Source organism: Nicotiana tomentosiformis, chromosome 5 (genome assembly GCF_000390325.3).
Source record: "Nicotiana tomentosiformis chromosome 5, ASM39032v3, whole genome shotgun sequence".
Taxonomy (NCBI): domain Eukaryota; kingdom Viridiplantae; phylum Streptophyta; class Magnoliopsida; order Solanales; family Solanaceae; genus Nicotiana; species Nicotiana tomentosiformis.
Window position 1 is genome coordinate 23,463,084 of NC_090816.1, and position 72,089 is coordinate 23,535,172.

The 72,089-nt window shown below is 39.8% G+C and overlaps 1 long non-coding RNA gene across 3 annotated transcripts; it reads left to right on the forward strand.

Moving 5' to 3' along the window:
- The first annotated feature begins 431 nt into the window (after nt 1–431).
- Nucleotides 432–47,781, forward strand: LOC138910817 (uncharacterized). 3 transcript variants are annotated; one of them, XR_011415972.1, is made up of 4 exons: nt 432–730; nt 2,347–2,559; nt 36,757–36,827; nt 47,401–47,781. It is a non-coding gene; the product is annotated as an uncharacterized lncRNA (long non-coding RNA). The 3 variants fall into 3 exon arrangements; XR_011415973.1 differs by having other exon boundaries at nt 47,489–47,777; XR_011415971.1 differs by lacking the exon at nt 47,401–47,781 and having other exon boundaries at nt 436–730; nt 36,757–37,001.
- The last annotated feature ends 24,308 nt before the right edge of the window (nt 47,782–72,089 follow it).

Consider the following 72,089-nt stretch of genomic DNA (forward strand, 5'->3'; position numbering starts at 1 on the left):
CGGTCGTTTTGAGCTCTAGCACGTCATTCAGAAGTTTGAGATCATGAGTAGCTTCACTTCGGGTATTACGACTTGTACGCGTGGTTGAAATTTAATTTCGGGAAGTTCGGAGTCGATTTGGGAAGAAAATTCTAAATTCGGAAGCTTTAAGTTAGAAGAATTGACTAAGGTGTGACTTTTGAGCAAACGACCTCGGAACGGGAATTTGATGGTTCAAAAAGGTTTGTATAATGATTTCAGAATTGGGCGTATGTTCGGGTGGAGTATCGGGTGGCTATGGAGTATATCAGCTCTTATTACTGAAGGTTGACACTACCCAAAAAAAAAAAACAAACATTTTTAGTGGCAATTATTTAGTGTCAAAAAACTAATTGACGCTAATTCATTTTATAACGCTCAATGTTAGTGGCAATTAAACATTTGTTGGGAATGTCTTTACCGACAACAAAAGATAATGGCCACTAAAATCAATAATCTTTTACTACTATTATTTTAGATCTTTCCTTCATTTCCCCTTTAAAAAAATGTTTTCTTTAAAGAATACTTTATTTCTCTTTACAAACAATTTACTCAGTTCTTCATTTCTGCCAAAGATGTGATTAGGGCAGTTTTTCAGCCGACAAAGATTTTTTGCCCTAGCAAGCTAATCAATTCATTCCGACGTAAATTTGTGCGACATAGACCGTTTCTCCGTCAAGCACCCTATCTATTTCTCTGTTGAAAATGACCCGTAAGTATTTTTTTTATTTGGTATCCTCACTCTCTTTCTCGAAGCTATTGGTGTAGTATCTTCATCTTGTATGTGATATGACTGCTTGTGCATTTCCATTGGTTTCCTCATGTAAGTATTCTTTATTGTTTTCCAGATGAAAGGTTATTTATCATATTGGGTGAGAAATCTAAATTATAAGTTTTTAGGACTAATCATTTTATTACTTCTTTAAGGGCGTGTATTTCATTTAGTGTAACTCTTGATTGAACCTGATGTATCATGTTCTAACATTTATAATTTTACTATTTCTGATTTCCTATCGTTTGATTTTAGGTTTGGAATAGTTTTAATTTTTTTTAAACTTAAATTTGTTGTTTCTCTAGCTAGAATTCAACCGTACAATTTTAGGAGTAGTTACTTCTCTTACATGGTTTTTATAGAGATGCTGGATAGATCAATATATTTTTCGAGTTTTGAATACCGATTAAGAGTCAGATTTGAATGAAATTAGTATGGTTGAACTCGTAATTGAATAGGTTGTCGGATTTTGTGAGTTTCGTCGGGTTCCGAGACGTGGGTCCCACTCCTAACTTTTCGAGCGGTGCTGAGAATTTTTATAAATTGTTAAATTTCAAGCATTAGAGTATATTTTTGATTAATTTGCACGTTGTTTGACTAGTTTCGTATTGAACGGCACCAATTTGGGGCTTTAGAGCGAAATTATGACCGGAAAGTGGGATTTGAGACGAGGTAAGTCTCTTGTCTAATCTTGTGAGGGAGAAATTACCCCATATGTGATTAAATTAAATAATTGTTGCTAATTGTGGGGGTTACGTACGCACGAGATGGCGAGAGTCGGTGCGTAGCTACTATTAATGCTAAAGTCCGAGTAGTTTAGGACTCAAAAGCATGAATTACTTGTGTAAATTTTAGTCTTTACTTAATTAAATTATTTGATATATTTATATATATGTTGTGAATTGTTAGATAAAAATATTAAAGGATGGAAATCTCATATGTTTGAATTTCTGTTTAAATTAATTAATTGTTAAGAGAAATTATTCTTCCTCCCGAATTTATCTTCTAATAAATATACTCTCATTCCGGAGGTACATAAGAAAATGTCCTCCTTTCTTGTGAAGCGGACCGAACGTCTCGGCAGGATAGATGCATCTATGGATCGTGCCGCACATCCCTCGGCAGTGTACACGATACTCTGGATCGGGCCGAACGACCTCGGCAGAAATCGTGCTTGATAATAATAATAATTACACGATACTGGGACAGTTTATTGCAGCTTGTAAAGCTATTTGATTAATTGAAAATTTATTGAAATTGAATTGCAGTTTGTAAAGCTATTTGATAAATTGAAAGTTTTATTGAAATTGAAGGATTTAATTAATAGATTGGAAATTGTTGCATTTGAAGGATTTTTATTATTTCTGCTAATTGAATAAAATTATTGTTAACTCTGTGAATCATGCTGATTTGAATAATTATAATTCATTCCATTTATTATTGATGACCCTTAGTGAGTGTCAAAGTTGGCCATCTCGTCTCTACCACTTCGAGATTAGGCTTGATACTTACTGGGTACACGCTGTTTATGTACTCATGCTGTACTTTTTGTGCAGGACCTGAGACAAGTACTAGTGGGGGACCTATCGTCTTCACCCACATTTTTCAGGGGCATAGTGGTGAGCTGCTTTCTGAGCCATCCTGCAGCTACCGGTGCCTCTTCTTGTATTTTTAATTCTGTCCATTTTCATTTCAGGCAGTATTTGGAGTTTTGTATAATCTACTAGATGCTCATACACTTGTGACACCAGGTCTTGGCACATAAATTGGTAAACTTTGGTGTCTTATTATTTTTCTTGGATTTTAATTTTATCGATATATGTTTAATTTATTAGTTGGCTTGCCTAGCTATAGTGTTGGGCGCTATCACGACCTATAGGTGAAATTGGGTCGTGATATGGGGGGTTGGGAATTATGATTTCCATTTATTTTAGTTAGTGTGTCTTATTTAAATTGGGTGGGCGGGTTAAATTATCTTAAATAGGTGACTATATCTAAATTGGAAGAAAAAGAAATCCACATAGGCGCCATGTAGGAAAACAAAGGTGGGACATGGCGATCTAACGGATGAGGGAAAAATATGATCCTAAAGTATAATTGTAAAGATAAATATGTCAAGAAAGTATAACGAAGGGAAAATGTAACCCTTTTTGAAGAGTAGAGGGGTAAATATGACCCTAAAGTATAACGAAAGGCAAATGTAACCCTTTTTAATATTTAAGGGGTAAATATGAACCTAATGTATAACGGTAAGGATATTTTTAATAAAAAATTTAAACGGAGGGTAAATAAAACCTATTTATGATAGTAGAGGAGCAAATCAGACCCTTATCCGAAAGATTTATTAAGTCAGAATTAAGAGAAAGAATGCAATTACAAAATTAAAGAAGCATGACTGGACAAATTTCTAAAACCTACTTATTTTAAAAAATATTTTTTGTAAGAAGTGCTTTTAGAGAAAGTATTTTTGGATAGTAACAGTTTGTGTTTGATTAACCAATCTGAAAAATATTTTTAATAATATTAGATTTGTGCTTCACCAAAGTTCCACAAGCACTTTTGAGAAAAAATAAATTTATTCAATTTTTTAAAAATAACTTCTGCTCTCAAAAGTACTTTTTTTCCCTTAAAATTTTGATCAAACACTTGTTTGCAAGGAATTGCAGACTATTCATGGGTGAGTGAATTATGCTATTCTATCTTCACTGTAAAGTTGGACATGTAAATAGGGTGGGTTGTCATTTTTCAGTTCGGTATTTAAAGTGAAAAAATTAGCCGGATTTGTCACTCTTTGTGTCGGCTATTAGAATTAAGCCATATTTTTAATTGTAATAATAAAGTAGCTACATATCATATTAAATTGACGTTTTTGCTTAAACTAAAATACGAAACACAACTTCAACAATCTGTATTGAAGTTCGAAACCCCTTAAACGCTTCCTATTTTTTTAGCCTTTACTAGTGTAAAATCCAGAAACGATTCCTGAAATTTAAAATAATTTGGTTCAAACCTTTATGGGTGAACCAATATAAAAATGATTCAAACCACTGTAATCGTTACCAGGTTTGAATTTATAAATATTTGAAACTCAATAATTGTTGCCGAAATTTGAAACTAAAATACCTGTGGTACCTCTTTCGAACTCAAGGATAATGTCTTGTAGTCTTGTGGAAGATAGAACTTTGTGATTATATCATGGAGTTCAAATTAAGGTAGTTTTGGATGAAACAATATGAGAAAGATTCAAACCCCAGTAATCATTGTTGAGGTTTGAAACCCAGTAATCATTGTTGGGTTTGAACCTATAAAGGTTTGAATCCTAGTATTTGTACTGGGGTTTGAACTCCAATACATTGTGCTAAAATTTTACCTTTAAAAGCTCTTGAAGTCTGATACCAAGCTGTCACGATCCAAAATTCACTGTAGGCCGTGATGGCACCTAACGCCGTCGTCAGGCAAGTCAACAGTAATTTATTAATTTAATTACCCATTTTAGTATTTTGAAATCATAATTTTCCTTAATTGAATAGTATAAAATAGAATTTACAGAGTAATGAATATATTTACACGAACCGCAATGATGAACAACCTGAAGGAACTCCCAAAACCCGGTGTCACAAGTACATGAGCATTTTTTAAGAAGTACAACAACATTACAACATCTGCCGAGAATGTAAATAAGACAGGATAAAATAGTTAGTACGATGTAGACTCGGTGGACTGCGCTGCGTGGCCTGGGTTGCACCTCATATAAAGTCTGCTAAACAGATGTGCCTACGAGCCAAGATGATAATCCAATGAACCTGTCAGATCCTGCATATTTAGTATAGAAGTGCAGCAAAAGTATGTAAATCAACGCGTATCCAGTAAGTATCTAGCCTAACCTTGGAGAAGTAGTGATGAGGGGTCGACATCGATACTTACTATAGGTCCAAATAAATAACATGATAATTCATAACAGATATGAAGTGCACAACAATAGTGGAGTAAATCTGAAATTTATTTATTTTTTTAATTATTTCCTTTAAAGTATAAATTTCTCGATCTTGCAATATACCTTAATAGCTCAAAAAATGCCAAGTGTCAATACCAAATAAATAAGGAATATAATAAAAATGTCGGGCATCATGTCACGATCCAAACAAACCCCTGTTGTGATGGCGCCTATCGTAGAATTAGGCAAGCCGACTCATTTCCAAAACAAACCGATATTTTCATTTCAAAGATAATTTCAATGCTATTTAATATAAAAACCTTCGCAAAGGAGTTCAAATCAAAATAAAAGTGTGAAAAAGAAAAGCCCGAATAAGCTTCACATCAACCGAATGGCATACTCTTCAACAATAGCAGTATGGAGCCAATCAATCCGGATCGGTGTAGAATAAACATCCTAATTGAGCCTACCAATGGCCCGCAAATCAACTATGGTCAGCCACCAATAGATAAATAACCTCCGAAAGTCCACAATGACGAAATCATAGTACTTTCTATCATCTGGCTAGCACCGGCCAAAACTTCACAGTCCACAACCATGAAATAATCTGCTCCTGAGAACTCCCAATCTCCAATTCCATAGAACACATGAATCACCATATTTGATTCCACCTCCACCGCCCGAATGCCTAACACCTCTCTCATACACAATCATCCCATGAGAAATACTTAAAAAAAAAATCTTCAGTGCCACCTCGCAAAAATTTGAATATCAACAGTCGATCAACTAGGAGAGTGCCGCAATACCAGTGAAGTACCCATAAATTAAAATACATTGCCCCTTCTGAAATGTATACTCTCATCAAGCTATACCAGATAGTAATATCATTTACCTAGTCATCGGAAATCGTTCATGCTGCCTAAGAATTTATGTCCTTCCCTTCAAAACTGAACTGTGACCTTGTACATGTAAATCCTATTCCCACACAATACACCACATCTATTATGCCATCATGTGACAAGCATAAGAATTCCATTATCAACTCTGAGTCACTAGCAAATTACATACCTTATTAGTCAGAAACATCTTTCTCGCTTCTTTCTAGGAGAAAATCATAACACACAACACGCTACGTACATCGGTAGAAAATATCCGATTCAAACCATGGTAGAACCCATCATGAATACTTTGAAATCCATTTGCACATAACCAAGCTATCTAAACTGAATTTCTCTAACTCTACCAAGCAACACAGGTTGCCAAATTCGAGAGCATTGCCACGAAATACTTGTAGATACTAGCCACATCATAAGTACCCAAAGAACCGATCATACCTATTATTGTGCGAACCCAACCTACTACCAAGCTGTCCTATTTCTCCAAGTTCTTTCTAAATTGCCTTCAAATTACTACTTTTTCCTTGTTAGAACACTATTATCCTTAACTAAAACTTACCCCACGAACTCTAGCATAGAATCACACCGCCCTAAGGCTTATAAGCCGCTGTATTCCCTTTTTATGTATCCCAAAGGTTCCATAACCAAAAATGCTTACTCCGAAGAGACTTTATGTGAACCTAAAACTGTTTCCTTCACCTTCTTGATACTGAAATGCATAATTCACAATGATATAAGATGCCACGAGTCTCAACACCGTTCAATGCAACTCTCAGTTTTCTAGCCATATTTATAAATCTTGAATCCATTGGAACCATTCTCGAGAGTCATCCACTCTACTCAATTCTCGAATTAACCGACCAAACAAACCGAAATGACATGTGCCCCATTAGTACACCAACACCCAAGGGAATAAAGAGTAACCCACACTCCTACGCAACCGAGCAAAATCCCGCTCCATGTACACTACATTCTCTGTGAATAACCACTCAATTATTTTATGGTCCTCCTATAAGCATAGAGTATAATACAACCTGTGTCCAGAAATTTCTTTTCCCGAGTCATCCTCGATCTCGACCTCTGCAAGTCATAACTGATTCACCGGTATACCCCGAACCGAAACTAATACGACCCATAACCGTGCAATCAACTCGTCGATAGCAGACTCCCTAACTTAGCCTTAAGTTGCAATTATATAAAATTAGAACCCATAAGGATTCCTCCTTCTCAATTACTAAGGTCTCGCACCGTTAACCTGCCAGACTTCTCGAAGTCTTTTATTAAGCCTTTTATGAACATTCTGAATCTCCATCCAAAATCACATACGCGACCTCCTACCGGGTAGCAAGTAATATTCCTCTCAAAAGCTTCATCAACATCACGCCACCGCTAGGTGCACACAGGAGATAACCCACATGTGGAATTCCTTACCGACATCTTCCAATGACACTGCACTGAGTGCAACGACCACTAAATCCGTAAATTCTCCCGAGTTCATGCTCACCCACCATTTGTATAAGTCTGCACTTTCCCTATTGATATCAACTGTACGTCAACAATACCTTCCGAACTCAAGTCATATTGCACCCGACACGATAATCAGATCTTTACGCCTTTATTCATTTCAAACACACTCCTTTATGCCATATTCAATTTTCCTTTGTACACTAACCATCACTCCAAATAGAGTCTGCAGGCCGATTCACATATTAACATGATTCCAAACCATTCTACACTTTCTCAAGGCCACGACTACCCTACTAGTGAATTCATATGCTAATCTGCCACTCTTACTTCGGTTAAATCATCTCCTTTAAGAAACTTCTCAACCTCTACTTCTCCTACTTGACCTGCCAGTACTTCAACCACCGCAAAACACTTCCCGTCATGTCTTCCCTCATACTTTGCTACCCAACTTCTGCATCAAATCGAAATGTATCTCTGTCGCACCTGAACCAATAAAATGTTGCCGACTCTAAGTCTCTTCGAAGATCATCTCTCTCGAGCCATAAACATCAAAAATACCCATTCGCAAACACAATTACTACACAATCACTTACTCTTCTTGAGTCTAAACTCATTGACAAGACATGACAATTTAATTTGCCCCAAAATTTAACAACGTGAAAGACCCTTCAAAACATTCACACTCGAGACCGTACGTCACATCAAAACGAAAATCAAGTGCCCAATGGCCTTCCTTTACATCTCAAGGAAACACTTCTCATCATATTCAAATCGTCTTAACATATCCCGCAGTTACATCATACTCATCACAAAGCCATTCCATCTCTCATCGAGCCACGAATTCTACTCGTAGGGGCATTACCGGACATATGAGTCCAAATGTACATGTTACAACTGAAGCTACCAACGTGACTAAATTGGTCCTAGTTACTCTTCGGGGCGGAGTGGAAGAAGGGGGGGATTCTCGAACGCGGAAAGGATCCAATGAATTCGAAAGAATTGAACGAGGAGCCGTATGAGGTGAAAATCATTAAACCTGGCCTCAAGTCCTCCAGACTAGCCCATCACCAAAACACATAATATACATCTCGAACCTCGATCATAGAATCACAAGCCGGCAATGCACAACTGATACCGAGCGCTCATGTGTGCATACGAATGCGTGGAAGGAATTCAAAGAGTTATGTTTCAAGCTGAATCAATTTCGCACGATAGAATACAAGAAAGTGAAATTTTCCTAAGGGTTCTGCAGCCTCTTGAAGATAAGTACAGACGTCTCCGTACCAATACGCAAGACTCTAATAAACCCGCTTATGACTCATGAGACCTATGTAACCTAGGCTCTGATACCAATCTGTCACGACCCAAACAAACCCCTGTCGTGATGGCGCCTATCGTGGAACTAGGCAAGCCGACTAATTTCCAAAACAAACCGATATTTTCATTTCAAAGATAATTTCAATGCTATTTAACATAAAAACCTTCGCAAAGGAGTTCAAATCAAAACAAAAGTATGAAAAAGAAAAGCCCGATATCGGGGTGTCACTAGTCATGAGCATCTACTACAATCTGTCTAACAATATCAAGGCTAACTCAGCCTGGAAAATAGCTAAATACAACTAGAGGAAGATAAGAGGGAGAAGAGCAGGGGCTTCGGTCGCCAAGCAGCTACCTTACTATCCCCAAGAAAATCTGCAACCAAAATAATCAACAACCGCTACCGTGTCCAGCTACACCTGGATCTGCACACAAGGTGCAGGGAGTAACGTGAGTACGCCAACTCAGTAAGTAACAACAATAAATAAAGACTGAGCAGTAGTGACGAGCAATAAAGCATATAACGTTCATATCGGGAAATTTCAGTAAAATACCACATGCTTTAAAAATTAGGATTTGAATCAAAACATCTCGTTTAAACCCAGTTCCAGTAAAAATCATTTAAAGATATTTTTCAACAGTTTTCAAACAGAGGAAAAATGCAAAGGTGAGCAAAAATGATGAAATCATAAATAGCCCCTCGGGCAAAACATCACTCATATACAGCCCCTCGGGCAAACCTCACAGTCACTCGTGCCACTCGGGCATACCTCACAATCACTCTTACCACTCGAGCATACCTCACAATCACTCATGCCTCCCAGTCACTCAGCACTCGGCACTCGCACTCAATAGGTACCTGTGCTCACTGGAGGTGTGTACAGACTCCGAAGGGGCTCTTTCAGCCGAAGCGCTATATCAAGCCAAATCATGGCATAAATCACTCAGGCCCTCGGCCTATATCAAACATGCTGCGGCGTGCAGCCCGATCCCATAAATATGCAACATGCTGCGGCGTGCAGCCTGATCCCATAAATATCCTCACAAATCAGGCCCTCATCCTCACTCAGTCATAAACCTCTCAAGCCACTCGGGTATTTCAGTAAAAACAGGGTGCTCAGCCCAAAACAACATTTATATGCATCAAAATCGAGTAATAAAACTGAGTTATGCAGTAAACAGGTATAACCATGACTGAGTATAGATTTTCAATCGAAAACATTGAGAGGATAACAAAGTTAAAATAAAATAAAACCCCTAAGGGTCCAAACAGCACTGGCACAAGGCCCAAACATGGCATTCAACCCAATTTACAGAAACTCTTTCTAAAACATATAAGTATCATATAGTTTCAACAAAGTATGCAATTTTACAGTTACTACGGGACGAACCAAGTCACATTCCCCAACAGTACATGCCCACACGCCCGTCACCTAGCATGTGCGTCACTAAAAATAGTAGAATGATACAAAATTCGGGGTTTCATACCCTCAGGACTAGATTTACAATCGTTACTTACCTCAAACCGGCCAAATCTCTACCCCGAAATGCTCTTGTCTCTGGACTCGGCCTCCAAATGCTCCAAATCTATTTACAATCAGTACAATACCATCAATATACGCTAATGGAATGAATTCCACAAGAAAAACTATTAAATTAGACAAAACCCGAAATTGGCTCAAACCCGGCCCCCGAGCCCATGTATCGAAATCTGACAAAATTTACAAAACTAGAAAGCTCATTCACTCACAAGTCTAACCATACCAAATTCATCAAAATGCGACATCGTTTGGTCCTTCAAATCCTTAAATTAAACTCTAAAACAACTCTTAACCCTAACCCCTCACTTTTACTAATTACAATAATTAAATAACGGAAAATCACCATGTATACAAGTATTAGGGCTCAAGCAACTTACCTCACTGATAGCCCTTGAATCACCTTTCGAAAATCACTCCAAAAGCTCCAAAAACCGACTTGAAAATGGTGGAAATGAACCAAAATTCGCGAAGTGCTATCTATACATTCTGCCTAGATTTTCGCACCTGCGACCTATTCCAAGCGCCTGCAGGACCGCACCCGCGGTCAAAAATCCTCGCACCTGCGAGAATCACTTAAACTCTCAGCCTCCGCACTTGCGCCCAGGTCTCGCACCTGCGGGCTCGCAGGTGCGTCCAAATCCTTCGCGCCTGCGCTCAAGCCTTGGCCTCCCATTTTTTGCATCTGCGCTTCAAATTCTCGCGCCTGCGGTAGCGCACCTGCGCATTTCTTTCCGCTTCTGCGAAGCCTGCCCAACGCCCACTTTTCTGCATCTGCGGACTCCCCTTGCGCACTAGCGACCTCGCACCTGCGACTCCTCTTTTCGCAGTTGCGAAAATAGTAGTAGCAGCAGCTTCAACTTCATTTTCCAACTTCGACAAATCCGTTAACCACTCGGAATCACTCCGAGGCCCTCGGGACCTCAACCAAAAATACCAACATGTCATATATCAATATACAAACTTAGTCGAACTTTTGAATCACTCAAAATAACATCAAATCACCAAATTACCGTCGGATTCAAGCTTAAGAACTTCTAAATTTCCAAATTCGGCAACCGATGCCGAAACCAACAAAACAACGTCCGAATGACCTCACATTTTGCACACACTTCACAATTGACGCTTCGAATCCATTTCAACTTCCGGAATTCCATTCCGACCCGGATATCAAAATTTTCACTGTCGACCAAAAATCGCCAAATTTCCAATTTCGCCAATTCAAGCCTAATTCTACCACGGACCTCCAAATCACATTCTGGATACACTCCTAAGTCCAAAATCACCTAACGGAGCTAACGGAATCATCAGAATTCAAATCCGAGATCGTTTACACATAGGTCAACATCCGGTTGACTTTTCCAACTTAAGGTTCTAAATAAGAGACTAAGTGTCTCATTCCACTCCGAAACCACTCCGGGCCCGAACCAACTAACCCGGTATATCATAATATAGCTTAAGAGCATAAAGGAAACAGAAATGGGGGAAATGAAGCTATAACTCCCGAAACGACCGGCCGGGTCGTTACACATCAGTGGGAGGTTTATCTCGTGAATATTCAGACTAATAGCGATAAAACGCACTATTCTGCCTAGGTCGTCCGGCCCGATCCAGAATAACATGTACATTGCCGAGGGACGTGCGACATGATCCATAGTGAATCTATATACTGCCGAGGCGTTCGACCCACTCCACAAGAAAAGGAAGGAGTTACCGAATTACGAGGCACGTGTTTACAATACAACATATGAGCACAAAATAAATTTAATCTTTACCATTTCTCAAATGACTCGCCCACAACTCAAAGTGTTAAGGCTTAGCCTGGTGCACATATATTTACTTCTAAATCAATTTCAATAATAACTTCAATTAATTAAGCCAGCAGAATGAGTTTAAATAATTCAAATATTACGTGATAAGATCCTAAGTCTACCCGGACATAACATGTTGTAGCTACGTACGGACTCTCGTCACCTCGTGCGTATGTAGCACCCACAACTAGTTGCACATAACAATAAATATCACCTAGGGGTAGTTTTCCCCTCACAAGGTTAGACAGGAGACTTACCTCGCTCCGAAATTCCATAACCAGCTCCAACATCACTCAACCACCTCAACCCGATGCTCGTCTCTTCAAAACTAGCCAAACAACGTGCGAACCATTCAAAATACCCATAATTAATAGTTCATAACAATCCCCAACTCCGCTCTAAAAGTCAATAAAGTCGACCCTCGGGCCCACGTGCCCGAATTCTAAAATTTTCCAAGATAAACTTTACCCATAACACCACGAATTAAAATATATAACCTATCCCAAATTTCATGTCCAATTTCGTGGTCAAAATCCAAAAATACCAAATTCTAGGTTTTCTACCAAAATCCCAAATTTCTACTAATTTCCATGTTTCAACCCATATATAAACTATGTATTTAACTTGTAATAGGTGGGAGTCACTTACCTTGTGTTGCTTGATGAAAATCTCACCTTGAAGCTCTCCAAAATCTCCCCAGCCAAGTGAAAATGAGAGAAAATGGGTCAAATCCCGTTTTCAAAACAACACCTCTACCCAAACGACTTTTCGCACCTGCAGAACACTAGCCATACCTGCGGCTCCACACCTACTGAAAAATCCATCGCAGGTGCGGTTCCCTCCAAGACAGGAAAAAATTCGCTTCTGCGGACCTATTTCCGCTCCTGCACGACCGCTTCTTCGGTCCCCCACACGCTCTTGCGCTTCCACACGTGCAGATATCCCTCCGCTTCTGCGACCCAGCTACCCCTCTCGTTTTCCTCTTCTGCGGAGTACCCTTCGTATCTGCAGGATCACAGATGCGGAAATAGCCTCGCATCTGCGGCCACCCCAGCTCAATATTATTGCCGCTTCTGCGGCCACAATGCCGCATCTGCGGCCCTTAACACGTAGGTGCGATTGCACCAGTAATTGGCCAACACCAGCATTCCTCAACTTTAAATTTTTGATCCGATTCTAATCCGAAACTCACCCGAGGCCCTCGGAACCTTAACTAAACATACCAACACATCCCAAAATATAATACGAACTTAGTGGAAGCCTTAAACCACGTCAAACCACATCAAAATCATGAATCGCGCCTCGAATCAAACTTATAACTTTTCGAATTTCCAAATTCTATATCTTGTGCCGAAACGTATCAAATCAATCCGGAATAACTTCAAATTTCGCACACGAGTCATAAATGACATAACAAGGTTATTCCAAAGCTCGTAACCCCAAACGGACATCGATAACATTAAAATCCACTTCAAGTCAAACTTAAGAATTTTTTAAACTTTTAAAATACCAACCTTCCATAGTAAGCGACGAAATGCTCCTGGGTGATCCAATACTCAACCCGAACATACGTCGAAGTCTAAAATCATCATACAAACCTATTGGAACCTTCGAATCCCGATTTCGAGGTCGTTTACTCTAAAGTCAAACCGGTCAATTCTTCCAACTTAAAGCTTACGAAATTAGAATTTTCTTTCCAAATCAATCCCGAACTTCCCGAAATTCAAATTCCGACCACACGTACAAGTCATATTACCTTAAGTGAAGCTACTCAAGGCCTCAAACCACTGAACGACGTGCTAGAGCTCAAAACGATCGGTCGGGTCGTTACATTCTCCCCCACTTAAACATACGTTAGTCCTCGAACGTGCTAAGAACTGTTCAGGATTTGTCCAAAATCACTCTTTAACACCTCGTGCACCTACCCGTGCCACCACATTCCAGTTGAACACACTAGCTCAAGCCAGACTGATAATCCTCCTTATAACCTTAGCTAACAAGCTTTAGAACCAAGTTCCAACTTCCGAATTTCTTTACAAGGCTTGATTCTAACACACGAACACCGTACCAATCACCACACAATGTACCAAAATATTATCATGCATCTATGCTGAAATCACACCATGCACCACATAAATCGGTTGCCCATAATAATATCCTTCGACCACAATAGCTATAATTTCACGAATCCGCTGCCCGCAATATATCTCATGACGCATATAAATCCTGTCCCAACTCTCGCAATACTGCCATGACGAAAGAGATGTGTAGAAACTCATAACCACCTGCCAGATCAATAATTCATGGAGTCTCTCCTCCTAACAAGAACCATTACCTCATTCTGAATTGAATAACGATATTTTATCTTTAATGTACCTTATATAAATCAGATTGCACTAATTTCAGGTCCAATAATCTCGTCTCACCCAGTACAAGCTGCTCAGGCAATAAGCCGTCTCAGACACTACCAAAAATTCTTATTTGGCGCCCACAACGCGCCAACAAACTACAACTCGAATGCGATACATAAGGAAAACGAACTCTGGAGAAGGACTACCCAGCTCGCGTAACGAATGAATCGACCGAATAGATGTTGTGAACCTACCTCAAGGATGAAAACAAGGCACACAAAATATGTGTAAGGAGCTATACTCAGCCTTTCGTTGTTGCGGCATGCAACCCGATCCGACATGACATTATTGCGGCGTGCAACCCGATCCACATAACATGCCCATGGTGGCATGCCACCCGATCTGCACATAACAATCACGAAGAAAACACCCATATCAAGCGGTAACACTTGTACATATGAAATGCCCGAATATCGACCACAAGTACGCCAAATGCATAATACCAAATACTGGGGACACAGATAGCGCCATACGTTATGAACCCCAAGCACAACTAAGGTGCAATAAATGACCTGCATCTCAAGAGCCATCTTGCTCACATAACACCACAAGCTACACGGGACCTCAACACGTGTTCAAATAACCAAACCGTCTCACAACCCATATCGCACAATAGAGATTTATATGGAATAACTGACGATGGGAATATCATCCAATGCCCGACGACTCCTCCGTATGTAATGCTATGACGAATGAATACGTCCCACTTGATGTAGAGCACACATTCTCATTAGACCCATCAATGGGCCTCAAGCTAGTTCTGATCATACCATACTGGGATAATAACCTTCCAAAGATCCACAATAGCCCTATTCATGACACATAAGAACAACCGTCAAATCCGAAACAAACTCACACTGGCCATCACCCAAGGAATAGGGCGCCTCTCAGGCATAAGCTCTAGCATTTGCGATATTACCATAACCTTCATACTTGGTCTTAATTTTTAATAATCAAGTGACTAACATCCCACACTTATACAAATATCCCCGTGGGGTACGCTCCCATGACCTTCCGCTCAGGTAGCAAAGTCCGCACATCCATACCACCAACCATACTAATTCTTCAAGGCAAATCACAATTCGCCAATCAATACACAATGCCTCTTCCACAGAACACCATTATCAGGCGATACTAAGATAACTCCAACTCACTCTAAACATCTAATTCTTTCCTGCTCATCCGAGATCGCGACATTCTTATCAACACCGAACCGCAACCTTGATCCTCAACTTCTAATTTCCATGCCGCTCACTACACCTATTATGCCGCAATGCAAGAATACACAAATTCATCATAATCCCTGAACTACCAGTAGAATAACACTTCATTGGCTAGAAACCTTTCACTTAGCTCATCTCCGAAGAGCCCATGCAACACGCAACTGAATTACTAAACCGCATAAAATACAACCTCAAACCGTTATTTAAACCGTCATAACTCTTCCGGAATCCATTTACACAACAAACCATTTGAATCAAATACCCCCCAAATCAATCAAGTTATGGTGGTTGTCAACCCCGCACGTACAACCACAAACCACATGTATAACTTCACACACCGAAGGGACTGATCATTGCCACGATCATACTAATTCAACCATTACCAACCGACCCCACTTCTTTCAATTTACTCTTGATCTGACTTAGAAATATAATAGCTCTATTCACAACATAACGAACTCCACCCACACTCATCCCAGTGACACGAATCGCGAGACCACGTCATCTTAATACCCATTAATCCTCTCATACCTCTTTATGCGCACAATAGCATCTCCAACTGGTGCACCCATTTTGCGAGACCTTCCGCGCATCTGAAGCTATTTCTTCCTTTTCTCCAATACTGCACTGAATACCCGATGATAACATAGAACCTTCCAAGTCTTGTCCGCAATCCTCTGTGAAAACTCTATCCTTACCCACACAATGGACCCGAAATCCTTAGGCACTGCACTTCAGTTCATGAACCCACTAGAATCGTTGTTAAGAGTCACCCACTCTGACCTGATCCCGAATGTCACCAAAACTTCAACGCTTTGCTAGCACATGAACACACTCTCGAAGAAGCAACCAACTGAATTCTTTTCCTTGTACATTACATCCATATGAAGCATACACTCGGAGTCTTCCCAAATCCTGCACCTCAATCGATAAGGCAAAGTATAGCACACATTCATCGAGTTCCTTGTTCGACTTACTCCTGGAATTTTCTTTTCCTTAATCATAAATAATCCACCAATACACCGATAACCAGAAATCACACAAGCAGACAACCACGCGATCCAATCGTAGACGGTGGGGCTCCCCCACTTAGCTTTAAGCTACCATCACATACTGTAGAGCCCACAACGATTCCCCCTTCTCATTTACCATGATCCCGTACCGTTAACCCACCAATTTTTCTTAAAGTCCTTTGTTAAGATTTTTATGAACATTCCGAATCATCAGTTACAATCACATATTCGACCTCTTGTTGGGTAGCAAGTAGTATAATTCGCAGAAGTTTCATCAACATCACACAACCGCTAACCTACGCACAGGAGATAACCCACCTGTGGAATTCCTTACTGACATCCCCCAACGACGCTGCACTGGATATAACTGCCACTTAATCAGTAAACGTTTCTAAGCCCATGCTCGTCCACCAACTACACAAGTCCGTTCCTTCCCCGCTAACATCAACGGAAAGTTCAACAATACCTTCCAAACTCAAAGCTATGTTGCATCCGTAACGATAATCAAATCTTCTCACCCCTCTTTATTGCAAGCAAACTCCTCTCTGCCATGTTCAATCTTCCTCTGCACAATAACCACCGTTCCAATTATAATCCGTGGACCTAGTCACTCCCACCATGCCTCCCAAAATTGCTCTAATCTTCCTCGAGGTACGTGGCTATCCTACCACAGAATCCATACGCTACCCGACCACTCCCACTTTGGTCAAACCATCTCCTTTAAGCAACTTCTCGACCTCCGATTCTCGTACATGACCTGCTAGTAATTCACCCACCGCGAGACACCTCCCGCCATGTCCTTCCTCATACTTCGCTTCCCCAACGTTGCCTTAAACCAAATCCATACTTGTAGCACCGGAACTAATGAATTACTACCAACTCTAAACCTCCTATAAGATCATCTTTCTCGAGCCATCAACATTAGAATTACCAATTCTATTCGGAACCACTACACACCGCTATCTATGACAACCGACCCTCAGGCACCATTTCACAACACCCTGCCCCGAAGGAAAAATCAAGAAGACCATACCACCGGTGAACCTTAATGCATTCAAACAAAGAAGACGACACCGCATCACAATGAAAATTCCACCACGCTCGAAAATACCAAGTCTCTTTACTCCATCAACCAAAACCTGAACATCCATAGTCCAATTGCCTTTCCTTTGTTGGAATAAATGTTGAACCTTTAAATAATGCACTGAAAAACCCTTCTTTCAAGTCATTCACTGCCTCAACACATAAACGAGCACCCCATCATTACATTGATACTGTGCGACATCGTCGCATGAACATCATTGAAATCTGTGTATAGCCTCAACCCATAAAAGATACAACTACTGAGCTGAAATGACAGAACATCCTTCCACAAGGTGACGATAATAGCCTGCCTGAATATGCAGGGAGAGCATCATGCACCGCGTCTGTAGTATCAATACAACTCCTCGATGCCCAACTGATAACAAGCACTTCACGTTGCATACGATTGAGTAAGAAGGAGATAAAGGCACAAGCCTCATTGAAACGAACTGCACGATGAGAAATCAAGAAGGGAAGTGCTCCTAACAGCCTTGTAGCCTCTCGAAGAAAAGTATAGACGTCTCCGTACCGATCCTCAAGACTCTACTGGACTTGCTCATGACTCGTGAGACCAAAGTGAACCTAATGCTCTGATACCAAGCTGTCACGACCCAAAATCTACTATAGGCCGTGATGACACCTAACGTCGCCTTCAAGCAAGCCAACTGTGATTTACCAATTTAATTACCTATTTTAGTATTTTGAAATCATAATTTTTCTTAATTGAACATTATAAAATAGAATTTACAGAGTAATGAATATATTTACACGAACCACAATGATGAACAACCTGAAGGAACCCCCAAAATACGGTATCACAAGTGCATGAGAATTTTTTAAGAAGTACAACAACAATACAACATATGTCGAGAATGTAAATAAGACAGATAATATAGTTAGTACGATGGAGACTCGGTGGACTGCGCTGTGTGGCCTGGGTTGCATCTCATATAAAGTCTCCTCAACAGATGTGCCTACGAGCCAAGATGATCATCCAATGAACCTGCCAGATCCTGCACATTTAGTATAGAAGTGCAGCATGAGTACGTAAATCAACGCGTACACAGTAAGAATCTAGCCTAACCTCGGAGAAGTAGTGACGATGGGTCGACATCGACACTTACTAGAGGTCTAAATAAATAACATGATTTTCATAACAGATATGAAGTGCACAACACTAGTGGAGTAAATCTGAAATTTCAAAATTTTCCAATTCTTTCCTTTAAAGTATAAATTTCTCGATCTTGCAATCTACCTTAATAGCTCAGAAAATGCCAAGTGTCAATACCAAATAAATAAGGAATGCCATAAAAATGTCGGGCATCAGTGGGAGGTTTATCTCGTGAATATTCGGACTAATAGCGATATAAAGCACGATTCCGTCGAGGTCATTCGACCCGATCCAGAATAACGTGTACATTGCCGAGGGACGTGCGACATGATCCATAGATGCATCTATATACTGCTGAGGCATTCAGCCCGCTCCACAAGAAAAGGAAGAAAGTTATCAAATTACGAGGCACGTGTTTACAATACAGCACATGAGCATAAAATGAATTTAATATTTACCATTACTCAAATAACTCACCCATAATTCAAAGTGTTAAGGCTTAGCCTAGTGTACATATATTTACTTCTAAATCAATTTTAATTATAAATTTAATTAATTAAGCCAGTAGAATGGGTTTAAATAATTCAAATATTACATGATAAAATTCTAAGTCTACCCGGACATAATATGTTATAGCTACGCACGGACTCTCGTCACCGCGTGCGTACGTAGAAACCACAATTAGTTGCACTTAACAATAAATATTACCTAAGGGTAGTTTCCCCCTCACAAGGTTAGACATGAGACTTACCTTGCTCTAAAGTTTCATAACCGGCTCCAACGCCACTCAAACACCTCAACCTGATGCACGTCTCTTCAAAACTAGCCAAATAACGTGCAAACCAATCAAAATATACTCTAATACCCAACAACAACAACAACATACCCACTATTATCCCACACCGTTGAGTCTGGGGAGGGTAGTGTGTACGTAGACCTTACCCCTACCTTGTGAGGATAAAGAGGCTGTTTCCAATAGACCCTCGGCTCAGGCAAACAGAATACTCATAATTAATAATTCATAACAATCCCCAACTCCGCTCTAAAAGTCAATAAAGTCGACCCTCGGGCCCACGTGCCTGGATTCTAAATATTTTTGAAGATAAACTTTAACCATAAGACCACGAACTAAAATATATAACTTATTCCATATTGCATGTCCAATTTCGTGGTCAAAATCCAAAAATACCAAATTTTAGGTTTTCTACCAAAATCTCAAATTTCTACTAATTTCCATGTCTAAACCAATATATAAACTATGTATTTAACTTGTAATAGGTGGGACTCACTTACCTTGTGTTGCTTGATGAAAATCTCCCCTTGAAGCTCTCTAAAATCACCCCAACCAAGTAAAAATGAGAGAAAATGGGCCAAATCTCGCTTTTGAAAGAACACCTCTGTCCAGACGACTTTCCGCACCTGCGGAACACCAACCTCACCCGCGGCTCCGCACTTGCGGAAAAGTCCATCGCAGGTGTGGTTCCCTCCAAGCGAGGCAAAAATCCGCTTCTGCAGACCTATTTCCGCTCATGCGCGACCGTTTCTGCGGTCCCCCACACGCTCCTGCGCTTCCGCACGTGCAGATATCCCTCTGCTTCTGCGACCCAGCTGCCCCTCTCGTTTTCTGCTTCTACGGAGCACCCTTCGCTTCTGCGGGCTCGTAGATGCGGAAATAGCCTCGCATCTGCGGCCACCCCAACTCAGTCCAATTGCCGCTTCTGCGACCAAAACGCTGCACCTGCAGGCTCGTACCTGCGGCCCTTAACGCGCAGGTGCAATTGCACCAGCAATTGGCCAACACCAACTTTCCTCAACTTCAAATTTTCGATCCGAGTCTAATCTGAAACTCACCCGAGGTTCCCGGGACCTTAACCAAACATACCAACATATCCCAAAATACAATACGAACTTAGTCGAAGCCTTAAACCACGTCAAACACATCAAAATCATGAATCGCGCCTCGAATCAAACTTATAACTTTTTAAATTTCCAAATTCTATATCTTGTACCGAAACATATCAAATCAATCTGAAATGACTTCAAATTTCGCACACGAGTCATAAATGACATAATGAAGCTATTCCAAGGCTCGGAACCCAAATGGACATCGATAAAATTAAAATCCACTTCAAGTCAAACTTAAGACTTTCTTAAACTTTTAAAATACCAACCTTCCATAATAAGCGCTGAAATGCTCTCGGGTGATCCGATACTCAACCCGAATATACACTCAAGTTCGAAATCATCATACGAACCTATTGGAACTGTCGAATCCCGATTCCGAGGTCTCTTACTCAAAAGTCAAACCTTAGTCAATTCTTCCAACTTAAAGCTTCCGAAATTAGAATTTTCTTTCCAAATCAATCCCGAACTTCCCGAAATTCAAATTCCGACCACACGTACAAGTCATAATACCTTAAATGAAGCTACTCAAGGCCTCAAACCTCTGAACGACGTGCTAGAGCTCAAAACGACCGGTAGAATCGTTACATACCATGTATTTGGGATTACATCTGTAGAGAGTTTTTAAAACTCTAATTTATTATCCTGGAGTTTCACTTGTACATTGTTTGAAATACAGTACTGATTGCTGAATTTCTTTCGTGTTTTAAATAGAGGTATTTTTGAGTGGTTACTTTGCCAATGCAATTGAAAAGGTGGCCAAACACTAATATATAGTCGACCCAAAAAGTGGCTATTTACCAATATTACACATTTAAAGTTCAGCTATTATTTTAGACATTGAGCAAAATGGCCAGCTTTCAGTTGCATAAGCATTAAAAACAGTTGCCCTTTTCTCTTCATCTATTTTAAATCTCGATTTTCTTAACCCATTAAGTATCTGTTAACGTGTTCACAATTCTTTTTGGTCATCGATGCTCCTAGTGACAATTTTCGCTAATACTTTGTTGCTACTGTTACTCTAGTCATAGACATGACCATTTGTCATGTATCTTTCACAAAATACTCATGTTATACACAATTTACTTTTGGTTATAGCCAATATGAAGTATTTGATAGGTACTAGAACTAATGTCTGCATTTATCCGAAGGTGAAATAGTAAAAATTTCAAAGGAGTAGAGATTTAGTGCTTCTATTTATGCTTTGTCGTCATTACTGGCCACTGCAACCATTGACACTCATGATCGGCAAATTAGGAATACTAATAATATGTCCTTTCAAGGATACAATCCTTAAATTTATTTTTAAAGAGGATCAAGAAAAAATGTTTAATTAAGGAAAACTAAACAAAGGATGTTGGAATTTGGGCTTATGTTAATTGTTTATCGTCTGAAAAGATAGTGACGTGTCTATTGGGTAAAATATATTCATATTTAATGATCGCATGAGAAAGCAACACGTGGAGCCGAAGACAGAATACAGTCAGGTCTGAAGACAACGATCTCGAAGAGAGTGTTATTCATAAAGACGAATTAAATATCTGCTACCCGATAGCATTTAATGAAGAATATTCTATAGAATTAAGTGCACGGTCCGTTACAGAGAATATGGAATTCACTGCCTACCATTACACATTCTTCAATGACCCTCATAATTGTTATTTAAGAGGGGCTTGATCCTAGGACCTTGTTCCCTAGGTGCTGCTATAAATAGTGAGCTCCCAAATCATTGTAAAGGACACGAATTTTCTAACAAGAATATACTATATTCTATCAAAAGCTCAATAATATTTTACTGTCTTGTTTATTCATATTGTTATTACTGCCTTCGAAAGTTCTGCTCCCGGAACCGAGATTTCTGCTGTTTTATCCCAACTTCAAGGCTAAGTTTTACATTTTTTGTATAATTTTTTTTTATCATTTTAGGATCAAATCGATTCACTTATCTATAAATCATGTATAAATTCAACTGTACTGTTTTACGAGTAAACAGTTTGGCGCCCACCGCGAGGCTTAGATAGTTGTGTAATTGAATTGATCCTTGCATCGATTACTAACTTGTTTGATTCTTTATTCTTAAAAAAAATCATTAAAAATGGCAGATAACGATGTCAACATCACACACAACATTAAGGCCCAAGGAAATCAGCCTCAGCATGAAGATTTCATTAGTGATACCCACAACGAGAGGGATGAGGCTACGCCGGTGGGAAATATCCATGCCATGTTCGAGAGGCAACTCCTGATGATGCTGAAGACGAGCACGTAGTTGAAACAGTAAGGATCCTGAGGGAGCAACAAAAGGCCTTTATGGGCCATCTCTCACGGCAGGGTCAAGTCATGACCGAATTAACGCAGACATTGTCAGGTGCTTCCAATAACGCGAATAGATGAGGTCCAGTTCTTCCGGGTGCTCCCGCAAATCAAACAACACAGAGGGTCGATAATAACACCCCGAGGGCCGAAGTCGGCTTTGACAGGGCCATGGGAAACAATAGCAGATCCAGAAACAACAATGAGAATGATTCCTTCAAAACCAAACTCATGCGGTTTATGAGGGAAGTAAACGCCCGAATGGATCTAATTTCGGGTGCACCACCAGTATTGAAAGGACCGGATTCAAAGAAGTACACCCAACTATCGTTCAAACCAAGCGCAATACCAGAGTTGATCTCGAAGTGGTTCAAAATGTCAGACGTGCTGAAGTATGATGGGACTTCAGATCCTCAAGAGCATATCACCACCTATACAACAGCGGTGAAGGAAAACAATTTGGCTCCACACAAGATTGAGTCAGTCTTATTGAAGAAATTCTGAGAGAACCTCACGAAGGGGGCCCTGACATGGTATTCACTCTTGCCCGAGCATTCCATAGATTCCTTCGAGATGCTCGCGTATTCTTTTATTAAGGCCCATGCCGGGGCCAGAAAGGTACATGCTCTAAAGGCCGACATATTCAGGATTGCATAAGGAGAGTCCGAATTATTGCGGGAGTTTGTGATCCGATTCCTGAAAGAAAGGATGCTGCTTCCGGCCATACCAGACGAATGGGCAGCAAAAGCATTTACTAAAGGGTTGAATATGAGAAGTTTCGATGCTTCACAACCAATACAAGTCAAAGATAAGAATTGAAGATGATCAGCTTGGCTTTCCGGCATAAGCCAAAGGCCGGTACTGGGAAAAGAATAAGGAGAAATTGAAGGATGATGTCGATACAGATCGACGGTCTTCAAGGGGTCAATTTTTACCGTATGAGCGGGCCAAAGGACACGGCAGAGATTTCCGGTCGGTGGATAGATTCGCTACCGATAGGAGAACTGATAGCAACGGGAATAATAGGTCATTGCAGGACAATGAGACATCGGGTTCTCAAGATTCTTTCTACCCCATGCTTTCCAAATACAACTTTAACGTCAGCGTAATGGAACTGGTGTCGACTTTGAGGAACATTAAAGAAGCGCGGTTCCCGAAGCCAATGAGATCTGATCCCAGCCAAAGGGATCCTAATTTGTGGTGTGATTACCATAGAACCAACGGTCACCGAACAGGGGACTGTCGGCATCTGCGTGAGGAGGAGGAGACATTGTTGAAAAACGACCATCTCAGAGAATTTTTAAGCGACCGAGCTAAAAACAACTACGGCCGCAATCGTGATAATGCAGAACCTTTAAAAGCAGGAGATAATCCCCTACGTTTGTCGATCAACATGATTTTCAGGGGGAACGAGATTAATGTGTGACATTTTCTGCGACAAAAAAGACGAAGGTGTCACTGATCCACAGTAAGAGGCTCCGGGAAGTCACTGAGGATGACATTACTTTCACGGAGGAAGACGCAGATGGACTGTTGCTTCCATACAACGATGCATTGGTAATTTCTTTAAATGTCTTAAATTTTAAAATTAAATGTATTTTGGTGGATCCAGGAAGTTTGGCCAATATCATCCAATGGAGAGTGTTGGAGCAAGCCAAGCTCAACGAAAGTATCATTCCGGCCACAAAACTCCTCGTCAGGTTCAACCTAGCGAGCGTGAAAACCCGATTAGAGATCCTGATGCCCACAAATGCCGAGGAGGTGATGAAGATGACCCTTTTCGAGGTGGTGGACAGCGATATGGGCTATAATATTATCATGGGGAGGCCGTGGTTGCACGAGATAAAGTTTGTGCCATCAACATATCATTAGTTGCTGAAATTCCCAACTCCTGAGGGAATTAAACAAATAAGAGGTAACCAACCGACAGCAAGGGAGATGAATGCAATCTCAATTTTCAGTAGCAAAAGGGGAGGAGTCATCGGAATCCTATCAAGTACCAAGATATTTTCAGGTACCAGAAGAAACGGATGCAACAAAATCCACATCAGAAGAACTTGAACAAGTCGCGTTGTTCGAAAAGCTCTTGGAGAGAAAGTTCCTCTTGGGGACAGGACTAAACCCCGAGCTCATGTCTAGATTAATTGAATTTCTTAAATTTAATGTCATTTATTTTGGGTGGTCACATGCGGATATGACAATTATCCCGCCAGAAGTGGCCGTGTACAAACTAAGCCTGGATCCCAACATCCCTCCGGTAAGACAGAAAAAACGTCATACTGCCAAGGTCGGAAACAAATTTGTCAAAGAAGAGGTAACTTGCTTACTTGATATCAGTTCAATCAGAGAGGGAAAGTATCTTGACTGGCTAGCTACCATAGTAGTAGTTCCAAAAAAGAATAATAAATATCGCATGTGCGTAGATTATAAGGATTTAAATAAGGCGTGCCCAAAAGATTCATTCCCATAGCCAAACATTGATCAACTTATTGATGTGACGGCCAAACATGAGTTAATGAGTTTCCTCAATGCATATTACGGGTACAACCAAATTAAGATGAACCCGGAAGATCAGGAAAAAACTTCGTTCATAACGAACTTCGGCACATATTGTTAAAATGTGATACCTTTCGGGCTAAAAAAATGCCGGAGCCACTTACCAGCGTCTTGTAAACAAAATGTTTGAGAAACAAAGAGGGAAAACTATGGAGGTTTACATAGATGATATGATGGTTAAGTCTTTGAATGCAGGTGATCATCTTAAACACCTGTAAGAAACCTTTGACATCTTAAGAAAACACAACATGAAGCTTAACCCCGAGAAGTGTGCATACGGGGTCAGCTCCAGTAAGTTCCTAGGATTCCTTGTGTCGCAAAGGGGGGATCAAAGATAATCCCGACAAAATTAAAGCCATCAAAGACATCCCGGACCAGCTATCAAGCGTAAAAGAGGTTCAAATGCTAACAGGGAGATTGGCCGCTCTGAACAGATTCATTTTCCAGTCATCGAAAAAATGCCATCATTTCTTTGCACTCCTAAAAAAGAAGAATAACTTCGAATGGACTCCAAAATGTCAACAGGCTTTGAATGATTTGAAAAGGTATTTGTCAAGTCCTCAATTACTGTCAAAATTGAAAGAAGGCGAACAACTGCTGATCTACTTAGCGGTCTCGGAGGTAGCGGTAAGTGTCGTTTTAGTTCGTGAGGATGAAGGTACGCAATCCCCTATCTATCGTGTACGTAAAATTTTGACGGGAGCATAAACTCACTACCCACATCTGAAAAAATTGGCCTTAGCCCTCGTAGTCGTCGCTCAAAAATTAAGGCCTTATTTCCAATTCCACCTGATAGTTGTGGTCCCCCCCCCCCCACAGAGTTTTCTTCATAAACTCTCAGGTAGGCTGGCCATGTGAGAAGCCAAAATGAGTGAATTCGACATAGAATATAAACCTAGGACTGCGATTAAGTCACAAGTTTTGGCCGACTTTATGGCCGATTTCAGTTAGGGACTGGTAGCTTTGGCTACTAAAGAAGAAGTAATGGTGTCATAATCGACATCGGGTGTTTGGACCTTGTTCACGGATGGAGCTTCCAATGTGAAAGGGTCCGGGCTCGGCATATTGCTAACCACGCCGTCGGGACAAACCCTAAGGCAGGCCATAAGAACCGTTCCTCTAACTAACAATGAATCAGAGTATGAAGCTTTGATTGAAGGGCTCGATCTGGCCCGGGGACTGGACTCCGAGGTCATAGAAATCAAATGCGACTCCCAATTGGTAGTAAATCAGGTCTACGGTATCTTTGAAGCCAAAGAGGAACGCATGCAACAATACGTAATGAAAGTCTAGGCTCTGCTTGCTCGGTTCATGTAATGGTCAATTATGCACATCCCAAGGGAAGAGAATGCAGAAGCAGATGCACTTGCCAATCTTGGATCGTCTACGAAAATGAAGGGATCAGACTCCGGCACGGTCGTACAACTTATGCATTCTGTATTAGACGTGGATAGCTATTACGAGGTGAATGCAACCAATTTGGTCTGGGATTGGAGAAATGAGATCATTGACTATCTCGAGCATGGACAATTGCCTGAAGATCCTAAGGCATCTCTGGCGCTGCGCACTAAATCAACTCGATACAACTTCAAGGGAGGTCAATTGTACAGGATATCTTTCCAAGGCTCGTTGGCCCGATGTTTGGGAGCTTCCGAAGCTAACTGTGTTATGCGAGAAGTCCACGAAGGGATCTACGGAAATCACTCGGGCACGGATTCCTTATTGTTCTAATTAATTAGGGCAGGATACTACTGGCCCCGGATGGAACAAGACGCCAAGGCTTATGTTAAAAAATTTGATAAATATCAACGCTACGCACCGTTGGTACATCAACCGGCAGAGCTACTGCACTTAGTTTTGTCACCATAGTTATTTATGAAGTGGGGGATGGATATAGTCGGACTACTGCCACCAGCCTCGGTAAGGTAAGATTTCTTTTGATTTTAACTGACTATTTTTCTAAGTGGGTTGAAGTAGGTCCTTATCAGAAGAACGACGAACATGAAGCGGTATATTTCTTGTGGGAGAATATAATTTACAGATTTGGGATACCAAAAGAGATAGCCCCCGACAACAGGCCATAATCTATAGGTGCAAAGGTCATAAAGTTCCTTGAAGACTTAAAAATCAAAAGGATCACATCACCACCCTATCATCCGAGCGCAAACGGTCAAGCGGAATCAACAAACAAGGTGATTATACAAAATCTCAAAAAGAGATTAGAAGCGGCTAAAGGTAAATGGCCCGAAGAGCTACCAAGAGTGCTATGGGCATATCGGACAACGGCCAAGTCAAGCACGGGGAAAACTCCTTTCTCTCTTGTGTACGGAGCAGAAGCCCTGATCCTGGTGGAAGTAGGAGAGCCTACCCTGAGATACTTCCGGGCGGCCGAAGAAACAAACAATGAAGCAATGTTGGTCAAATTGGAGCTGCTCGATGAACGCAGGGACTTGGCGCATATAGGGATGGCGGCCCAAAAGTAGAGAATAGAACGATATTACAATCGAAGAGCCAACCTCCGTTATTTCAGAGTATGAGACTTGGTTTTAAGGAAAGTAACTCAGAACGCCTGGGAGCTCAATGTAGGGGAGCTAGGTTCGACATGGGAAAGCCCCTACCAGGTTTCAGCTGTCACCGGAAAAGGGTCATACGAGTTGGAAAATCAAGATGGAGAAAAGTTGCCGAACAACTGGAATGTGGCACACCTTAATAGATACTATTACTGATGAGCCTTACCTATACTGAAAGTATATGTTGCACTCTTTTTCCCTTCGTCCAATTTTTGTCCCAGCTGGGTTTTTCTGGCAAGGTTTTTAACGAGGCAGCAATGGAAAACATAGTACGAAGGAAGCTTCGTCAGCAGAAATAGGACCTTTAAATGACAAGGCACACAAGCAAAGAGCCACTACAGAGCGGTTAAATAGTCTTTTGCTCGGTAGCAAAGTTTCGACCGGGAAGTAAAGTTTGCTGTTGAACAAAGATTACTCGACCGTTCACAAGTGCAAGCCACTGGGGGATTGTTAGATAGTCTTTGGCTCGATAGCATAAATTCTTAAGGGGAAGTGAAGTTTGCTACCGAACTGAAGATTATCTAACCATTCACAAGTGGAATCCTCAAAAAGGTGCAAAACTTTCAGTGTTCGAATTCGCATGCTTCGCATTCGAACACTGGGGGGAATGTTATGAGGATACGGCAACAATGACTGCCACATCGACCGGAATACGAAACCCGGAAACAAAGTTGTATCATCAGGACCGGGGAATGCGCAGCTAGCCCCGTAGAATTAAGTTGTACAAGCTAGCCACAAGTAATGGCAATTTCTTTTTAGCACAATGAGTGCTTATGTACTTTTAAAAATGGAAGGAATAAAGTAAAGTCCTTTTATTTTTATCTTGTTTCTTGTCTGAACGATGAATTAATTTTATCATTTGAAAGTTAAACAATTACTTCAAATGCTAGTGTCGTAATGAACATAAGACGTACTCTTCAAGAGTACCGTAAACATAAGAGGGCCCTCTCTTATGAAAACCTCACGTTAAAGAGTTGATTTTGGAAGAACTTATGCCCGGAATCCAATTATTACCAGGGAAAAATACATCTGAAACTTCGCATATCTCAGCGCGGAATACTGGCGAGAATACTTAAGCAAAAAAAGAACGTAGAAAGAAAAACTTGCGCAATACTTAAACAGAAAGTACACAAAGAGAAAAACTTGCACGATACTTAAACGAAAATGATGCTTCTATTCACAACAAACGTGCCAAACGTCACAAGTACAAAGATACGGGAAAGAAAAGAAAGCAAAAACTAAGCTACTGCATCTCCGGAACCCCGAAGAAGAGAAGCATTTGCACCCCCAAGAGAAGTGGGTGGATCCACCGCCGGCTCAATATCTTGGCTTTCACCATTTTGGCCTTCAGCATCATCACCTTCCGGTTCTTCTTCAATTCCCGAAAATGCGAAACAAGACATAGAAGAGTCGGTAGTATCAGGTCGGATTGGGAGACCCTTTCGGGGAGTTGACTTCAGCTCGCGAGCCTTAGCGATTTCCGCATCAAAGTTAATGATATCCGCTTTGGCCTCTTCCAAGATTTTTCTCCTCATACTATGCATAGAATATATTTTTTCAACAATGAGGGAATCCGTTTGGTGCTGAAGTTCTTCTTTAAGTTGGTTAACCTCAACAGAAAGGTTGTCTTGCTCGGATCTAGTGGCCCGGAGACTGATATCAAGGTCACGGACAGTGGAGCTAAAAACCTTATTGTGCTTTATGACCCTCTTATGCCTCTTCTCCAATTGGGCATACTTCTCCTCGGCAGCAGTAACTTCTTCAGCTTTGGAATTTAAGGCTGCCTCCAAATTACTCATTCTTTCAGTAGAGGCAGCCTCGCGATTGGATGCAACAAGGGCGACATTATTAACTTCAACCCATTTGGACCTAGCTTCTTCAAATTGTTCCCTTAACGGGGCAATCTCTTTTCTAAGGGTCACTATCTCTTGCTTGCTTTGCTGAAATCGAGACCCTAATTCAGCAGCCTCAACAGCTCGTGCTTCATATTCCGGAAGGTGGGTAGCAATATGATCCCACTTGACCAATAATTGATCCCGCTTGGAGGTAAGTTCCTTCTTATCAACTCAAAACCTTGCCATAACAATGATAGAAGAAACAACAAAGGAAACAAAGATTATACCGCCACTGCGTTGTGCATAGCATTATTGAACAAACACTCTCCCGAGAGAGTTTGTGTTTTATTCCTATATTTTTCTGAAGCCAGAGGCTTCAGATAATTAGCAAGTTTCACTGATCGGGACAACAAATGGCATCCGGTAGAAATCTAGAGGGTGACGCTCCTCCTCCTCTGGGGATCTTCGGAGGGGGTAACATATTTTTTCCCCAAATTCCCATGATCTGGGGACTGGGGAAGAGGGATATCCTCCTTTCGGGAAACTGCGTCCGGTGGAGATGATGTAGCAGTTACTGGTGGTAAAGGCAGAGTTGGTGAAGAAGGAGATGAAGCTCATGGCGTTGTAGGTTGAGAAGCAGTTGTGGAAAATGCATTGTTGATTATTGGTTACTCATCAACTAAAGACGGAAGGGACCCCGTACTCAGCCACACGGTACCGGGCACGGTGACTGGGACTCGGAAGCGAGAGTAAGCATTTTCCACCATATCATACTCCCCTCAGAGTGCCGAGGCATCGTCCTCGATTGGTGTAACTAGCTCAACAAATTGAGCATTTTGTTAAGCTGATGAAGGTCGTCGTCTTCTATGAAGAGAAGCCCATCATCACTAGCTTCTCCATCATCGTCGAGCACCAGGGTGTCTATGGCCGGTTTGGGCGCGGAGCTTATCACCACAACATTCGAGGATGGCTCGGGCGCTGCATTCTTTGCTTTTTTAGTTTTTTCCCTGGTTGCGGAGGAGCTTCGTCTTTTTTGTTGCTTGTTCTCCTGCCGGGGACTCCGAGAAGCAGCACTTGCACCGGATGCAGTATCGACTACACCCGTTCGGGAAAAGGCCTCCTATAACAGCCTCGCCGCATATGAAGGATCAACCAAAACATCCTCCTCGGGGATGACAATTAAGCCCTGGGGTAGACCTGAATTCAATAGGAGAAAAAGGTTAATCAGTTTTCTTATACGAAAGGTAAAAATAAGATGAGTTCAATCTACCATGATTATTGGCCTTCCACCCATATTTAAGGGCCAGTTCTTTTCATGTGCGGGTCTCGGGAGTAGTGACATAGAAAAGCTTTTGGACCTACTAGTCCAAGCCTTCAACCACCGGTGGAGTCCACCGAGTTGCTCATATAAGTGAAAGAAGAGGGATCGGTAACAACATGGGGTGATCTTTAACTAGAAGAAAAGACAAACGATGAACTTACAAGTAAGTTCCACAATTCCAGAAAGGATGAAGTCGTGGCCGGAATGATGTCTCTGGTGGCAACTGCAACTAATTGTTCCATCCACCCGCAGTCGTTGTCATCATCCATGCTGGTTAGTAGAGCATGGTGGTCACGTTTGCTAAAATGTATCATTCCCCTGCAGAAAATCTTGGGGGAATAAAGGTTTATTAATCGAGCCAGGGTTAGCTCTTCTCCCATCTCCTGGCACAGACGCCGAAGACAAGCAACTGTCCTCCACACAGAAGAGCTTACTTGTGCCAGGCATACCTGGTAACGGATGTAGAACTCTACGATAACGGAGTCAAGCTCCCCGCTGAAAGAGAACGACCCCAAAGGAAAGTGATAGGTATAAAAATACGTGAAACCCTTCTTGGATAAGGTTATCCACTCCGCTAGGTTAGGAGCGACGATATTTAAATCATGGCAATGGCAGTCTTCCTTCACAGCATGAATGCTGGAAGGACGGATGGAAGAAAGATATACACCAACAGCCCACGTGCGAGGGTTAGCAGAAGGATATTTCTCTTCGAAGTCCTTAGTTATGACAAGACTTCTTGGAATAATGATGCTCACCGTAAGAAGAGCATCATCATCAGCTTTACCTTTGTTCTTTGAGAAACTAAGGTTTCTGGAAGAAGAAGCCATTGTTATCAGAGGAAGAAAAGGGTTTTCTCTGAAGAAGAAGGTTAGAGAAAGTTGAAGACAAATACGTGTTGAGTAAAGAGAGTTCGAGAAAGTTTGTAAAATTATGAAGTGTAAATGAAGAAGTTTGATACGTGTAAGTAAAGGAATATGCGGCTAAAATGGTAGCCATAATTACCTCGATAACCAACAAAAGTGGTGCTGAATCGTGGGATGATGCGTATTCGGGACATTAAATGCGGAGAGATGTGTGTCTAATCAACCGTCAGAAACTTTTCAAAGGGGGTCAAAGAATTTCCCGCCAAAAAGGGTATCTCTACCAACTTCCTAGTGACACAAGGTTATGCCACCGGAAAGCAGGTGGATTATCTGTATAGGGTAAAATATATTCATATTTAATGATCGCATGAGAAAGCGATACGTGGAGCCGAAGACAGAAGACAGTCGGGTCTGAAGGCAATGATCTCAAAGAGAATGGTATTCATAAAGGCGAATTAAACACCTACCACCTGGTAGCATTTAATAAAGAATATTCTATAGCATTAAGTGCACGGTCTGTTACAGAGAATATGGCATTGACTGCCTACTGTTATACATTCTTCAATGGCCCTCATAATTATCATTTAAGAGGAGCTTGATCCTAGGATCTTGTTCCCTAGGTGCAGCTATAAATAGTGAGCTCCCTAACCATTGTAAATTACACGAATTTTCTGACAAGCATCACTATATTCTATCAAAAGCTCAATAATATTTTACTTTCTTTTTTATTCATATTGTTATTATTGCCTTCGAAAGCTCTGCTCCCGGAATCGAGATTTCTGCTCTTTTATCCCAACTTCAAGGCTAAGTCTTACATTTTTGTATAATTTCTTTATCATTTTAGGATCAAATCGATTCTCTTGTCTATAAACTACGTATAAATTCAAATGTACCGTTTTATGGGTAAACAACGTGGCCCAAGTGGTGGATAAATAAAAGGCCTAATATTAAGTATTTTGTGTGTGGATAAGTGATGCCCAATAACAATTGGTCTGTGATGGGTAGACACTTTTTATAAATAGAGGCAAACCTCCCTTTCCCTAGTTATTAGAAAACTCTAACGTATTATGTCTCTTGAATGCGTGGTAACGGTAGACATCCCATCACTCAAGTTCTCCGGATTGTAAGAGCAGGTAGCTAGTGGATTATGGAAGTTGGTCTCAGGCTTAATCATCATTTGTTGTCGATGTTGAATCGATAGAGTTGAACAGTACGCTTTCTTAAACTCTAACTCTAGATTGATTGCATAATTGTGTGTTCATCTCTATTATGGTTGCGAATTAATTATCTTAAAGGTTGTATCAGAGCCACCATAATTAGGGATTAAGATCAATAAAATTAATCTTGAATTTCGAAATATATACAGTACTGCTTTCAACTTTCGAACAGCAGTACAACACAATGAAATTTTGTTCACTATGCCATTGTTTTGGGTGATCTTCTCGTCGGCGGGTAGAGAAGTATCTACTATTTTTGTAACATGAATTTTAATATATTGTAGTTGAAATTAGAGTATTGGAATCGTCAATAAGTGACAGGGTTAGGAAGAGATAAATGGGTGGCGGCGGCAAAAGTGGGTTTAACCACTGGATTGACAAAACCAGAGAATCTTTTCTTTCCCTTGGTTAATTGTTGGATGAAACCAAGAAGACAACATTAAGATTGAGAGGGATTCTGGTGGGATTATGTTTTGAAATTGATCAATTCAATTTGAAAGAATTTATTAAAGCCCAAATGGGTTTTTGTTTACAGTTGCTGCAAAAAGCAGCATACCGTTCTCTTTATTTCTGTTTACATTTTATTAACCCACTTTGTCCCAAAATCCTTTCAATTGACCTTGCCGTTTGACCAAAGATTATAGATTTTGGTTCAAATAATTAAATTTATATAAACGAGGGTTAATATTAGCTAACAATAATATTGGTAAGATGGAGTTATTGACAAATCAACAGATACTATGTAGGTATAGCCGAACAGTGACGGTAGCATGCAATAAATATTCTAAGAATCAAAGGCAATAATGTAGCATTCAATATCAATAAATAGTAATAAATGACATTTAAGTAAATAGAATGAATGAGTCACCCAAGAAAGGATGGAGTAAGTGGATGTTCTTTCTGACAATGATTAATGATAGACAATCCCTTAAATATTTGAGTTATTCTCAGATCTAGTGAAAAAGTATAGACAAGAATCTCAGTGAAAATGTTATGTTTGTATCTTCGCAATGAGATCTGATTCTCTTTTTCAAGTCAAAGTGTGTTTTTTACAAATGAATATCGCATGTCCCCTATCAATGTGTCTTTTTCTATTTATACAGAATATGTTCCTAAGAAACTCTAATAGTACAAGTGCAGAGAATATCCACTAGAATATTCACTTTTATGTCCTATCTTGAAACTAGCTAGCCGTTATAACTCTGTCAAAAGTACTCGACCCCGGCCTCGACCTTTGTTGACTCCTCGACTTCGACCCTTGTTGACTCTTCGACTTTGGCCCTTGTCGACTCTTCGACCACAGACGTCGCAGCTTCTCGGGTCATTTCGACAAACGACATTCCCTATAAATAGAAAAAGACACAATGATAGGGGTCATATGATATTCATTTATAAAAACACATACTTTTACTTGAAAAAGAGAGTCGGATCTCATTGCGAAGATATAAATATTACCTTTTTACTGAAATTCTTGTCTATGTTTTTTCACTAGATCCGAGAATAACTCAAATATTCAAAGGATTGTCTATCATTCATCAGAAAGAACATCCACTTACTCTATCCTTTCTTGGGTGACTCATTCATTCTATTTACTTAAATGTTATTTATTGTTATTTATTGATATTGAATGCTACATTATTGCCTTTGATTCCTTGAATATTTATTGCATGCTATCGTCACTGCTATACCTACATAGTATCAGTTGCTTTTTCAAGAACTCTATCTTAGGGATATTATTGTTAGCTAAGATTAACCCTCATTTATATAAATTTAATTATTTGAACCAAAATATATATTTTTTTGATGGCTGCTGCTTTTACTATTTGGTTTGCCGGTGGATTAATTATTCTAATTCAAGATTACGTTTGTCACTTGTATGTCGAACGTCAAGTGTCAGAAGTTTTTGTTATGTACTTTTGCTGATGTAGTCAGAGAATGGATTTAAAATTACTATAATAAATAAATAGAAGGGTCTATGGGTGTTATTTTATAACATGTATTAACGTGTATAACTAAGAAAATGTGATTAATAAATAGTGTCACCAAAGTGGTATACTTATTTGGAGTCACAGAATTTTTTTTAATATTATATACATATAAGATCATTTAATATATGGATTGAGAATTATGATTAATAGATAATTTCCACCAAAGTGGTATATTTATTTGCGTTATTGAAATATTCTCAATGCACCATGTCTAAATTATCCTTTATAAGTGTACACTAGTGTTAGAGGTTTTTCTTTTAATACTAGTGACGCTAAATTAATTTATGAAATACGATATTATATTTCAACACAAAGGATGAAGCTTATATATATATATATATATATATATATATAAGGATAATTTGTTGTAAGAGAAGGTTTTGTGTCTCTTACGTAAAGAAAGGACACAATGTATGCCTTGTACTCTTGGATAATAGGGGGAGGAGATTTATCTATTGCCTAAAGGTGAGGATGCAATGAGTGTCTTGGACTTCTTGATTTTTAAAGAGGGAGACAATTGCATCTTCCACCCAAAGGAAGGGTGTAATGAATGTCTTTGACTCTTTTGATTTATATATTCTTTCCCATAATTTTATCTAATTTTTGTGTTATTTGCTTATACAACTGTTAATAACATGGCTACTCAGTTGAATTCCATTGAGACTCTGACTAGTAGCAACTACAAGAAGTGGAAATAGGATGTTGAAGTAGTATAGATGGACCTGAACTTTGCATTGGCTTAACATAAACCTGTTGAACCTACAACTACTAGCACTGCTGATGAAAAGGCTAAGTATGAGAAATGGATAAAGGCTAACAAATGGAGCCTTAAGATCATGAAGAGATCCATTTCTGATCCCATAAAAGGTGCAATCAAGGATAATGGAAATGCAAAGGATTTCTTGAGTATCATTGGACAAAAATTCCTAGAATCTGATAAAGCCGAGATAGGTAGCCTAATTGATTCCCTGACTACCATAAAGTATGACCTTGTAGGTAGTGTCTGCGATCATATTATGAAAGTGGTTAACATTGCTACCAAACTGAATAATTTAGGTGTAACCATTACCGATGATTTTCTTGTTCATCATTCCCTAAGGTCCCTTCCTGAGCAGTTTAACCAACTTAAAATAACCTATAATGCACAAAACATAAGTGGAGTGTTAATGAGCTTATTACTGTTTGTATGGTAGATGAAGGGATGATCCAAAAGGAGAAAGTTGAGGGCGTAGTGAACCTTGTTAATTCGTCTAGATCAACTGATTATCCCTCTTATAAAAGAAAAAGTGGACCCAGATTTCATAAAAAGAAACATGGTCAGTCTCATTGTCCAAGTGGTAATATTGGTCATACTAATAAACCTGGTGTTAACTAAAGTTAGTCTCATAATCCTCCTGGTCCTCAAGTTGTAATTAAGAAAGAAATCAAGTGTTGGGATTACAAACAAGTAGGTCATAAGAAAACTGGTTGTCCTCTAAAAAAGAAACCAGGTAATATTTTGACTTTTGTCTGCTTTGAAATTAGTCTTGTTCATATTCCTTTAAATTCCTAGTGGTTGAATGGTGGTGTAACTCTTCATATAACCAATGACTTGTAGGATCTAGTAAGCAGATGGAAGCCAAAAGAGGATGAAGCTAGTGTTGTTCTGGAAAAGGACTCAAAGCAAAGGTAGAGTTTATAGGGACAACTATTTTACCTTTTAAAAATAATTCTGGCATTCGTTTATAAAATATTTTTTTTGTACTGTCTATGAGACCGAAATTAGTTTCGGTTTCCCTATTGGACAAAGCTAGTTATTCATTTCAACAAAATAATAGTATTATTAAAATTTTCTATGATTCACATGTTGTTGCTGATGCCTTTTTAAGTGATAGTCTATATCTCTTGAATGTGTTGAATGAAATATTTTTTCTGCAATGCATGTTGAAACTTTTGCCCACAAAAGGTCTACTATGAGTAAAACATCTTATCTGTTATGGCATAGGCATCTTGGTCATATTTTTAAAGAAAGAATTGAACAATTGGTAAAGGAAAATATTTTACATGTCCTTAATTCAAAAGATTTTGAAACTTGTGTGGATTGTATTAAGGGTAAAATGACCAAGGTTAACAGAAATGGTTCCACTAAGAGCTCTAAACTCTTAGAAATTATTCATACTGACACCAGTGGACCTTATGTACCTAGTTTGATCAATCATAAGTATTTTATTACTTTTATTGATGACTTTTCAAGATATTGTTATATATAACTTTTAAAAGAAAAATTTGAAGCACTTGATAAGTTTAAATTTACAAGAGTGAAGTTGAAAAACAGCTTGAAAATTCCATTAAGATTGTGAGGTATAACCGTGGAGGTGAATATTATAAAAAATATGATGAGTCTGGTCAATGTATAAGGCCTTTTACTTTATTTTTACAAGAATGTGGGATAGTAGCATAATATACCATACCAGGTACTCCTGAGCAGAATGGTATGACTGAAAAACGAAATCGTACTCTCATGGAAATGGTGAGAAATATGACGTCAAGGACTAGCCTACCTGAGTCTCTTTTGGGGTGAAGCCTTAAAAATAGCTATATATATCCTGAATAGAGTTCCTATAAAATCAGTCTTGAAAACTCCCTTTGAACTATGGACAACCCAAAAATCTAGCTTGAATTATTTTCACATTTGGGAATGTCCAACTGAAGTTCGTATTTATTCATCCACAGAAAATAAAATTGATCCTAAAACTCCAGTTGTTTCTTTATAGGCTATCCCGATCACTCTAATGGTTTTAGTTTTTTCTGTCCTAAGTGTGGCACTAGAATCGTTGAGTCTGCTAATGCAAAATTTCTTGATCATGATGTTTGAGAATGTAATTGTTCATGTGGGAAGGAAATTATATTGAAAGAAAAGGAAGTCATTGTACAATATACATGTACCTATTGTACACGAAAATGTGGTAAACCATCCTATTCATGAGGGGGAGAATCAAGGGAACAATGACAAAAATCCCATGGTCCCTGAGCAAAATGAACACAGTGAACCACTTCGTAGGTCACAAAGAGAAAGAAGATCTGTCATCTCTGATGATTTTATCGTGTATGTGACTGAAAATTTTAGTGATACTAGAGGGCTGACTGATCCTTTATCATATGCTCAAACTATTTCCTCTCCATATATTGATAAATGACGTGAGGTAATGGAAGATGAAATATAGACCTTTATCATATGCTCAAACTATTTCCTATCTATGGAAGATGAAATGAGCTCCATAGAGTGTGGGAGTTAGTTGAATTGCCTGTATATTTTAGGCCTATTGGTTGCAAATGGGCATTTAAAACTAAAAGAGACTCCAAGGGAAATATAGACCATTATAAAGCAAGGTTGGTTGCTAAGGGTTACACTTAGAAAGAAGGTATTGATTATAAAGAAATATTTTCTCCTGTTTCATCTAAGGATGTGTTTAAAGTTGTGATGACTCTTGTGGCTTATTTTGATTTAGAGTTGCACGAGATGGATGCTAAAACTACTTTCCTGAATAGGAGTCTATTTGAAGAAGTTTATATGGTTCGACCTGAAGGATTTAAAAAAGCTGGTAAAGAACATTTAGTATGCAAACTTAACAAATCTATATATGGGCTTATACAAGCCTCCAGGCTTGATGAATGTGTTTATCTCAAAATAGCCAATGACAATTTTATTATTATGGTTCTCTATGTTGATGATATTCTGCTTGTCACAAATAATTTGAGTTTGATGAATGAGACCAAACAATTTTTGTCTAGGTCTTTTGATATGAAAGATGAGCTTGGTGAAGCCTATTTTGTTCTTGGGATAGAAATTAAAATAGATAGGTCATGTGGTTTGTTGGATTTATCACAATATTTCTATATTGAGAGTGTTCTTAAAACTTTTAATATGCAAGACTGTAGATCCGGTGTTGCACCTCTTGTGAAACGGGATAAACTTAGCAAGGATCAATATCCGAAAAATGATGTTGAAAAGAGAATTATGAGAGATGAGCCATATGCAAGTGTTGTTGGTTGTTTGATGTACATACAAGTTTGTACAAGGCCTGATATTGCATTTGTTATTAACATGTTGGGAAGATTTTCTTTTAATCCTCGGTGGGCACATTGGGTGGCCGCAAAGAAAGTGATGAGATATCTACAATGCACTAAAGACTTCATGCTAGTAGACAAAAAAGTTCATGATTTGGACCTGCTGGTATATTCAGATTCTGATTTTTCAGGTTGTCAAGACACTATGAAATCAACTTCTAGGTATATTTTTATGTTGGCCGGAGGTGCTTTTTCTTGGAAAAGTGAGAAATAGAGTATTACTGCTACATCCATAGTGGAAGCTGAGTTTATTGCCTGTTTTGAGACTGCTTCACATGCTGTATGGATGAAGAATTTCTTATTAAATTATGAATTATGGATTTTATATCTAAGCCAGTGACTATTTCCTGTGACAACAGTGCAACTGTGTTCTTCTCTAAGAATAACAAGAGAACAAGAGACTCTACGCATGTTAACCTTAAGTTAAGGTTAGAGACATGGTAAAAGAAGGTGATATATATATATATATATTGAGCATATTAACATAGAATCTATGTTGGTTGATCGTTTGACTAAAGGTCTTAGGCTTGTAGTGTTTAATGAATATGCTCAAAATATGGGTATTTAAGAGTCTTTTTGTCACGACTCAAAAATCAACCGCCGTGATGGCGCCTATCGTAGTACTAGGCAAGCCACTACTCAACTATCTTAACACAGTAAAAGCTTTGAAATTATGGACGGAAGCAATTAATATTTAAGAAAAATCTTTTTGGAACAAAAATAAACTTGCAACACAATACAATTATCCCAGAACCGGAGTGTCATCGAGTACATGCGCATCTATAATAGGAACAATCTACTACAATATTTAAGGAATAAGAACTAAAATGCCAGTAAAGATGATGAAGGAGAGTCAAGGCCTGCGAACGCCATGCAGCTACCTCGACAGTCTCCGGGATCAGCTGCTTAAATATTAACACTCGCTATAACCATGAACACCTGGATCTGCACACGAAGTGCAGGGTGTAGCGTGAGTACAACCAACTCAGTAAGTAACAATAATAAATAAAGAATTGAAAGATAGTGATGAACTACACAGTTATAGTTCATTTCCAGTGATCTCAACAAGAAAGTAGACCTGCTTCCAAATCCGACAATTTAAGTCAAATCAGTTTATACATGTCAAGTTCAAGTAAAATCTGGATATAGTATCTATCAAAAGTTTCAAAACAATGACATATATCAGCTATGTGCAACAACAATGAAAGCAAATACTGCCTCTCAGGGCAAGAATCACTCAGTCTTTCTTAATAGCTCATCACTCGGCACTCAACCCTCAACACTCACACTCAATAGGTACCTGCGCTCACTGGGGTGTACAGACTCCGGAGGGACTCCTTCAGCCCAAGTGTTATATCGCTACAGCGTGCAGCCCGATCCCATATAAATAGCCATAAGGCTCGTTGCGACGTGTAACCCGATCTATATATATATATATATATATATATATATATGGATCGGGTTGCACGTCACTCTCTCTCTATATATATATAGCCCTAAGGCTCGTTGCGACGTGCAACCCGATCCATAAACATACAGCCCTCAGGCCCGTTGCGGCATGCAACCCGATCCATAAACATACATATAGCTCACAGCTCGACACTCGGGCCCTATCTCAGTCACCAACCTCTCCAGTCTCTCGGGCTCTCAGAAATCATAAATATCAGCCCAAACAAAGATAATATAATGTAACAACAAGAAACAATAAGAGACTGAGATATGATACGCAAGTAAACCGTGTCTGAGTACAAAATAGCAATTAGCAAATAATTCAACAAGTGCACGACCTCTGCGGGTCCCAACAGTGTAATCACGTAGCCTAAGCATGACTCCTAACATGATTTGCAGTCAAATTTCTATAATACAGGGAGAGCATATAGCTAACAACAAGTTATTCAACTTTACAGTTCCACGGAATGGACCAAGTCACAATTCCTATGATGCACGCACACACGCCCGTCACCTAGCATGTGCGTCACCTCCAAAACAATCATATAACAACAAAATTCGGGGTTTCTTACCCTCAAGACCAGATTTAAAACTGTTACTTACCTCAATCCGAGCAAAATTCTACTCCAAAATGCCCTTGCCTCGCGAATCGGCCTCCAAATATCCCGAATCTAGCCACAAGCAATACAATACAATCAATACGGGCTAAAGGAATCAATTCCATAAGAAAAATATGAATTATAAGCCAAAATCCGAAATTGGCTGAAACCCGACCCTCGGACCCACGTCTCGAAATCCGACCCTCGGACCCACGAGTCTAACCATACCAAATTTATCAAAATCCGACATCAAATGGCCATTCAATTCCCCAAAATTAACTCTCCAAATCCCTAGCCTCAAACCCCCAAATTACACCTAAAAAATACACCAACTAGGTGGAAAAATTAGTGGGGAACATGATTATTGAAGAAACATGAACACAAGAAACTTACCTCAAGAATACCCTTGAAAATCCTCTCACAAACCTCCAAAATCCGAGCTCAAAATGTTAGAAAATGAAGAAAATCGCGAGCCCTTATGTTTATATGTTCTGCCCATTCAAACTGCACCTGCGGTCCCAAATCCGCTTCTGCGGTGCAAACTCCGCATCTGTGGAAGTCACTTAGCCCAGCTGCCTCCGCTTCTTTGTACGCAAAAGCCTAGCCTCACCGGGCTCAAACCAACCCACCAAAGATCTACACCGCCTCCCATACAAAGCCTCATACGGGACCATCTGGATGCTCGACTGATAACTGTTGTTGTAAGCAAACTCCGCGAGTGGCATAAACTGGTCCCATGTATCCCCAAATTCAATGACACACGCACGCAGCATATCCTCTAATATCTGAATAGTGTGCTGGGACTGCCCGTCCATCTGATGGTGAAATGTTGTACTTAACTCCACCTGAGTGCCCAACTCTCGCTGCACGGCTCTCCAAAACTACGATGTAAACTGCGTGCCTCTATCTGAAATGATGGAAACCGGCACACCATGAAGGCGGTCAATCTCCCGGATGTAAACCTCAGCCAGCCGCTCTGAAGAATAAGTGGTGCCCACTGGAATGAAGTGTGGGAACTTGGTCAGCCGATCCACAATCACCCAAATAGCATCGAACTTCCTCAAAGTCCGTAGGAGCCCAACTACGAAATCCATGGTGATCCGCTCCCACTTCCACTCTAGAATCTCTAACCTCTGAAGCAAGCCACTCGGTCTCTGATGCTTATACTTTACCTGCTGACAGTTAAGGCACCGAGCTACAAACCCACTATGTCCTTCTTCATCCTCCTCCAATAATAGTGCTGCCTCAAGTCCTGATACATCTTTGCGGCACCTGGATGAATGGAATACCGTGAACTGTGGGCCTCCTCAAGAATCAACTAACGTAGCCCATCCACATTGGGCACACAAATCCGACCCAGCATCCTCAATACCCCATCATCCCCAATAGTCACATCTCTGGCATCATCATGTTGAACCCTGTCCTTAAGGACAAGCAAATGAGGATCGTCATATTGGCTCTCTCTGATGCGATCAAATAAGGAAGACCGAGTAACCACACAAGCGAGAACCCGATTGGGCTCCGAAATCTCCAATCTCACGAACCGGTTGGCCAAAGCCTGAACATCAACTGCAAGAGGTCTCTCTCCAATGGGAAGAAAAGCAAGACTACCCATACTCACCGCCTTCCTACTCAAGGCATCGGCCACCACAATGGCCTTCCCTGAATGATACAGAATAGTGACGTCATAGTCCTTTAGTAGCTCCAATCATCTCCGCTGCCTCAAATTAAGATCCTTTTGTTTGAATAAGTGCTGGAGGCTCCGATGATCTGTAAATGCCTCACAAGACACACCATAGAGATAGTGCCTCCAAATCTTCAGCACATGAATAATGACAGCCAACTCTAAATCATGAACAAGGTAGTTCTTCTCATGGGGATTTAATTGGCGCGAAGTATAAACAATCACTCTACCCTCCTATATCAAAACACACTCAATACCGATCCAAGAAGTGTCACAATACACTGTATAAGATCCTGAAGCTGACGGCAAAACTAGAACTGGAGTTGTGGTCAAGGCAGTCTTAAGCTTCTGAAAGCTCTCCTCGCACTCCTCCGACCATCTGAAAGGTTCACCTTTTTGGGTCAATTTAGTTAAGGGCGATGCAATAGACAAAAATCCCTGCATGAAGCGACGGTAATAACCAGTCAAACCAAGAAAGCTCCGAATCTCCATAGCTGAGGACAGTCTGGGACAACTCTGAACTGCCTCTATCTTCTTCGGATCCACCTGAATACCCTCACTGGACACCACGTGCCCCAAGAATGCCACTGAGCTGAGCCAAAATTCACACTTGGAGAACTTGGCATAAAGCTCCTCCTCCCTTAACCGCTGCAACACAACCCTCAAATGCTGGGCGTGCTCCTCCTGGCTACGAGAGTACACTAGGATATCGTCAATGAACACAATAACAAACGAGTCGAGATAAGGCTGAAATACACTGTTCATTAGATGCATGAACGCTACTGGGGCATTGGTCAGCCCAAAAGACATCACAAGGAACTCATAATGACCATAACGAGTCCTGAAAGTTGTCTTATGAATATCCGAGTCCCGAATCTTCAACTGGTCATACCCAGACCTCAAATCAATCTTGGAGAACACCCTCGCTCCCTGAAGCTGGTTAAATAGGTCATCAATGCGCGGCAAAGGATAATTGTTCTTGATTGTGACCTTGTTCAACTGCCTATAATCAATGCACATTCTCATAATACCATCCTTCTTCTTCACAAACAGAATAGGTGCACCCCAAGGTGATACACTAGGCCTAATAAACCCCTTATCAAGGAGTTCCTGAAGCTGTTCTTTCAACTCCTTCAACTCAGCCGGTACCATACGGTACAGAAGAATAGATATGGGTTGAGTGCCCGGCACCAAGTCGATACCGAAATCAGTATCCCTGTCGGGCGGCATGCCCGACAGGTCTACAGGAAACACATTCGAAAACTCCCACACCACCGGAACAGAATCAATAGTGGGAGCATCAGTACTAACATCCCTCACAAGGGCCAAACAAGATAAACAACCCTTCTCAACCATCCGCTGAGCCTTCAAGTATGAAATCACTCTACTGGGAACATAGTCTAAAGAACCTCTCCACTCAATCCTTTGCAGCCCCAGCATTGCCAACGTCACGGTCTTAGCATGACAATCTACAACAGCATGACATGGAGACAACTAATCCATACCCAAAATCGCGTCAAAGTCCACCATACTAAGCAGCAAAAGATCAACTCTGGTCTCCAATCCCTCAATAGTCACCACACAAGATCGATATACATTGTCCACAACGATAGTATCGCCCACTGGCGTAGATACATGAACAAATGAAATTAGAGATTCATGGGGCATATCCAGATAATGAGCAAAATACGATGACACATATGAATAAGTGGAACCAGGTTCAAATAATACAGAGGCATCCTTGTGGCAAACCGAGACAATACCTGTGATCACTACATCAGAAGTAATGGCATCTGGTCTGGTGGGAAGAGCATAAAATCGGGCCTGACCGCCACCTGATCGTCCTCCCCCTCTAGGGCGACCTCTAGCTGACTGGGCCCTACCCCGATCTGGCTGAGCGGGTTGTGAAGTAATTGGTGCTGAAGCCGTAGTCTAACTCCTCTGCTGAGACGGACCTCCCATAAGGCCGGGACAATATCTCCTGATATGGCCAAACTCTCTACACTCATAGCAACTCCCCGGTGCTGGTAGTGGGGACTGGAGGGAGCTCCGAGCACCGGGATAACTGGTAGAAGGACCTGGCATAGATGAGCCCTAAACCAATGGAGCACGGGACGAACTCTGAGCTGGAAGGGCACTGAGAGATGAGTGACCCTGCTGATAACTGTGTGAACCATGGCCAGATGATGCACCACGGTGAACTAGGCCAGCCCGTCTGAGCATGCCTGTAAGGACGACCCCTGTCGTGGTATAACTGACCCCCGGAAGGAATACCATTGAATTCGCCCTGTCCATGAGGCCTCTTGGCCTCCCTCTCAACCCGCTACTGGCTGCGGACCATCTCTACCTGACGAGCAATGTCGACAACCTCATCAAAAGTAGAACCAGACACCCTTTCTCTAGCCATAAGTAACCGCAGCTAAAGTGTGAGACCATCAATGAACCTCCTGACACTCTCTCTGTCTGTGGGAACTAACCAGACTGCATGACGGGCCAACTTAGAAAACCTCATCTAGTACTACATCAAAGACGTATCACCCTGACGAAGCTGGTCAAACTGCCTGCGCAGCTCCTCTCTGTGGGACTGAGGCACGAACTTCTCCAGGAAGAGAACGGAGAACTCCTGCCATATAAGGGGTGCTAATACGACCGGCCTACGCCTCTCATAAGCCTCCCACCAATTGAAGGAAGCCCCAGAGAACTAAAAAGTAGTGAACGAGACCTCACTGGTCTTTAGAATACCTGTTGTACGGAGAATCCTCCGACACCTGTCCAGGAAACCCTGGGCATCCTCCGCCTCTGTAGCACTGAAAGATGGAGGCTGGAGTCTCCCAAACCTCTCCAATCTCCGCTGCTCATCATCAGGCATAACATGAACCACATGGGCTTGAGCAGCTGCAACTGGTTGGGCTGGTAGTGACCCCGGTATCTGACGTCCCTGTACTACCTGATCTGGAGTACGGGCAACAGGGGTATGAGTATCTCCCCCGGCCTGAGAAGTGGCAGGTGTGGCCTGAGCCAAAACCACCTGAGCAAGACCAGTGCAAACTGTCAATACCTGTGCTAAAGCCTCCTGAAGGCTTGGAATCACAATGGGCACATGTGGTGCCTGAGCTGGTCCCACTGGCTCATCCACAACTGGAACCTGCTCATGAACTGGGGCAACTGGTGTATCTGCAGGTGCTGCCCTTGCTGCTGTGCGAGCTGCACCTCTTCCCCTACCACGACCTCTACCATGACCTCGGCCTCTCGCGGCCCTGACTGGTGGTACTGGTGGTTGTACATCCCGCCCAGTAGTACGTGTCCTCATCATCTATGTGTGAATATCCCTGCATGCGGCTCGTGCCATTCCAGGTGGCCCATCCCAGCATTCATTCGCAAATCCTATACTGAAATAGAGACTGCTCAACCTCCAAAGTTAATTCGCGTGTAGGAAAAGCCGGCTATCGTACCGTTGACTCTATCTATTCATGAAATATGCTTTATTTCATTATCTACTTTATATAAGACTGCTCCCCCTTTTTCTAAGAATTTATCTACTTTCCTTTACTCCATAGGGCCTTCTCTAACGGGGAAAATCCTTCCATGTCCATCAAATGACCGGCCTCCCCTGGCTCTTCCACCGTCATGCTCCTTTTCCTCCCTATGGTATTCTCTCCCGGCACAAGCCTACCACGCTTCACTCCTGTGGCATTTTTGTCAGACGGTCTTTGCCAGTAGTTCCATCCTCTCTGCTTGTTGTTCCATCTATGATTAATTTTGTTCATCGTGCGGGTACGTACACTAGGGAAATTGTGGGTTGTTGTTATGGTTTGCAGTAAATTTTATAACTTTGTTTGAGATAGGGGTAAATTTGACAAGATAGTATAACGGTAAATGTAATTTAGCGTGATAATATAATAAACGGTAAATTTAGGTAATATTCAAACATGTAGGGTTAAATTTGACACTTTTCCCTTAAAGTAACTAGGGTTTAACCAATGTCTTCCCTTTTCATGAACACAAAATACTCTCTAGCTATAAATGTCTCTTTGTCACCTACAACTATGGTGGCTATAACTATCTCTCTCTCACCTACAACTATGGCGAGAATATCAAGTGTATTACAAGAATTGGAGACAAGATTTAAGACTCTACAAGAAGAAGACTCGAGGTTATAATGTTAGGCTAGCCATGCATTTAAAATTGCGGTCACTATCGTAACCGTATTGTTTGCTATAAAGGCTACATTGATGGTCTTTGTTGTATGCAGGAAACCAACGTGTGCCGTGTTTTATTTTACTATATTTTGTGTGTTACTTGAAATGTTTGGATCCCTTATATGTGGCTGGTATGCTTATTTGCAAATAAACAAGGTAAAAATAAGGGTAGAAGATCTAACTGGCTAATAAAGTCTTTCCAGCAAGATATCAACGCGTTGATAACTGGAATATCTTTGCAACTATCGGTTAAAACTCAAAAGACTCAAGATAGATATTTTATGCGCAAAGATGAGCAGCTAAAGGTCGAATTGGAATGACGAAAGGAGAAGAGAATGCAGATGGTGGATGAAGATAATGAAGAAATCAAAGAAAATCTTAAGAGATATACAAATGATGAAGAGTAGGTTGACTCAAATGCCGTCTATTGACATGTATACTAGATTGTATACAAAATTACTCATATTCATGCCCTTTACTGCTATTGTGGCCGGTGCATTTTTTATCAGCTACTTCCTACATGTTATTCTGCCAGAGTCAAATGAATAGCAAATGAAGACCCCACTAGTGTTGTGGTAGTTAGTATCTAGTCTATTTAAAAATGCTAAGTAATACTCACTCTTCGCCAATGATCAGAACTGAACTACAACGATTAAACTTCATAACATAGTTTTAAAATTCGAACTCTGTCAGTCAAATTTCACAACACACAGTTCAAACTTCAAGCTTGTTGGTGAGTTCAAACGGCAAGACACATGCCTAAATAAATTTTATAATAATTGGCATGAGATAATACACTTGCAATGCACATATGTAGAGATTTGCATTTTTTTTGAGTATATGCGAGTAAAATTTTGTCACGGTTAGTATATAGAATAACACTTATGATCTAACGTGGTCGAATTATATAACTGGATAGTTATGATCAGGAGATTGTGCAGACAAACTCACAAAGAATCCTTATGTTTGCAGAAACGTTTAAAACATTAATATAAAACTTCGAAATATTATAGTAACGTGCTTTATTGTGCGTGAGTTTTGCAATTATTCTTGTCTAAAACGCTTTTAAGAAAAATAAAATTGATTACTCATTGATGTGTTTGAAGGCCCTTTTCTAGTAACCGAAATTTTGCGGAAAACGGATTAGCAGCCACTTTTCAGATCACAAATCAACATTGATCTACCATTTTAAAATTATTCAAACTTTTGCCATTTTTGAATAAGAAAATAAAATTTGCAAAAGCACGTTATGGAACTTTATTTGTATAAGTTGGAGTCTTAACTTTAAGTTTTTTAATGGTTAATTTCAAAGTTGATCCCTACGAAATTTATATGATAATTTCATAGGTGGTATTGGAGAAAATAATTAGATAATTTCAATTCAAAATGTACAAAGAAAACTATAATAGAAAAAATTCATGGATGATACTTATATAAAAGGGAACCTCCAGGACATTGTCATGGAATTTGAGCTTACAATTAAAACTCCACTCCACAGTTTGAAGCAATTTCACATACAAAAGTCTCGAAACTATAGTATATTATGCTAGAGTTTCATGTTTAAAGTTTCAAGCTCCATGACACTGTTCTAATGTTTGAAAAAAGTGAAGACGATGAAGATGCAGGTCTCTGTCGCTTTCAAATGAACACTAATAGAAATTCGGCAAAAACCGACCAAGGTCGACCGACCAACTTTGGTCGGTCAAAAAACCGACCAAAAAACCAATCAAAGTTGGTCGGTTTTTTAAAATATTTTTTTTTTAATTTTTTTTTTTTTTTACGAAACCGACCAACTTTAGTCAGTTTTCTTTAGCGCAAAAATGCGGAAAATTATTTTTGAGTCCCGCGAAATTTATGTTTCAAGAAACCGACCAACTTTGGTCGGTTTTTCAATTAAAATAAATAAAAATTAATATTAAAAAAACCAACCAAAACTGTCGGTTAATTCGGCGGGTCATTTAAAAAAACCGACCAACTTTGGTCGGTTATTTTCGTGCGAAAATATAATTAAAGAATATAAATCAAATAAAAGACAGTCTTAAAACAAAATGTACCAATGGTCTAGTAGTAGAATAGTATCCTGCCACAATACAGACCCCGGTTCGATTCCTAGATGGTGAATCTTTTTATTACATAATTAAAATACTGACCAACTTTGGTCGGGTTTTTTTTTTTGCAATATTATTTTTTTTTTAATTTAATTGACCGACCAAAGTTGGTCGGTAATTTCCGACCAACTTTGGTCGGTATTCCTTTCCGACCACAAAAATACCGTCCACACGTAAATGGTCGTGTTTTGGTCGGTTTTTGGCTATTACCGACCAACATTGGTCGATTTTTATCGGATTTTTAGTAGTGGAAGAAGATAAGGGTACAAATTGGTCAGCAACTTTTAGGTTCTGCTATTAGAGTTTAATCATCTTTTTAAATGCATTAGTAAAGTAGCTAATGGTTCGACTAAATTGACGTTTTCGCCCCCAACTAAAACACAGAACACGACTCCAACAATTGGTACTGGAGTTTGAAGCCACATGAATGATTCCTTATTTTTTAGCCTTTACTAGTGTAAAATCCAGGAATGATTTCTGGTTTCACCTAAAAGGATTATTTCACCCATGGTATCTCTTTTGAACTCAAGGATAATATCCTGGAGTTTCAACCGGAAGAAGTTAGAACTCCACGATTGTATCCTGGAGTACAAAATAAGGTATCATAGGTAAAACAATGTGAAAAGGATTCAAATCTCAATAATCGTTGCTGGGTTTGAACCTATAAAAACTTGAACATTGTTGGGGTTTGAACCGATAAAGGTTTAAATAATATCCTGAAATTCAAAATAAGGCATCATGGGTAAAACAATATGAAAAGGATTCAAACTCTAGTAATCTTTGATGGGGTTTGAATCTATAAAGTTTTGAACTCAGTACAATGTGCTGAATTACCTTTAAAAGCTTTGAAGTTTAGTACCATCAACCATGTATTTGGGATTTCACATGCAGAGAGTTTTTCGAACTCTAGTATAGAATGTTTGAAATCTAACACCGATTACTGGAGTATCTTTCGCGTTTTAGACATGGGTATTTTGTCCGAAAATGTATTTCCCCATTAATGAGTGTCTACTTTACCAATTTAATTTAAAATACAGTCAAATTTTAAAAACCTACACGAAAAGTGGCTATTTACCAAATTGATCCAAGATAAGGGCAAGAGGTCTTTGTAATAGTAGACGGTTTTTCAATTAAATTCGCCAGTGGCTGAACATTTAAAATCGGACCAAAAAGTGACCAGACCCTGTCATTTGTACCCAAAATTTCTAACATACCAAATAACCTTGGGCTTCGTCTTGAAAGGGATCTTTACACAAATAGCAGGCCATATTCACTATTTATTTTTCGTAACTATATACATAGATTATACACTAATTATACATAATTATACATATATAATACAGAAATTATACATATGTTATACCTTCATTGTCTATTTTTAGTTTAAGTGGTTGGATGAACGGCTATTATACATAATTATACATATATAATACATATAATACATGATATGGGCCTTAGTAACATAAAGAAGGTGGGCAATTAAGCATGATTGGGTTGGTCCAGTAGAATATTGGCTTGAGGAGCCCCCTTTAATTTGCGAAACCAAAAAAAAAAACAAAAAAAAACATTTGTAGAAATCCTATTTCAGAAATGGATGTGATCTAAGTAATACATTCTTGTATACCAACAAATATTATAGTATTTCATTTAGTGAAAAATAAGTTTGAAGTAGACGTGATATAACAGATCTTCCGCCAAGTCCCGCATCACCATTTCTTGAAGAAAGAAAATGAAAAAGTAGGAAAGGAAAAAAAAATCAAATTGTTGAAATCTTTGTGAAATTAAAGGGGATCTTAACATATATAGCCTGCTAGCTAAAAAAATTCAGCGCTCTAGTCCACAACAAAAAATAACTTTTATCTTTAGTTTTTATTAATTTTAGCTAGTATACAATTTATTGTCAATATATACTCACTATATAATTTGTGTACAAGCAGTGTGTATACTTTATAATACGATTATAAATTTGTTATATACTTATTATACGTTGAGTACACACCGGCGAGATTACAGGCTATTTAAGAGCCCCTTTAATTTCTCAGAGATTTCTACAAAAAAAAAAAAAAAAAAAAAAAAATATTCTTTCCTACTTTTTTCTTCAAGAAATGGGAATGAGGGTCTTGGCAGAAGTATCTGTTATATCTTGTCTACTTAATTCAAACTTATTTTTCACTAAATGAATTACTATAATTTTTGTTGGTATACAAGAATGTAATAGGACTTAGATCACATCCATTTCTGAAATAGGATTTCTACATACGTTTAAATTATATATTTTGATAGTGTAAAGAATTATTACACCATTTTTTCTCCAATTGTTTCTAAAGGAAAGGTCATCTGGAGTTGACATACGTGATTGTGTTATGGTAGTTCCAGAATCTTAGCAACACATTCTCCGAGTTATCAAATTTGGCCCTAAAAGAAAAAAAAAAAAGAAAGATGTTAAATCTTATTTTTCCCCTTTTCTTTTTAAAAACAAAAATAACGAAACAAAGATACACAACCTAATTTTCCTCATTTTACCGAATTGAAGAAAAGAAGTTTCATTTGTTAGAACATTGAAGCTTTCATTATCTGGCACGAACTAAGTCGTTACTAAGTATGGTTTGGCCGAATCTCGTATCTTTAGTCTAAATCTTATATTTATATTAATAAATTTACTAGATATGTACATAAATTAAATTCAAAACTCAATTATTAATATTTACTATCGCAATTTTAAAATTTAGAACCCATAAAATTAAATTCTGATTCCGTTTCTGCAAGCTGAAGAGATGATTTATTAGCGTAGGATTGCATATGATATGATAAGTTATGTGTCTTTATTTTGATGATTTACCAAACTTCATGAGAGAACCAGATAGGGAACATGATACAATTGGTCCCTCAGCGTTCAGAGCAACGAGTCAAATGTCTGGTTCAATTCTCAATGAAAACAGATAAGAGAACAGCAGAGGGAACAAATAGAGATCAGTTCCTCCTGCCACAGTACAAGTCAACTCTAACAGTTGTTAAAGTTATTGCACTACACACACAACAGTACAACAACACTGTTGAAGCATGTTGTATATCGGACACTCCCTTACATCATCTTTGATGACCTCACTCATATATTATCAATATGAGGCAAGGATTTTCACACACTCTTGCAAAAACCTAAACATTGATTTCTCTCTCAAGTGTACAGCCGCATTCATTGTCTCCACGGCGTTGACAAAGCAGCAACATAACAAAGGACCAGATCCCAGCATTGATTATGTCGTGTGTCCTTTAGTATTATTGTGTCTTTGTATCTTGTCATTAAATTGTAATTCCTATAGGGTTTTTTCAGAATCATTCATAGGACACGTGTTAAACCATTACTCTTATGGTTGTTGTGACTAGATTTAGTCAAGTGGTAGTTTTGTAATAGAGTTATTACAAAGAGGCCTACAATATAGTTATTGTGAGCAGGTGAGGGATTAAGAGTTTAAATTCTATATTATAATAGGTTGTAATCTAAAGCTTGCTCGGTTATAAGTTTAAATCCTGCTAGTGTAGGTCGTGATTTTTAATCCCGTGAGCTGAGAGTTTTCCACGTAAATATCATTATGTTCTTTACTTAATGTTGTGTACTGTGAGAATTGATAAAGAACCATGTTCTCTATACAGTTTGGTAGATTCTTAGTTTATATCAATTAGTATCAGAGCAGGTTCTTTCTATAAGGCTAACACCTAGAGAGGATCAGCATGGCTGCTCCACCAAACTTCGAAGAAGAACAATCAACCTACATACCACCAAGATTCAATGGTATGCTGGTGGAAGACAAGAATGCATGATTTTATCATGGTAGAAGATTCAGAGCTCTAGGATATTATCTGTGATAGACCTTTCGTCCCTACAAAGACCGTTGGCGAGGGAACAGTTACAGTTCCAAAGACTAAGAAGGAATATAATGATGATGATCGGAAGGCCATCGAGAAAAACTTCAGGGCAAAGAAGATCCACGTTTGTGGCATTGGACCAGACGAGTACAACCGCATCTCAGTCTGTCAATCTGCTAAGAAGATCTGGGAGGCTCTCCAAACTGCACATTAGGGAACCACTCAAGTCAAGCAGATAAAAATTGACATGCTCACTATTGAGTATGAACTCTTCAAGATGAAGGAAGATGAGTCTATTCAGGACATACATAATCGTTTTACTTCCATCATCAATGAGCTTCACTCCTTTGGAGAAATTATCCCATGGAAAAAACATGTTAGAAACATACTCAGTGTGTTACCATGTTCTTGGGAGAGAAAAGTCAATGCTATCACGGAAGCCAAGGATCTACAGAAGTTGACGATTGACGAACTCATTGAAAATCTGAAAACCTATGAGATGAAAAAGAAGAAGGATCATGAAAGTAGACACCCCAAAAAGGAGAAGAACATGGTCCTCAAGGCGGACAACAGTGACTCAAGTGGTGATGATGCTGACATAACTTATCTTACTCGGAGATTTCATAAAATAGTTTTTAGAAATAGAGGTATTCCCAAGAAGGGCAGATCTAGCAGAAATACTAAAGGATATGATTATTGTCACAAGTGCGGAAATCTAGGACATTTCATCAAAGATTGTCCTCTCCACAAGAAGAACCATTACAAACACAATGCGGACAAGACGGTTAGGGGAAATCTGGTCCCCGACAGGAAATGTAAGAGAAAAGATGTCGCTGATAATGTTGTGAAGCAAACTATGGCTGCTTGGGGAGATTCCTCTAGTGAATCAGAGGGTGATGATGAACAAGGAGACACCTCCATGATGGCCGTTGAAAGTGAAGCTGCAGAATATGACTCCACATTTGCACTGATGGCACAATCTGATGATGATGAATAAAATAATGACGATGAGGTAAACTTTCTAGACATTCAAAGAAATTTGATGTCTTTCTCCCAAAAGAAGCTAGTATATTTAGCTAATGTTTTAATTGATGTTTATCACAATATCATTAATGATAAAAATACTTTAATTGAGGAAATCAGAGATATAGAACATGAGAGAGATGATTTGGTGATTATAGTTGTTGATCTGAAGGAAACATTGGAGGAAATAAAAAAAGAAAATATCCTCTTAAAAAATTAATGGAAAAAGGCACGAACTCCTCTAAAGTAAAGGAAGTGGCAAGTGAGACACATCTTAAGCTTGAAAATGAACTCAAAAATGTAAAATTGAGTTTTGTTGCTGAACTTGAAAAAAATAGACAACTTCAGGAAGATTTAACCATGGTTAAAATGATCTAGATAAATATCTGAAGTAGACATGGTCCTCTGATACAATCACTTTATGTATAAAAGTAATGAGGGGAACAGGCAAGAAATCAAGTTCCACAAAGAAAAGGCCCCATTTAGCCCACATAGGAAGTATGTTATTGTGCATGATAACTGGCTTTGTGCTCATTGTGGTAAAATTGATCATTTCAAAGATTCCTGTAAAGCAAAGTTTCAGTCCCGACAGAAAAATAAAGTTTTTGCTGAAAAAGTATCTACTGCTAAGGAACCTAGTTCTCTAAAAATGAAATGTGTGATTATAATGCCTACTAGGACAAAAAGAAGTTTGATTTGCTTTTTCCTTCATTATAAGGGACCCAAACTTGTTTGGGTTCCTAAGTCTAATCTCTGATTCTCTTGTGCAAGCAGTAGTGAGGGAAAGCAGTCAAAAATAGTACATGGATAGTGACTGCTCTAAACACATGACTGGAATAATAGATGATTTCCTTTCACTCAAAGTCCTGCAAGGTGGGAGTGTATCCTTTGGAAATGGCAAAAAGGGATACATTCTGGGAGTTGAAAAGATTGGAAAAACACTCTCTCACTCAATTGAGAATGCATATTATATGAATGGCTTGAAATATAGCCTACTTAGTGTCTATCAAATCAATGAAAAAGGAAACAAAGAGTTCTTGTCAAAGTCTTGCACTCTCACCAATCTTATAACTGGTGAAATGGTTCTGATTGAAAAAAGGTTCAAAACATTTATGTTGCATTGATTCTCTGAATGGTGGTGATCTTACATGTCTGAGTGCCATTGATGATGATGCTAAACTATGGCACCGAAGATTGGGACATGCAAGCTTTTCTCTGTTGAACAAGCTGATCAAGAAGGACCTGGTTCGTGGGTAACCAAAGTCAAAATTCAAAGATCACAAAGTGTATGATGCATATGTAAAAGGGAAGCAAGTCAGGTCCTCATTCAAACCAAAGAAAGAAGTAAGTACCTCAAGGCCATTGGATCTCCTTCGTATAGATCTGTGTGGACCTATGAGAATGTCTAGCAGAGGAGGAAAGAAGTACATCTTCATTATTGTTGATGACTATTCCAGATTCACATGGACTTTATTTCTCAGGGCCAAGGATGAAACCCTTCCAATTTTTACTGCTTTTGTGAAGCAGATTAATGTGAAGATGGGCTATAATGTTGTGAGTATTAGATCTGATAACGGCACCAAGTTTGACAATGCCAAATGTGACGAATTCTATGCTGAAAAATGGTATTAGTCATAATGTTTTTGCTCCCAGAACACCCCAATAATATGGTGTTGTGAAAAGGAAAAATAGGACTCTTGAAGATATGGCAAGGACGATGTTGATTGACAGTGTTATGTCAAAGGGTTTCTGGGTTAAAGCAATGAACACTACTTGTTATTTGATTAATAGGTGCATGATCAGGTCCTTGCTTGACAAGACCCCGTATGAATTACTTAATGGGAGAAAACCAAAGCTGACTTACCTAAGAACATTTGGATGCAAATGTTTTGTTCTCAATAATAGTAAGGAAGCATTGGGAAAGCCCGATGCAAAAGTGAAGAAGGAATTTTTCTTGTCTGCTCTTCACAAAGAAAAGCACACAAGGTTTACAACAAAAGAACTCAATGTGTAGAGGAAAGTATACACGTGATCTTTGATGAATTTCACTACTCAAGTAGGAAAGATTTACATGATAAGGATGATCAAGATGAAGATTATTTAAAGGTCCCTGGAGAGGTTATTGATATGGTAAACGGGAAGACATATCTAATGAGTCAAGTCAAGGAGCCCAGTGAAGAAGATGCAGTAGAACTTCCAGCTGATTTGGAGGAACCTGGTCCCTCCATCACAGCAACTGAAGGTGACAATAGAGTTGTTGATGTTGTATTAGGCACTCTTGATGCAGAGCAAATAAGTGGTATTCATACTTCCATCGATGCCAATGATGAGTCACACATAGAGGAACCTGGTCCCTCTCATCCTGAAACCCAGGTGTCTAATTGGAAGCACAAGAGCTCACATCCTCTTCAAAATGTTATCACTCCTTTGGACTCTAGAATTCAGACTAGATCCAAGGCAAGAAACATGTTTGCTTTCTCAGCCTTCTTGTCTCAAATTGAGCCAAAAAATATCAAGGAAGCATTGAAAGATGCTGACTGGATTAAAGCTATGCAATAGGAGCCTCATCAATTTGAGAGTAACAAAGTGTGGCACCTGGTTCCTCGGCCCTCAGATAGAATATTCATTGGAATCATGTGGGTATTCAGAAATAAGCTTGATGAGCTTGTCAATACAACAAGAAATAAAGCCAGGTTGGTGATCCAAGGCTATAATCAAGAATAAGGAATTGATTATGATGAAACTTTTGCTCCAGTTGCAAGAATGGAATACTTATTGTCTTTGCATTTTATATGGAATTCAAATTGTTCCAAATAGATGTTAAGAGTGCAATTCTGAATGGATATCTGAAGGAGGGTATTTTTGTCAAACAACCACCTGGTTTTGAATGCCATGAACTGTAACGATCCGGCCGGTCGTTTTGAGTATTATAACCTCGTTCCCCCATGTTCTTCTCAATTTATGCCTTAAGGTTGTTATGTGACTTTCCGGGGTGATTAGTTCGGGTCTGGTGAGGTTTTAGAATGAATTGAAATACTTAGTTCTAAGGTTTAAAGTTTAAGTTGAAATAGTGATCGGATGTCGACTTATGTATAAACAACCCCGGAATAGAGTTTTGATAATTCCAGTATCTCCGTATGATGATTTTGGACTTAGAAGTATATCCGAAAGATTATTCAAAAGTTTGTAGTGGAATTTGGCTTGAAATGGCGAAAAGTTAAATTTTGGGAAGTTTGACCGGAGAGTTGACTTTTTTATATCCGGGTCGGAATCCAATTCTGAAAATTTTTATAGCTTCGTTATATCATTTATGACTTGTGTGCAAAATTTGAGGTCAATCGGAATTGATTTGATTAGTTTCAGCATCGAATGTGAAAGTTGAAAATATTTAAGTTTCATTAAGCTTGAATTAGGGTATGATTCGTGGTTATAGAGTTGTTTGATGTGATTTGGAATTTTGACTAAGTTCGTATAATATTTTAGGACTTATTGGTGTATTTAGTTAAGGTCCCGAGGGCCTCGGGTAAGTTTCGGATGGTTAACGGATCAAAATTTGGACTTAAACAGTTGCTGGAATTTTTCTGATGTCTGTATCTGGTTTCCTTCATCTGTCAAAATCAAAGAAATGATCAATGGCACGATCAAAGTCAGGATCGAGGGCATGATCGAAGCCAGGATCGAGGGCAGGATCGAAGCCAGGATCGAGAACAGCGACCGAGGGCAGGATCGAGGGCAGCGATCGGGGGCAGCAACCAGGGGTAAGCCTGGACAGAAACTTTAAGTTATAAAAAGGGGACTTATTGGAGCTTGGGGATAGGCGATTTTTGAGAGATTTTCAAGGAAAAATATCGGGGTAAGTAATTCTAACTCGGATTTGGAATACACGAATATATCATTATTTTCATCATTTAAGTAGTGTTTTGAGATGGAATTTTGGGGCAAACTATAGAAATCTCATAAAATGATTTTTTTGAGATTTCAATGTTGATTCGGAGTCGGATTTGAGTAAAACTAGTATGGTTGGACTCGTAATTGAATGGTTTATCGGGTTTTGTTAGTTTCATTAGATTCCAAGATGTGGGTCCCATAGGCGGTTTTTGGGTTAAATTTTGGATTTTTTTTTAGAAAATTTGTATTTTCTTATGAAATTTATTCCTATAATTTGAATTGAGTGAATCGAATTAATTATGATTAGATTTGAGCTGATCGGAGTCAGAAAATCGAGGAAAAGACATACTACTTGACTGATTTAGCGTGGTTTGATGTAAGTGACTTGTCTAACTTTGTGTGGGAGAAATTCTCCTTAGGATTGGTATTGATATGAAAATTTTGATGTGTTAAAAGTCGTATACACAAGGTGACGAGTGTGTATACGGGCTAAATATGGAAGATTATGTCTTTAAATTATGTAGATCATTGTTGCATATTAATTAAGTTATTTTATTCTGCTATATTCATCATCATTAATATATTTTCGTATTTTAAATTTGCCTGACCTGTTCCTGCTAGGTGTTTTTACATGTTTAGTTGAAACTCTGTTTCTTTGTTCTGTGCATTATTTGAATGTTGGATTTCTTAATTTAAATATTATTAAAATAAAGTATTTTACATTTAAAATTTTGATATTAAGGCAAGGTGTTAAGTTTGTGAAATATTATTTTTGCTGAGTTATTCATTCCTGAATATTTTGTGAGATTTTGTACTCATTGTGATTGAGCCGTGAGCTCCTTATTGTGGAAAATATTGTTGTTGTTGATTTATTTTGGCAAGTTGAAATATTTGAGCACTTGAGGTGCAAAATTATGATATATTGTGATATTAATACGCATGCGGTGGTATAAGGTCTAGGTGTTGAAACGAATGCGGTGAGATAAGGGGGGTTTGATATGCGTGGCTAGTAGGGGAACTACTAGAAGTCATGCGGTGTGATAAGGGTGGCTAAAACGCGGGATGCTATTTCATAAAAAATGATTTCTTTAAAATTTAATGTGAAGGTTCCTGCGGTGATATAAGAAAATGATATATTGTGAATTTATTTATGATCTGGGACTACAAGGCGGTACCTCGGTAGTGCCCTTATTGATATTTTTCTTATGGTTGCATTGCCTTTGGTTATTTTGGTGTTTTCCTTAAAGTTGTAAATTTTTGTTTCCTTCCGCGAGGTGTTATTTGCCCTTATTCTGTGTAGTTAAATTGTTACATACTACTTACTTGATTCATCCCCATTGTCATTATTATTATTATATTGTTAAACTTTTCTGCCTGTCTTTTATTATTCCAGTAGGGTCTAACCTGACCTCGTGACTACTCTATCGAGGTTAGGCTTGGAACTTACTAGGTACCGCTGTGGTGTACTCATACTACGCTTCTGCACATATTTTTGTGCAGATCCAGGTACTTCCTACCAGTCCAGATATCAGTGAGCTACTTGTGTATGGAGACTTCGAGGTATATCTGTCAGCGTCCGCAGACTCCGGAGTCCCCTTATATCCTTATTATGTTGTTTTCTTATTTATTTTAGACTCTGATGTATAGAGACATTGAGGATAAATTCTTAGAAGCTTGTGACTTATTCCTACCGGGTTTTGAGAGTTGAATTTGTTAAATTTGCAGTTCTTATTTGTTCAACTATTAAGGATTAAATTTTCAGTTTATATTTAGTTATTCTGCATTGATAGGCTTACCTAGTCTTAGAGACTAGGTGCCATTACGACATGCCACGGAGGGAATTTGGGGTCGTGACAAGTTGGTATCAGAGCTCTAGGTTCATAGGTGATATGAGTCACAAGCAAGTTTAGTGGAGTCTTGTGGATCGGTACGGAGACACCTGTACTTATCTTCGGGAGGCTATGGAACTGTTAGGAAAAATGTTCACTTCTTTGATTCCTTATCGTGCGCATTCGTTGACTTCAAAATTCAAAACTCTTGTCCTTTTATTCTCTCACAGATGGTGAGGACACGCACAACTGGATCCGTTGATCAGACACCCACGCCCCCTGTTGGAGCCGCAAGAGGCCGGGGTCGGCGCAGAGGCCGAGCCAGAGGCCTAGGAAGACCACATGGTGTAGTCAGATCACCTGCACAAGCTGCTGCAGAGGAGCCACCAGTAGCTCCAGTTGGAGAGCATGCACCTGAGACACATGTTACTACACCCGCACTTCAGGAGACTCTTTCCCATTTTTTTAGCATGTTTGGCACTCTAGCTCAGGCAGGGCTAATTCCACTTGCTCCTGCCACATCTCAGTCCGGGGGAAGGGGGAGCACAGACTCCCGCCGCTTGTACCCCAGAGCCATGGGCCCAGGTTGACCATGCCCCAGAGGTTATACCAGTGCAACCAATTCTCCCAGTTCGGCCCGAGGTTAGGGCAGCAGTTTCAGAGGGGGAGCAGCTTAGACTCGAGAGGTACAAAAAGTACCACCCTCTCATATTGAGCGGTTTAGCTTCAGAGGATGCTCAGGGTTTTCTTGTGGAATGTCACCGTATTCTCCGTACTATGGGTATTGTGGATTCCAATGGGGTTTCTTTCACGGCATTCCAGCTTAGAGGAGCGGCCTACCAGTAGTGACAAGCATATGAATTGGATAGTCCGGCTAAGGCAGTTTCACTCACTTGGACTCAGATTTGTTCTTGAGGGAGTATGTTCCTCAGAGTCTTAGAGATGCATGGCGCGCAGAGTTTGAGCAGTTGTGCTAGGGTTCTATGACCGTGTCAGAGTATGCGGTCCGATTCAATGATTTGGCTAGGCATGCACCAGCCTTGGTTGCTACTGTTCGAGGGCGGGTTCGACGATTTATTGAGGGGCTCCACCCTAGTATCAGATTCAGTATGGCCCGAGAGCTGAAGATGGACATCACATACCCATAGGTGGTGTCAATTGCTGGGAGATTGGAAGGTATGCGAATCCGGGAGAGAGAAGAGAGGGAAGCTAAGAGACCCCGAGATTCTTGCACGTACAACAGTTCTAGTGCCCCAGCTGTAGCCCGTCATGGTAGAGGCTATGTGAGTCATCCTATTCATTCAGCACTTCCAGCTTCCAGTGCTATTCCGGCTACTCCCAAACCTCAGGTTCCATATTATGCACTGCCAGTGTCTACTGTACCTCCTGTACGGGGTGCTTTCAGCGGTCAGTCCAGTCGATCAGGCCCAAGCCAGTCCCAGCATCCACATCCTCCGAGGGCTTGTTTTGAGTGTGGTGACACTCGTCATATAATGAGGGATTGCCCCAGATTTAGGAGGGGTGCACCTCCACAGATTTCTTAGGCCCCACCCATTCCACAGGGCCCTCATGCTTCTTAGGCTATGATTACTGCACCAGTTGCCACCCCACCTGCACATCCAGCTAGAGGTGGAGGTCGGACAGGTAGAGGTCTCCTTAGAGGGGGGGAGGCCAAGCCAGATATTATGCCATTCCTGCTAAGACGGAGGCAGTTGCATCCGATTATGTTATCACAAGTATTGTTCCGGTCTGTCATAAAGATGCATCAGTCTTTTTTGATCCAGGCTCCACTTATTCTTATGTGTCATCTTATTTTGCCCCGTATTTAGGCGTATCCCGTGATTCTTTGAGTTCATCTGTTTATGTATCTACACTCGTGGGTGATTCTATTATTGTTGACCGCGTGTATCGGTCATGTTTAATTATTATCAGTGGTTTTGAGACCATAGCCGATTTATTATTGCTCAATATGGTGGATTTCGATATTATTTTGGGCATGGACTGGTTGTCACCATATCACGCTATCCTTTATTGTTACGCCAAAATGGTGATATTGGTTATGCCAGGTCTATCGCGGCTAAAGTGGAGAGGTATCTTGGATTATGTTCCTAGCAGGGTTGTTTCATTTCTTAAGGCTCAACGAATGGTTGAGAAGGGGTGTGATACGTATCTGGCATATGTGAGAGATGCTAGTGTTGATACTCCTACCGTGGGGTCAGTTTATGTAGTAAGGGATTTTCCTGATGTATTACCAATGGATCTTCCAGGTATGCCACCCGACAGGGATATTGACTTTGGCATTGGTTTGTTAACGGGCATGCAACCCATTTATATTCCACCATATCGTATGGCCCCAATAGAATTGAAAGAATTAAAACAGCTATTATAGGAACTGCTTGATAAGGGTTTTGTTCGGCCAGTGTACCACCTTGGGGTGCTCATGTCTTATTTGTGAAGAAGAAGGATGGTTCTATACGGATGTGTATTGATTACCGCCAGTTGAATAAGGTTACAGTGAAGAAAATGTATCCATTGCCACATATTGATGACCTATTTGATCAGCTTCAGGGTGCCAGAGTGTTCTCGAAAATTGATTTGCGGTCAGGATATCATCAGTTGAAGATTCGGGAACCAGATATTCCAAAGACTGCCTTCAGGACTCGGTATGGTCATTACGAGTTCCTTGTAATGTCATTTGGGCTGACCAACGTCCTAGCAACATTTATGCATTTGATGAATAGTGTATTTCAGCCCTATCTTGATTGATTCGTCATTGTGTTTATTGACGACATTCTGGTGTACTCCCGGAGGCGGGAAGATCATGAGCAACACCTGAGGACTGTGCTTCAGACTTTGAGAGAAAAGAAGTTGTATGAAAAAATTTCAAAGTGTGAATGTTGGCTTGATTCAGTAGGATTTTTGGATCATGTGGTAATGAACAAAGGGATCCACGTAGATCTGAAGAAAATTGAAGCAGTGCAGAGTTGGCCCAGACAGTCATCAGCTACTGAGATCCGGAGTTTTCTTGGCTTGGTAGGGTATTATCACCGATTTGTAGAAGGTTTCTCTTCTATTGTTGCACTTATGACCAAATTGACTCTGAAGGGTGCTCCGTTCAGGTGGACTGAGGAATGTAAGGAGAGCTTTCAAAAGCTCAAGATATCTTTGACTACCGACCTAGTATTAGTGTTGCCTACAGGTTCAAGGTTTTATACTGTATATTGTGATGCGTCGCGTATTGGTCTCGGCGCAGTGTTGATGCAAGACGGTAGGGTGATTGCCTATGTGTCCAGACAGTTAAAGGTATATAAGAAGAATTATCCGGTCTACGACCTTGAGTTAGCAGCTATTGTTCATGCCTTGAAGATTTGGCGGCATTATTTGTACGGTGTCCATTGTGAGGTTTATACCGATCACCGGAGTCTACAACATCTGTTTAAATAGAAGGATCTTAATTTGCGGTAGCGGAGATGGTTGGAGTTGCTTAAGGATTATAATATCACCATTCTCTATCACCCTAGGAAGGCCAATGTAGTGGATGATGCCTTGAGTCATAAGGCGGAGAGTTTGGGCAGCTTAGCTTATTTACCGGTAGCAGAGAGGCCTTTAGCCTTGGATGTTCAGGCCTTTGGCCAACCAATTTTTTATATTGGATGTTTCCGAGCCGAGCCGAGTTTTGGCTTATGTGGTTTCTCTGTATTTTCTTTATGATCGTATCAGAGAACGTCAGTATGATGACGCTCATCTGCTCATCCTTAAGGACACGGCTCAGCACGGTGATGCCAAGGAAGTCAGTATTGGGGATGACGTTGTATTATAGATACAGGGTAGGCTATGTGTGCCTAATGTAAATGGTTTGAGTGAGTTGATTCTCCAGGAGGCTCGCAATTCACGGTACTCCATTTATCCAGGTGCCACGAAGATGTATCAGGATTTGAGGCAGCACTATTGGTGAAGGCAAATGAAGAAAGATATAGTTGGGTTTGTAGCTTGGTGTTTAAATTGTCAACATGTGAAGTACGAGCATCAGAGACCGGGCGAATTACTTCAGAGACTTAAAATTTCGGAGTGGAAGTGGGAGCGTATTACCATGGACTTCGTAGTTGAGCTCCCATGGACTTTGAGAAAGCTTGATGTTGTTTGGGTGATTGTAGATCGGTTGACCAAGTCCGTGCATTTTATTCCAGTTGGTACTACTTATTCTTCGGAGCGGTTGGCTGAGATTTATATCCGCGAGGTTGTTCGCCTACACGGTGTGCCAGTGTCTATCATTTCAGATCGAGGCACGCAGTTTACATCACAGTTTTGGAGAGAAGTACAGTGAGAATTAGGTACACAGGTTCAGTTGAGTACATCATTTCACCCTCAGACGGACGAACAGTCCGACCGCACTATTCAGGTATTGGAAGATATTCTACGTGCTTGTGTTATAGATTTTAGGGGTTCTTGGGATCAATTTCTGCCACTGGCAGAGATTGCTTACAATAATAGCTACCAATCGAGCATTCAATTGGCTTTGTATGAGGCTTTATATGGGAGATAGTGTCGGCCTCCGGTGGGATGGTTTGAGCCAGGTGAGACTAGGCTATTGGGTACTGATTTGGTTCAGGATGCTTTGGAGAAGGTTAAATTGATTCAGGAACGGCTTCGCACGGCGCAGTTTACACATAAGAGTTATGCCGACCGGAAGGTCCGTGATGTTGCTTACATGATTGGGGAGAAGGTTCTGCTCAAGATTTCACCCATGAAAGGTGTGTTGAGGTTCGAAAAGCAGGGCAAGTTGAGCCCTCGGTATATTGGGTCGTTTGAGGTGCTTAAAAATATTTGAGAGGTGGCTTATGAACTTGCATTGCCGCCTAGTCTATCGAGTTTTCATCCAGTGTTTCATGTATCTATACTCCGGAAGTATGTCGGGGATCCGTCTTATGTTTTGGATTTCAACACAGTGAAGTTGGATAGTAATTTGACTTATGATGTGGAGTCGGTGGACATTATAGACCCGCAGGTTCAAAAATTGAGATCAAAGAACATAGCTTCAGTGAAAGTACAGTGGAGAGGCTAGCCAGTCGGAGAAGCTACTTGGGATACTAAGCGGGAGATGCGGAGAAAATATCCACACCTATTTGAGACTCCAGGTATAATTCTAAACTCGTTCGAGGACAAACGTTTGTTTAAGAGGGGGAGAATGTAACGACCCGGCCGGTCATTTTGAGTAGTACAACCTCGTTCCCTCATTTACTGCTCAATTTATGCCTTATAATTGTTATGTGACTTGCCGGGGTGATTAGTTCGGGTTTGGTGGGGTTTTAGAATGAATTGGAACACTTAGTTCCAAGGTTTAAAGTTAAAGTTGAAATAGTGACCGGATTTCGACTTATGTGTAAACGACCCCGGAATAGAGTTTTGATGATTCCAATAGCTCCGTATGGTAGTTTTGGACTTAGGAGCGTGTCCGAGGGCAGCAATTGGGGGCAGCAACCAGGGGTAGGCCTCGACAGAAACTTTAAGTTATAAAAATGGGACTTCGTCCCATTTTCTATTTTTGACAAATTGGAGCTTGGGGAGAGACGATATTTGAGAGATTTTCAAGGAAAAATATCGGGGGTAAGTGATTCTAACTCGGATTTGGTCAATATACACGAATATATCATTTTTCATCATTTAATTAGTGTTTTGAGATGGAATTTAGGGAAAAATTGTAGAAATCTCATAAAACAAATTTTTGAGATTTTGATGTCGATTCGGAGTCGGATTTGAGTGAAACTAGTATGGTTGGACTTATAATTGAATGGGTTGTCGGATTTTGTAAGTTTCGTCGGATTCCGAGACATGGACCCCACAGGCGATTTTTGGGTTAAATTTCGGGATTGTTTTTAAAAAATTTGTATTTTCTTATGGAATTTATTCCTATAATTTGTATTGATTGAATCGAATTAATTATGATTAGATTCGAGCCGATCAGAGTCAGAAAATCGAGGAAAAGGCATACCACTTGACTGATTGAGTGTGGTTTGAGGTGAGTGACTTGTCTAACTTTGTGTGGGGAAATTTTCTTAGGATTGGTATTGATATAAAAATTTTGATGTGTTGAAAGTCGTGTACACGAGGTGACAAGTGTGTACACGGGCTAAATATGGAAGATTATATCTTTAAATTGTGTAGATCACTGTTGCATATTAATTAAGTTATTTTATTCTGCTATATTCATCATCATTAATATATTTTCGTATTTTAAATTTGCCTGACCTGTTCCTGCTAGGTGTTTTTACTTATTTAGTTGAAACTCTGTTTCTTTATTCTGTGCATTATTTGAAGGTTGGATTTCTTAATTTAAATATTATTAAAATAAAGTATTTTACATTTAAAATTTTGATATTAAGGCAAGGTGTTAAATTTGTGAAATATTATTTTTGCTGAGTTATTCATTCCTGAATATTTTGTGATATTTTGTACTCATTGTGATTGAGCCGTGAGCTCCTTATTGTGAAAAATATTATTGTTGTTGATTTATTTTGGCAAGTTAAAATATTTGAGCACTTGAGGTGCAAATTGTGATATATTGTGATATTGATACACATGTGGTGGTATAAGATCTGCGTGTTGAAACGCATGCAGTGAGATAAGGGTGGCTTGATACGCGTGGCTAGTAGAGGAACTACTAGAAGTAATGCGGTATGATAAGGGTGGCTAAAATGCGGGATGCTATTTCGGAAAAAATAATTTCTTTAAAATTTAATGTGAAGGCTCCCGCGGTGATATAAGAAAATAAAATATTATGAATTTATTTATGATTTGGGACTACGAGGCGGTACCTCGGGAGTGCCCTTGTTGATATTTTTTTTTTATGGCTGCATTGCCTTTGGTTATTTTGGTGTTTTCCTTAAAATTGTAAATTTTTGTTTTCTTTCCGCGAGGTGTTATTTGCTCTTATTCTGTGTAGTTAACTTGTGACTTACTACTTACTTGATTCATTCCCATTGTCATTATTATTATTATATTGTTTAACTTTTCTCCCTGTCTTTTATTCTTCCATTAGGGTCTGTCCTTACCTCGTCACTACTCTACCGAGGTTAGGCTTGGCACTTACTGGGTACCGTTGTGGTGTACTCATACTACGCTTCTGCACATCTTTTTGTGCAGATCCAGATACTTCTTACCAGCTCAGATATCAGTGAGCTACCTGTGTATGGAGACTTCGAGGTATATCTGCCAGCGTCCGCAGACTCCGGAGTCCCCTTCTATCCTTATTATGTTGTTTCCTTATTTTTTTTAGACTCTGATGTATAGAGACATTGAGGATAAATTCTTAAAAGCTTGTGACTTATTCCTACCGGGTTTTGGGAGTTGAATTTGTTAAATTTGCAGTTCTTATTTGTTCAACTGTTAAGGATTAAATTTTCAGTTTATATTCAGTTATTCTGCATTGATAGGCTTACCTAGTCTTAGAGACTAGGTGTCATTATGATATCCTACAGAGGGAATTTAGGGTTGTGACTTGAACATCCTAAACATGTCTTCAATCTTGGAAAGGCTTTATGTGATTTGAAGCAGGCCCCTCGTGCATGGTATGAATGATTGACCAGGTTCCTTCTAGAGAATGGCTTTACTAGAGGTAAAATTGACAACACTCTATTTCTGAAGAAACGAGGAGGAATCTGCTGATTGCGCAAGTCTATGTTGATGACATCATTTTTGGTGCAACAAATGATTCCTTGTGTGAGGAGTTTGCAAAGCTTATGGGAAGCGAGTTTGAGATGAGCATGATGGGAGAACTGAACTTCTTCCTGTTACTAGTAAAGCAAAACTCTAAGGGAACTATGATAAGTCAGCAGAAGTACATTAAGGAGATTTTGAAAATGTTTGATATGGAAAGCTCAAAAACCATTGATACTCCCATTGCTACAACCACTCGTCTAGACATGGATGAACCTGGTTCCTTTGTAAATAAAATCATGTATCGGGGTATCATTGAATTACTTTTGCACCTAATAGCCAATAGACCTGACATTGTGTTTAGTGTTGGGTTATGTGCTAGATTCCAATCAAGTCCTAAAAAATCTCATTTGAAAGTTGCCAAAAGAATTCTGAGGTATCTCAAAGGAACATAGGACATGGTCCTCTATTATCCCTCAGGAGATAATTTTAACTTAATTGGGTACGTTGATGCTGATTATGCTGGTTGTCTGGTGGATAGAAAGAATACATCTGGAATGGCACATTTTCTGGGGCCATGCTTGATTTCATGGGATACAAAGAAACAAAACTTTGTAGCTCTTTCTGCTGTAGAAGCTGAATATGGGGCAGCTGCTTCCTTTTGTATCCAACTGTTGTGGATCAAGCAAATACTAGAAGATTTTAATGTATTCTCTGATTGTGTGTCACTTTTGTGTGACAATACAAGTGCTCTTAATATGGAAAGAACCCAGTTCAGCATAAGAGGACAAAGCACATTGATGTACGACATCATTTCCTGAGGGACAATTTTGAAAAAAGATTCATCTGTATAAACTTTTGCAAAACAGAGGACCGGGTAGCACATATCTTCACCAAAGTTCTGAGTAGAGAGCATTTTTAAAGAAGTCGTCTGGTGTTGGGCTTGATTAAGCTAAACTGAGAACCCGGTCCCTCGATGATTGGCTTTGAAATGATGCTAAGGTGAATTGCTAAAAAGTATTTTCTGGTAACTTCTAATTCAATTTTATACCATTACAGGTAAACACGCATGGAAACTATAAGACAAACAAGTGGCTAATGACATTGCAACTTTTTGGAATGATGATGCTCATATTTTTCTAAATGTATCAGGTAACCTGGTTCCCATGAATCAGGTTAGTAGTTTATCTTACACTCATATACATTTTGAACTGCTAGTGTGTCACATCATTAATTTCCTCTGCCTCTTCCCATACCTCTTAAACCGAAACTACACACCCGTTATAAACCGACTCGTCTATTCATCTCTTTTAACACACCTAATTATAATTTGTCCCTTTGTTCCCTCTAAATACCCCCAAAGGAGTCTCTCTCTCCCAACTGTCTACATCTAACATCTTTCTTCTCCAAAACCCTCTTTCTGTGTCCTTTTCTCTCAAAATCAACCATGTCTCCACCACAATCCGAGTCTCCAAAAGCCACTAACAACATCCATGTTGTGTCTCCGTCTCTTGAAGCACAGCCATCCAGATCGAAGCCCGAATATTCTCCCACTGAAGCCCCAATTTCCAACCAACCACCATCGACAATCTCTCCCCTACACCATCTAGTTGTGGTTCCTATCGCTCCAGAAAAAGCCAATATTCGAAAAATATTGTTGCCTCTCCCTCACCGTCTACTACAACAGAGAAAGAGGAATCAGAAGGACCTATGTCTATGTCTCGCTTTCTCCAAAGCACAAAAGAAATAAAAGAAGGGGGTGAGGGAGTAGAAGTTTCCAGTCAGCGAGTTGAGGAAAGACTTGTGACTGAAATGATAACTTCTGGCTTTGGATGAGGGTGTGCCTGCCTCTGGTTGTTCTGAAAATTTACATGCTCAGGGCATTGATCTGAATATTTCATCGACATCAGGTAATGCTTCACTTTCTTCTCCTGGTGTTGCATTGTTGGGTAATAAGGGTGATACAGGCTCTCCCTCCTTTGTAAGAGAGCATGTTGTTGCTATGACAAGTTTAGTGGGAGATTCTGTGTCAAGTGATGTTGTTGCTGGGACTCGGGGGGAAGAACGAGGGAATGGGGACCAGGTGCCTCAAAGTAACCAGGCACCGGTCAGTACTATAAGGGAGCCTACAGAGGGACCTAGTCCCTTTGACCAAGAGAAGTTCTCTGCTCCTACTTGGGATGAAACTCTAAGATCTACTAAATAGCCTCTAGACAGTGTTGACCCTACTCCCTTTCCTTACCCTTTTATAGTCCCTTTAGATGTTGTATATCTTGAGAAGAAGGTTGTGTGTGAGGGAGATTCTGGTGACAGTGAGAAGGATCTAGACAATCTGTCTGTAGCCAAAATTATTGTTGCTAGGAGTGGTGGGAATGCCAAAGCAGAGTCTATTCCTAAACGGCTCACCACAAGGTAGCAGAAAAAGATTGCTCTTGATAGTGCAATGAATGAGAATAAGGAGAAAAATAAAAGGAGAAGGCTAGTGAAAAGTAGACTTGTTGATGAGGAGGATGTGCCTCCGACTGATGTTGTAGAAGTTGAGGATAAGGAGACGGCTCAGGAACATGCTCCCCTTGTCAAGAAAACATCTAAAAAGCAGTTGTTGTGAAACAAAAGAAGGTTCTATCTACAAAGGATGATGAAGTTGGTGGAGAAGAAAGAGTTGAGAAGGAGAAGGAGCAAACTGTTGAGAAGAAAAATCCTCTCAGAAAAAGGCCAAGCAGCAGTGAGGAACCTGGTTTCTCAAAGAACGCCATAGTGGAATTGTCTAAGGCTGAAAGGAGGGCTAACTTGAAAAAATAGAAAGAACTGTGAGGAAGAGTGTTTGACACTGAGATTGTTGATCGATCTGGAATGAGGCAGTTGGTAGAAATCTGTGACTTCGAGAAGTGGTCTCATCTCTTTACCATCTAGAGTCCCAAAGTGTATGAGGAGGAGGTCCGCAATTTTTATGTTGATTTGTTTACAGTGGAGGATGACACCATTTGTTTGAAGATAAATAGGGTAGATTTCGTGATGGATAAGTCTGTGCTTGGGGAGATTCTTGGGGTGCCCATTGAAGGTTTCTCAACTGTGGAGGAAACATGTTCCCCCGAGTTTAGAAAGATAATGCTCAAGCCTCAAGTCGTTCAATAAGGGGAACGAGTGCATTACAAGAAAGCACTGCTTCCAGAATACCAACTATTATTTGAGTTGGTGAACAAGGTCTTGCTACCAATGGCTGAGAGGAGATCCATTGCCTCTATAGCAGAATTGGTTCTTCTCGAGGCATTGGACACCTACACTCCTATCAATCTGTCTGGAATTTTGATTGAGCATATGGAGAAAGTGGCAGACTTCACGGATGGAAATCATGAATTGCCATATGGGTTCTTGCTCACCAAAGTACTTGAACGATTTGAAGTTCTCTTGGGGTGACATCAGTGGGAACCCGCAAACAAATGTTCACCATGACCACTTTAGAGAAATATGAGTGGGTGGACAAGAAAGGGGATATTGGAAGCAGTTCCACCATCTCTCAGCTTATTGATGCTCAGAATGCTGCAAATGAGGAAATCATGCGGTTGAAGGTGTAGAATGCTATTCTTGAGTCCAAGCTCACTCAAGCCAGCAAGCAACCTAGTTCCATCAAGGCTCAGAGAGAATAGGTTGCCCGCCTGAAAGCTGAAAATACAGAGTTGTGGAACTAAGTGGAGCACCTGAATGAGTAGTCAATCAACGATCAAAGGGATGCTAATGCACACATTGATAGTCTCCTCAATGCACTTTATCCCTAGTCTTTCAGTTCCCCGTCCAGTGTCATCTATCTTACCATTTTGTCAGCTTCTCTTTAATCCTACCGCATCTTTTTGTTATCCTCTCCTATTAATTGTGGTACTCTTTTAAATTGTGTATGTTTATAATTATGGTAATGTTACAATGTTTCTTTTTTCTAACTTAATGAGCATCATCGTCTATTAATGCATGTTATACTCTGCGTTTTATTTTTAGCTATGTTGTGTGCACACAAGTGGCATGAGTTAACTTTGCTAGATTTCTTTTGGCATTTGTTTGTCAGATCTTTTTTATGATACCAAAAGGGGGAAGAAAATTGAAAGGGAGAAAACAAGTTCTTAGGGGGAATATGGCAAATTTATAGGGGGACAATGTGGAGATCTGGTTCTCGGGGAGAATATCAATTCTAAGTTTGTCATCATCAAAAAGGGAAAAAATGATAAGTTATATATCTTTTGTTTTGATGATTTAATAAACTTCATGAGAGAACGGGATAGAGAACCTGATACACTTTGTTCCTCAGCATTCAGAGCAACAAGTCAAATGTCTAGTTCAATTCTCAATAAAATCATATAATGGAACAGCAGAGGGAACAAATAGAGATCAGTTCCTCCTGTCAAATTACAAGTCAACTCTAACAGCTTTTAAAGGTTTTGCACTGCACACGCAATAGTACATCACCAATGTTAAGCATGCCATGTACCAGACACTCCCTTGCATTATCTTTGATGACCTCACTCATATATTATTAAC